This window comes from Pavona decussata, unplaced genomic scaffold, assembly GCF_977016875.1.
Source record: "Pavona decussata unplaced genomic scaffold, jaPavDecu1.1 SCAFFOLD_76, whole genome shotgun sequence".
NCBI lineage: Eukaryota > Metazoa > Cnidaria > Anthozoa > Scleractinia > Agariciidae > Pavona > Pavona decussata.
The window spans coordinates 2,242,117-2,314,205 of record NW_028145494.1 but is presented as its reverse complement, the minus strand read 5'-3'; the positions used below and the strand labels follow the sequence as shown (position 1 = coordinate 2,314,205).

The following is a 72,089-nucleotide window of genomic DNA, read 5'->3' as shown; positions in this document are numbered from 1 at the left end:
TGACAAACCCTGGAAATCACGACCTGCTGACTGTTTCCATTGACAGCACCCTCGGGAAGCCATCACAGATAGAAGTACCATCATTCCTCAGCCTTTCACAGAAGCCTAATGCTCTTGTTTCACCGTATGACAGCCTAGCCAACACGCCAGTGCAAGCAGAAGTAATGTATGTGAGTGATACCGCACGCTGCGACCAGCGCCCAGGAGGAGAGCGATCCAAATCTCTTGAAGTACGCGATACTGGTATCGAAACCACAGCTAATGACCAATCCGACCCGATTGCTCCTTTCAGCATTACCCTGTCGTCCAGTGATTCCAACGTGGCGCCTGCTACAAATAGCCAGAATTCATCCAGTGGGGCACCCCCCAGCGAGGAACGTATCAGCAGTGAGGAGAGCGCTGCTCGCGAAGATGACCAGACCACAATCACTGGTTCCTCTGCGGAAGCTCCTGATAACAATAGCGAGGCAATACAAGGCATCACCTCTGAAATGGAGGCATCTTCACTTGAGTCGTGCGATTCGATGCTGACACGCCCAGATTGTCAAGTGTCCGCTAACGGAGAACTCGAGCTGGTTGAGATCCCTGAGAACATTTCATCCAATCAAAAGGCTGAGTTTGAAGCACCACAGAGACACCAACTGCAGCGCGGCAAAGCTGTTGACGCTTCTCAACGAGGCAAAGGTATCTGCGGATCAATACCAAGTGAGTTTTTTGAGCCACCTAGGAAAGAAATCCCAGAACCAGGAAATTACGGACAGCTTTACACGTGTCGTATGCTAGACACGGCAAGCCTCGCCTCACCATATCAGTCGAGGGCTGTTTATGATAACATTCATGAAGCAAACTCGTTAACTTCACTCGCCTCAGCAAGCACCGGGACCATCCACTCCGAGTCGTTTGAGTCTTTGGACGCTAATCAAGGGGGCTTGGACGAAAGGGGTACTATATTGAAGTGCATCACAGACAACACCTTCCTAGAGTTCCTTATAACCGAGGGCCTCGAGCTGGACTCCATTAGCAAGAAGGGCGTGGTTGACGTGGTTTTGACGCAGTACAGCAACAAGCTTAGTGCTGTGGAGACCACAATTCCAAAACTTGCAGAACAGATAAGGCAAACCGAGGCAACTATTGGTCAACAGAAAGAGAAAGTTAAGCTCCTTCAGGAGGAACTGGAGTTTGTGAAAGGAGAGATTGTTAAAAATGAGGATTCACTTCTGAAGTTTAACAACGAACAACAGGGATTGAGCAAGAAACGAAAAGCGCTGAAGCGAAAAGTGGCTCGTTGCGAGGGAACCATGAAGCATCTTCTTGTAAATGCTAAAAAGAGTCGATGTGATTAAGCGTATTTCTTTGTTATTTTTCTTCACTGTTACATTAAGCTAGTCTCTGAGAACTACTCTGGGTTTTCGAAAAATTGCTATGCTTATAAGACCATACCTTGTAACTGTCTTCTGGTTTCTGAATGGCTTGTTTTTGCAAATACCTTTGAACTTTAATCGTGTAAGATCGTTTCTGAAAAGGGACACTATATCTATCTGTTGTTAACCTATTAATTTTTTTGTTGCTTTACATTTAAAGAAGCCGTTTTCTCCAAGAAAACGTATAAAAAAAGACAGTCAACAATAAACTAAATAAAAGAACTGATCGTACATTCACCGCATTTCGAAATCATTCTCGTTTGGCCTCGCTACCTTTCTTCCACTCCTAGCCGAGTTTGCATGGTAAGCACGAGCACACAGACGAAACAGAAGATTGCAACTTTCTCAACATAAATCAGTTTTGCTACAACGAATGGAACCCACGCTTACGGGTCTCCGATTACGGCTCCTTCTTCAAGGTTAGTTTTGAGACAAAAAATACTTGATTAACCAGCGAAATGTAAGAACTGAAATAAGAGTAGTATGCCATTCAGTTATTAGAACAGAAGTATTTATCCGAGCTGTCCTTCTTGGGGGTTCAAAAGGTTAAAGCTATGCATTTGAGGAGCGTACAATGGTAAATACAAAACTCACTGAGAGGGCATGACGCCAGGTTAGCTCCACTGCTCACTATATCAATAAACCACACATAACCCACAGTTCCTTGTTTCGCTCTGAAGAAGGGCTAACGCTCGTACTTCTTTATTACCTTTTATATCAACTCTGCTGATAAAACCAAACATTTTTAAAGTGCCGCATTGTTGTACACATATCAGGACTTTTATTTTTCGATGCCGTCGTCGTCTTGCTCTCTTAAGTTTCCTAATTATCGCGTTGGCGCGTTGCATGAGTTGGCTAATTATCATTCCATATCAAACGAAACGGGAATGGAATAACTGGTTTATTAAAAAGAAACAACGGACAACACTGCCACTATCTGTAAAGGTAAAGATGCGAAGTTGGGAATCGGGATTGAACACGTACTACGAATAGATGGCAATATAAACATCGCCAAAACTGCACTGACTTTGTCACCGGGCCCCAGTTGTTCAAAGCCCGGTTAAGCTAATCCTGGATTAACGCAAACTTTGGGCGCGTTTTTTTATCCACAATTCTGGAATAAGAATGGTTGGTACGAAATGCTAGGAATAACTCGGATTGTCTGCATAAAAAAACGCCCAGAACGAAGATGTAAGACATTTCCACCTGTTCTCGCAGTTTACTGCCGACGGAGAAGCCATTTTTCTTCATGTCTTCGGCAGTCATTTGCCAAATTGCTCTTTTCTTCTACGAAACATCAATGAAAAAAACCTCGTACGTTTGGTACAATGAAATTAGCAGCAATGTTTCATTGTGTCCAAAAGTGTAACCTGATTTTTTCTCCGGTAGAGACGTATTTGAATCCGCAGCGCTCATCTCGCCGTCCGCCATCTTGGATTTTTATTCCCAACATTCTGTTCATTCTGCCCCTGGTAGTAGAATTCCGTCCATTCCGGAATAGGAATGTGGAATAAAAAAACGCGCGCATTTTACATTCTGGCCATTCTCATTCCAGAATTGTGAATAGAAAACGCGCCCTTTGACTTGAGTTTAATTGCTTATCGGGTCCTTTAATATCATCAAAGATTCTTCCAAAAGATTTTCGGCCTTCAGTTTTGACTTAGCCTTTTCTTTAGCTTTAGCTTGAAATTAGCCTTTAAATCGGCCCATTTTAACGAGCGACGATGAAAACCTTGATTAACTACAACAACAACATATCCTTTAACTTAAGCTTTTAATCGTGGATCAGTGTTAATCGGCTTTCGAACAACCGGGCCCTGAAGGCAAAAGAAGACAGGGCAGACCACAAACCTGGCACAAATGAACTGGAGGAAGAGCGCGGAGAGACTGAGCGGGAAGAGATGGGATGGCAGTCGTGGAGGGCCGCAACTACATCTGCGAAGGACCGAGACAGATGGAAGGCTTTTCTGAATGGCCTCAAGTGTCCTCCAGGGCACGAAGAGGATAAGTAAGTAAAGAACCAAGAAATATTGCTGGATCTTTTTACCTCATTTTGCAAGAATGAGCAGAATACGAATTTTACAACGCCGCCCGTTTCTAGGCGATGGTATAATGGTTGATATCCCGTGGCCATTAAACCAATCAAAACTCGGGAATTTCATTTTCCAATAAACCACCGTCAGGAGGTTGCTAGGAAACGCATCTGGCAGTGTAACGTCTGTAGACAATTTCATTTTGATAAGCATTCTGTTCATTATGAAAGAACTGTGGTCAAGAATATAAATAAATTACTTCCAATCGTGAGTATTAAGCACATACATTGGACTTTTCTTGTTCGGTAAAGATTTATACATCCAAAGCCAAGAGAGTGACAAACATTGATTATAAAATTAATGACAGCAATATTTGAATCGTATATCCTAATGTTTAATTTCATAGATACAGTATACACTGAAACAAAATGTCTGCAAATAATAATTATTCTACATGTCTGATTAAACAACTCTTCAAAACGTAAACTGTCATGAATATATCGGTATACTGACATCTTGTTTTTAAATGTTATATATACAAATCATACTAATGTTGTAGTTAGACTTCAAGGATAGAAACCTGAATACATGGTGCTGGTGTGAGTTAACCCTCTAAGCCCAGGATCATGCAATACACATATTTTCTGCTCACTGCACTCAATTTTACTGAAGAATTTAAGAAATGGCATACACTCAAATGAAGAATTGAAGAATGAAGAATGTAAATTAGCTTACAGGCCAAACACTTCCCAAAAAGCTGTTGGGTCCTATTGATCATGGTTTACACCTTTTTTCCTGACAACTCTTTCTTTTTTCAATCGAGTGTATACTTATGGTTACCACAGAACAGTTTGCACCATACATCACAGAGAGTAAACCGTAGATTTTGCCAATACTTGTATGGAAAACTCTTCTCTCAAGTTCTACTAATGTTGAAGTAAATTCAACTGGTTCTCACAGCCTTCTTCAGCAAATACTGTCTTCAGTGTTGTCACGTGACTTGTGTATTTAGTCACGTGACAAGTGTGACGTGACTAAATACACATAAGTCACGTGGCAACAAGAAGAGAGACCCTGGGAATGAGGTTGATGTGACAACACTGAAGACAGTATTTGCTGAAGAAAACTGTAAGAAACAGTCAAAAGCTTCAACATTAATTAGTAGGCCTTGAGACAAGAAGTTTCCATACAATAATAATAATAATAATAATAATAATAATAATAATAATAATAATAATATTGTTTAAGATTCCAAGGTCAAGAATGAGCATTCACAGTATTTTGCCAATACTGTATTACATTATTTTATAACCAATGGCACATTTTCAATGGTCATGCATTCTAAAGTAGCCAAATTTACACCCAAATGACCATATGACAAGTGCTTCTTATCTAATTAACATGGGTACATCTAAGCTACCATGCATGTTGTTGCTGAAGAAAGTTCTAAGCATCATATACCCACAATCTTGAACAAAACTAGTTGAGAAAAATGCGAATTGTGCACATAGGAAACCCCTCCTCCCCCAACCCCCTTCCTCCCACTCAATGTTGCTTTGAAGGTCAGACAATTAGCCATCATTTTTTTTAAGCAGCATAACAACCCTGATAAGGGGAGGGGGGTTGATTAATTTTATTGATGTATCACTGTAGCAGTGGGATTTGTACACTGACAAAACGCTTCCCAATAGTATATATCTTGGAAACCCCAACTTACACAAATCTACTGTTCTGCCACATTTATTCCATCAAAAACGTTTTCAAGATATTTTTGAATTCACAACCAAACTTGGCACCGCATGTGACCAGAACAGAAAAAAAAGCCTAAAACTCAAATGACATTCACTTTGGGATATTAAAACCAGTCTTGATTGTTTATGACATCACAAACATGTAAATTTATTTGTTATTCCTTTATAAACAGTAAAGTCGCCCAAGTCAGATTATAAAGGCTAGATAATTTCTGATTTGTGAAAATTTGGTGGAACTGTACTTATTTTCCTCCAAGTTTTAAGGATTTTTCTTTCTGATGTGTAGTTGCGGACTGGCACTAGTTACGCACATGCAAATGTATGATGATTTTAACACTTCATGTATTAAGCCCCATACATTTCACCAATTTAGCAGCACACAATCCTCCAAAACATCACGCGACAACTATATCATCAGTAGAATTTTCCTAAGCAACAACTGTAGATCAGTAGTTAAGATTCATCCCATTTGCCAAGATGAAATTTCCTTTACAATAGCATGACATAATTTGTCCCTTTATCCAAGCCCATTTGCCTGTATTTCCTACTTTTCAAATCAAGGTCTTTTGTTTTATCAAGATTTACCTCTCTGATAACTTATCTAATTTAGCAGGGCTACCACAAAGTTCTCTTTCCACCTCCTCACATGAGGAAATCTTGCGCTTTACGGCACTGGATTCCACTTTCAACTTGTCGCATTGCTCAACCAGCACTCTGTGTTTTTCTGTCGCTTGTACAATGCTCTTCTGAAGATTATCAATTTCAGCAAACAATCTGAGCTTCTCCTCTTCTTTCTGTCGTAACTTCAGTTTGGAGTTGTGAATTTCTGCTTCCAAACATCGCTTTTCTGTTTCAGTCTGACAGATCTCGCTATCAAAGCTTGCCATTTTCTTGCCAAATTCGCTCTTAATCAGTTCCACAATTTGAAATTTAATTGACGGGTTAAACTCGCTTCCTTGCCTCAACATAAAATCAAAAAAAGCACTGTCTCCTGTGGATGATGCCTTTGCATTTTCTTCAACTCTTTGATCTTTTTCTTGACCAACAGAGTGAGATATGATGAGATGCTTTCCTGCAACACTTCTCTCTGTAGATTCCAGATGGTAAAGCCCATTAGACATAGCAGAGGTAGCTGCAGATTCCTCTGACTCATGCCCCTGTGCCCCAGAATCAGGAGTCGATGGTGACACTCCAATGCGATTTTCTGGTTCCAAATTGTTTTGAGGTGGAGAAACACAGTACGGTGAATAGGTCAAGTCTACTTCATGCTTGGTGATCTCATGTGGAGAGGAATTGGTGCAGTCTGCTTCTGATTTTGACCCTGGAAAATTAGGCAAGAAGACAGGGTATGGTTCACCATTTGAGGAACCTTGTGTTGCGAAGTCTTCCCCACCAGAATGAGCAGGGATGTCATTGGATGACACTGATGGAGAATCACCACCTCTGTAATCTGAGGTTTCTAAGTTGGCGGAATCTTTCAACTGACCATCAAATACAACCACATCTGATGATGTTGGGGTTCCTGTGTGAAGGTGCTGAGAGGCTGTGCTTTTAGCTGTGCTGTGTAATGACAGGACAACAGATTCGAGAGATTTAAGTGAAGGGCCATGCTGTGCCCCTCTCGGAGGATGTCCCTGTACTTGCCCTGCCTGACTCCATACAGCTTTCACAGTTATTTCAGGACAGGGTGTGCTTGTTATGACAGAAGAGACTGAGGCCTCAGGCTTAACTGGTAGCTCATAATTCAGTGGTGAACACCGGGCAAAAACGTCTAAAAAAAGAAAAGAATATTTGAGTGTTTTCATTTTTCTGTGTGGTCGACAAATATATTGAAGGGCTGTCTTATGTTGAATTTAAGGCTGACTTTTCATTTTGTTCTGTTTTTATCACAAAACAAAATGCAAAGCAGTGGATAAAACGTTGGAGAAACTTTTCCCAAAGGCATTCAAGGTCACATGTAAAATTTCCGGTGAATCTGAGCTAAAATAACAAAAAGTGGTCTGAAAAGTCATTTAAGTCAGTTATGCTCTGAAAGCCCTCCAATTATAGGCCACAGGCAAACTTAACCCTTTAACCCCCAAGGCAAAACGATATTTTCTCCAGATCCAAGACTACAGACTAAATGTGCATCTATGATATACCATTTTAAAGCTACTCGTGAGTGTAGTTCATAACTGATATAATTATGAATGAGAAAAGTTATGGCTTTGAGATAAATGGCCTTAAAACGTAAAAATTTTAAAGTTCAAAAACGTCCCAATTCTTGTGTATACTAGGTATTCCTCTAAACTATAGCTCATTTTGCAGTTCTCATCATGTTCATTAATGTGAGAGATGTACTAAGACCTACAACTTCTCAGGGAAAAAAGTTGAAAAGTTATGGGGGTGGTCAACCATATCACATATGGGAGGGGATTAAGTTTTTATCCTGTTAATGAGTAGATCTTCACAAGATCATCTTCGTGTCAAAAATTCGTAGAAATCTGTCAAATATTGAAAGAGTTATGGAATTATGTGCCAATTGGCACTCTTGGGGGCAAAATAGTATAAAATTCAACATGTAGTTTGTGAGACAGTTATTCTGTTAACCTCTCAATTGTCCATCATTATTACAAAAAGTAATTGTTATTCAATATTTATAAAGCAGAGAGAAAATAAGAGGATTGCTGAAGAGAAAGGTTACAAGACAGTTAGTACATGTACAGTAATTTAGTGCACATGCCTGTTATTTTTAACGGAATATTTCATTGGTAAATATGCAAGTGACATTCCAGGTGACTATGTTTGGTTATCAATCATGCAAAACCTGTTGTGTTGTATTTACTGTTACTCGTGATTGCAAATGATTAGAATAAAAGAGTTTGGACAAGCTGGGACATGATTTAAGAAATAGAGGCAAGAAGGGCATATATGTGCATTTTGGTGCTTGAAATCTAACTTCTTTCACATCAGCTTTACTTTGCTCGACGGACATGATATTTATGTAAGAAACAAAGTTCCATAGTTATTTAAATTGAGCAATTCACATGAAAGAGGAGTTGATGCTTGCCTGGATGATTCTTTTATGTTTATGCTTAACAGGTGAGACTACAAATAAATTGTATAATTATTTAACTGCCTTGCTTGAGTAGGTTCAGTTATTAGCTAAAAGTAAATGGGCTAATTCTTCTTATTAAGCCCTTTAGGTCAAGAACTATAGAAAGAACTATTTTTCTTACATAAATTCCAGTCTGTATGCCAAAATAAAGCTCATATGAAGCAATTCAGGTTTCAAGGCCAAAAATACACATACGTAACACTTGACCCAAGTCCTTCAATAATTTAGTATGATAGTCACAAGGGTTGTACTTAATTTGAACCTTGTACTCTTCATTCGTTTGTTGTTAAGTGAACTCTTAATAAATACTACGAAATTATCTGACAACAACAAGATGTTCTGAAACTAAACAAATCTATGCTTGATAAACTTTTTTTTCATATTTAGATACGCCAGGGAGCAGGGTATGAAAAATCATTTTTTGGGCCTAATAACTTCTTTGTCAAAAAAGCATCTCATTCTGTTATAAATAAACCAGGCATTCTGTTTGAGAAACTACAGTAATGTGTTTCAAGATCTACTGCATCCTCATTCATGTTGTGATGGAAAAGTCACATGCTAGCAGTCACTTTCTAAATAATCAAGCATCGGGGAAATTATCATCATGGAGGTGAGTGAAAGGACCAAATCCAGAGTGAATAAATGAGCTCTTCTGAGCTTTTTCTTGCCAAAGTCTTGTCGAGCTTACATCGCTCTTTTAGCTTCCTTCCTTGTTATCCAGAAAGGATTGCTAGCAGTGCCATGTCAAGAGAGGTTACATCCAAATCTACATGACAATCTACGTGAGGGAAAAGGTAATTTGAAAAGGTAATTTTAAGTCACACTGTGCCACAGGCTGTTACACATTGCTGGAGCCTAACCAGTTGCTTTAAAACATTAAGCAACTACAGTCAACTCTCTCATAGGAACCCGTTCTCGCAAGCAACCACCTCCCGTAAGCAACCACTTCATAAACAACTGTTTTGTTTCTCAGTTAAAAACTGTTTCAAGAGCTCTCTCGTAAGCGACCACCACTCAAGTTTCTTAAGGGACTGCAACCACTTCTTAGGCCAGAAATTTGCAATATTCTTTTGTTTTCTGTTTCCGGTAACTGACCACCCAACATAATCATGTATGATCATAAATCGTTACTCAGGGGTGACAAAAGTTCAATTTTTAATGACACTACCCCGGTCTGCTGAGTTCAAGTATGACAATAATTATTGAGACACATTGACAAGTACTGTACGCTCTACTGTACTTTTCCTGAAACTTGTTGCATGTGATCAAATAAAGTAGTTTCTATTTGCGTAATTTTAGCTGATAAGGTAATATTTTCATGTAATTGATTAATCAATCCAGTATTAGGCTTATTTTGTTGATCTTTCCCGTAAGCGACCACCTCTCATAGCTGAACCAGTTTATCATGCCCCAAGGGTGGTCACTTATGAAAGAGTTGACTGTAGAAGTATTGTTATCCTCTCTGGATGGGATGTAACTTTGATCACAGGGTTACTCACAGTACCAGTAGTATGTCGCCAGTACCCATTTATACACAAGGATGAAGAGAATGTCGAACAAAGTTTATTTCAGTAGACATGATGGCAGATGTTAGAACACAAACAATGACCATCACATCTCTTGTCAAACGCATCTAACCACTCCACAACTGTGCCAGAAGCAAAAGGTGCATCTTAACCACGGGAGAGGGAGGTCGAGGGAGAGTTGGAGTTCATTTTTTTTACGACTCTTTCTAAACTGTATCCTTTCCATAATCTATATACATAAGGGGATTAGCTTCTAACAAAACTGCAGTGTTGTGTCGGTGCATCTTAACTACGAAAGAGGGAGGTCGAGGGAGAGTTAGAGTTCATTTTTTTACGACTCTTTCTAAACTGTATCCTTTCCATAATCTATATACATAAGGGGATTAGCTTCTAACAAAACTGCAGTGTTGTGTCAGTGGGGGAGTGGAAACGAATGTTTGGTTTAATCAACAGAGTTGATAATGTAATTTGGCCACCATAAAGAGATTTGAGTGAAGATGTTTCGAGCATTAGCGCTTTGTCAGAAAACTGAATATCAAGTTGCTCTGATGAAGGGCTTACACTTGAAATGTCAACACAAATCACTTTCATTGGCCAAATTGAGACTGACAAAATTACCTTATTAACTATATTATAAAACCAAACATTCATTATCTATATACCCTACCTTTTTTTTACATATATATGGATCTCATATATATAGATCTTTTGATAAGACATACCATAAAAGCTCTTTTAAGCCCACTCAGAGCATATTTCATTTCAGACCTCAAGATGGGGGAAGGGCTTATTAAAAGAGGGGGCCTACTAAGAGGTTTTACGGAAGCCTTGAAAGTGGGCATATACCTTTCAAACTCTCTTCATCTTTGCCACCAGCTGGGTGATCGCTTGGAAAAAACAACTTCCTCGCAACATCTGCGTTGACACTTGAAAGTATCTCGAATGCCGTTTTCGACTCCTTGTTTTTCATCGACGGCAACTCGCTATTGGAGAAGTTTTTCAAGACGTTTTGAATGGACTCCCAAGCAGGAAAACATGGACTCCTGGAGAGGATGTGTAAAATGGTATTTCCGTTATTGTCCTGAGCAGTAATGGTGTTTGTAAGCTGCGAAAGAGTAATCAAAGAGTTCTGTTTAAGTTGGAGTATGTGCCCCAACATAACCTCTAAACATCGCTGAAAGTATCTCGTTCTTTTCAAGGGATCACAGCGTCCATCCACACGAGCGTGTCGACTTGTACAGTACACTACGCTTTCGGCCGCAATATGTAACGGCGTTCGTCCATTCTTTTTCTCTTTTACAGAGAATAGCTGCGGGTCTCGAACACACAAGATATTAACAACGTTTTCAAAAACTTCCAGTCTCTTCTCGATCGCCATAAAACCACCACACTGTTTCATGTTTCCTACCCGATAGAAGTGGTCAACAAGCGCGTGTAGACCATTTTCGCCATCTTCTGTCACGACCGAAGGGTTAAAATTCAACTTCAGTAGCGTTTCTAAAACTCTGTGCTTGCCAAATGCACAAGTTAAGTACAAAAGTGGTTGCCTTAAGGCTGGCAGGTCGTCAGGGACAGTGCTATTGCGATCCCAGCCATTTTGCTCGTACAGTTGAATGCACTGCCTGAGAAGAACGTGTGACTTCGAAGAGAAAGGTGACGAGGTCTCCTTTCTGTTTCTCTCGATGCACAAAGCTTTGATCAAATCATGATGGACTATCGTACAATCTTTTCGACAAAACGGTGTGTGACGCTTCGATTCGTCGTTCATCACTCTTATGAGAGGGCAAAGATGAGTGTCAAATCGGTTGTAAGATTTTGTTGTCAATGGTCGACTATGCGACAATAAGCATATGTAAATGCTACAATGAGTTCCCCGAGGGCCCTTGCGGGGGCGGCCCTTGACCACGACGGCGAAAAGGTCCCAAAACACCGCTGATAAATAGGATCTCGTGACTTGTGAAAAGTCACGCAAGGCAACTGATATTCACAGACATTTCGCCCAAGCAACATTTTCGATGATAAGCATTTTACAACAAGCAAAACTTTTGAAATCGCTAGAAAGTTGGACTGAAAATTCACTAAGGTCACTGAGATGAAACATCTGCTCTTACCATTTATCACAGATTTATAACTACAATGGACATTATCTGTGGATAGCAAATTCCTGACACTAATGAGTTCACGTTTTCCGTGTACGGAATTTCTGCTTGCCTTTTCATAGTGTTAATGGCTTTCAAGCCAATTCTGAAACAGACAGATAAATCCCTCCCCGTGTTCTCGATTAAGCAATCACTTGGCTATTTCCCCAGAGTGACAATTAACAGAAGTTTGGAAGGATGACTGAGGACATCAAGGCAATTTATAGAACCTTCTGGTCAGGGATGCAACATTACAAATGTGAAGGGGGTGGGGTGGGGGGGGGGAAGACTTTCTGGAAAGATATGTTATTTTTTTTTTTTACAACCAGCAGGGGTGCAATATTTTTTTCCAACCTTAAAATCCGTTTCTCTGCTTCCTTTGCAATGCAGGATTCTTTTCTCTTAAATTTTGGTTTTGCACGATTTTTCCCCGTTTTTGGACTCCCCAATCCTCTTTAACACTTCTAATGGTGCATCCCTAACGTGCTGCTCATTTACAGTGTATCACTCGCAGAGTCTGTGGGGATGAGATCACACAGAGTGGGTGTGGTCAAACCACTTGCACAAGGGTGGGGCTATTCAAAGGGTACACTATCCTCTCAATCACTATCATAAAGAACGATAAAATTCATATTTTCTAGCTGCCCTAGCCCATTCCTTTACTCCCAATTAGCTGTCACCCCAACCCTAGCTTCGCGAGGTTTTGCGAGACATGTATTTCTAGAACCCCGCTAACTCAAACTCCCAAGTGAAACCAAAAATACAGTAGAACCCCGTCAACTACTGTCAAGGAGATTTGGCTGTACTTATTTTTGGCAGGAATACTTGATGGACCGCTCGACTAAAACCCGCTCTGCAGCTTGGAATAGAGCTGGCTGGGAACGTACTGAATACATTAGACGGTTAACTGGCTGGAACGTTTCTAAATGTCTAGTTTGATGAGATTTTTTGTTAAAACACTGGTTCTAGCCGGGTAAAAAATGTCTCGTTAGTTTTTCCTGCTTGTCAGGACCCCTGTCAGGCTCGTAAAAAATCGTATTTGACTTTTCGCTCTAACACCGTCTTTACCAATGAAATTTGAAGGCAAGTAGCGCGCCAGGATGTCAAACTATTTTACACAGAACATGACCAGCGCTTTTCTTCCACTCAAAAAGGCCGTAAAATACGAAATAGGCCTCTACACACATTTTTGTCCAATAAATTACCCTCTTCGGGAAATTTGGAATATCCTCCCAATTTTTCAGTGACATTCACGGAAAAGATTTCGATTTTCCTGAGTTTTAATATCATGCTGTGCCGTAATTATTTCATGTTTCCCTGACATTTTTCCGAAAATTTCTCCAGATTCGCGGAGGAATTTCCTGCGCAACATGCCCTTGATCTTGGATACCTAAGGGTTGTAATCCTCCCTGCGCGTAAATGTATTTATTGGAGTTATATTTTCAAGGGAACGTGTTTAATGTACAGAATTGGCTTAAAGGCTATGAATTGTACACGATACCCGTCGACAATTTGACAAGGACATGACAAGCGACATAAATGAAACGCTTCTTTCCCTGCGATGTCTTCAGGCGGATTGCCAGCCTTATATCAAAATAGTTGAAAAAGAGAGAAAAATACAACCGACTGCGGTACCTCTGGACACTTTGCCGGCGCGTTGTACCATGACGATGCACCACGAGATTTCGTCCCGCGGTTCGCTTATGCCAGCTGGAGATGGTTCCGCGCTGCTTTCCGATACCTTGTCCCCGACAAGACAGCGAGGGAGAGAAAAGTCGGCCCCTAGACCAAATGAGACAAATCCCTTTCGTTGGCACCTCAGATCCACCTTACTGCCTTAAACTGAGGTTCAGCCATGTATATATATGACAATGTAGTAGTCATTTTGTCTTCCATGTGGTACGTTTTGAGGTTTGAGCATGCGCATGGGCTAAAACGATATAATGACAGAAGGATGACTCGTGGTCAAACGACCTGTAGTCTTGGAGGTACTGCTAGTCTTGGGCTCCTTTTACCTTATTTCATTCTTACCATTTTTATCGCCGTTTTCCCGAAAACGATTGCTCCTTCGATGGATTGTTGGCATTGGGGAATCAGATCGTCACTCGTAAGAGCTCTGTGAAAGCCGTTGCTATTTTTCTGTGAAAATGTGCCACGTCTGTTACTACAACAACTCAGATGCTACCTTTCGCCTCTTGATGTCTGGTGACAACCCTGGACCAGTTTCTGCTTCGACTGCTGGTAAGATCAATTGCCTCGCGATGACTGCCACATGGTAGTGTAAATTTATCACAAAGACAGCACAACAAACTGGCAATCCGTGTGTAAGCTTCATCGCTTCCAGGACCTGGTGTACGTCGAAAACTCTGACGTCATATGTGCCAATGAGACATGATTGAACCAAAATATCAGCAACTCTGAAATATTGCATTCTGGCTTTATAATATTTAGGAGAGATCGGTCTGATCGAGATGGTGGTGGAGTTCTTATCGCAATCAAAACAGCCTCCTTCAAAGCTGTCAAAGAATTTAAACCTGAATCGGAAGCTGAGCTGCAACAGCTTGAGACCATTTTTTCCAAAATCACTACGCTTAGTTACTGGTCAAAGAATTTTATTCTGTTTTTGCTATAGGCCACCCAATGAAGACCCAAGTTGGATGGATGTATTCAATAATTTTCTGCATGAAGTTTGTTACCAGTTCGACAATATGGTAATTTCGGGTGATTTTAATTAATTTGTCAGACATCCTCTGGGACTCCAGGGCATCGGGTGTCAACGGACTTGCCTTTATTGAAACCGTTCACGACCACCTCTTGGCTCAACTCAATAAAATACGCACTTGTGGCAACAACATACTTGACCTTGTAATCACGAGCCTGCCGAACCGTGTCAATGTAAACGACCATGGTTCAGTTGACCTTATCGAAGGCCTTAGACATATCCATTTAGATCATGTCCACCTGTATTCCGTCGTCTAGTAGGGAGCCCACGTGGTCCAAAACTTTCAAAAGGTTGGAATCCATGGAATCCATGTTGGCAATCACTCACCACCTCGTATAGTCTATCTTTGAAGTGTTACGCGTCGCTCCAAGACTTGGTTACCAGTGACGGTAAGGGGATGGGCCTGTAATGTCTGTGCACTCAACCTCACCCTGTTTAAAAACAGGAGCAACGTTAGCTTCCCGTTCCAGTTCTATGGCAAAAAACAGTGCTTAATGACTTGTTAAACAGCTTACAAAGAGATGGTGCAATTACAGAGACTGTTTCCCTAAGAAGTTTTGCTGAGATTTTATCTGACAGGTCCTGTGGCTTTCGTGACATCAATACAAGGCCTCTTCGAGCGCCGGTTGGACTTCGCTAACCGTGAGAGTTAATTCCGACAAACAATCAGTACTGCCTGCTACAAAAGTTGCACGAGTTCGGATTTAGAGGCAGCGTCTTGCAGTGGTTTAGCTCTTACCTGATAGGTCGCTACCAACGTGTAGCAGTGCTGGGTGAAACCTCTGATCCTCTACCTTTCAGCTCCGGAGTACCTCAGGGCTCCAATTTAGGCCCGATGTTTATCCAATATTTTACTATTTTATCCAATAGTTTAAGAACGTACAATGTATTAAGGTCAAAGCAAAGGCTGAGATCGTCGTTTCCATAAATTAAACACGTCAATCAGTTATGTTCTGACATTTTGACTGAGTTTACTGCTCGACTTTTTTAAAACATACCACGTTAAAATAGGGAGTAGAAGTGAGTCAAAAAGTGAAAAAGTTTATTAGTAATATCATTTGGTATTTTTGAGAAATCAAGAAAGCAAAGTATCGCAAAAAGGAATGGTCTTGTTTTTTATTTAGAGTTAATTTCAGATTCGTTGAAGTTGCCATTTGAAAAGAATTTTATTCCAAAAAAGGTGAAAGACTAAGTAGGTGAGCAAGTGCACGCGAAGCACGAGGCGAGCTTGACGCGCGCGGTCCTTGCCCGTGACGCGCGGGTTTTGCACTCTCGTTCCAGTCTGTGCGCGGAAGCGATGACGTATCTTTTACCCTGTTGTTCTCAGTGTTGTTGGCCGCTTGTTTCGGCTTTCGGACAAAAAAAAAGCGCGAAGAATGCTTATCCCAGAGCTACTAAATAGTTGACACTCTTCCTCCTTAGATGGCATTATAAGGAAGATCGTTATAAGTACGTAGGAATACGAAGGAGGTTTTCGTGACAAGCGGGGGGATTATCAGGTCAGGTTAGATAACTGTTCATTTGGAAGTCAGCTGGACCACCGCTTGAACCACGCCACCACTTTGTCTTCAGAGAAAACATGGCTAAAAACGGCGAGGAACTAGAGCTGAAAGATTCTGCAGGTGATGGAAGTAAAACCCCCGTTTCCCCGAGTCGGCAGCCCACGAATTATGACTCCTTGAAAGAGCTCAATGCCAACAATGGTAAGCTAACTATTAATTGTTTGTAATCATTAAGTTTTCATAAATAAGAATAATATAATTGCGCGGTTAAATGTGACTGTTTGTTTACATGTGGCTGCAGTTTACCCCGGTCACTGTGCTGGATTGAGAACGAACGAAATGAAAACTCATTCCTCTGTCATGTAAATTAAACGCAATATGTTGACTGTTCATTTCACATTCCTTTTTGTTTTGACCGTTTCTTGGAGAATAAAACTCACACCTGCTAGAAACTCCCAACATAGATGCTTTGTTAAGTTTCCACCTTGCGGTGTAATGAAAGTCACAATCTTGTTAATCACAGGCCTTATATAATATATACAAGAGAGAAAATAAGGGAAGGGCATGAGTTGCACCCTATCCACACTAATGCATTTTAATTGCATTCGATACAGAAAAAATGCTAGTCTGAAATGTCAGCCGTCTCCTCCCCCTAACCCACAGGGGGCTTGGGGAGGAGACAGCTGACATTTCAGAAAAAACGAATGCACTCCTTATTGTGTTTGGAGTCAAGATTATATGGGACAATCAACGAATGAATGAATAGATCATCAGGGATGCGCATCTGGCATCCCATGCAGATTTTGCTGGCGGATGACATCATCTCCAACTTGGCAAAAGAGAGAGAGGGAGCTGGGATCAAGATCATTGAACACGCTCTTTAATCTTTGATCATTGCTGGTTAACAAGTCTACTTTCATCTTGACAAAAATACAGCCAAATGTTATTGTCTACATAAGTGTTCCTATTGAAAATGCTAGTGCACTAGCATTTTCACCATTTCACACTAAATTGCTTGTAAAGGATAAAAACAGCTGGGACCTTGGGTTGTGCAGGTGTAGATGCTCGGATTAAGACTGGAAGTGACATATTTTGATGCTATTTACATTCTCTGTTTTCAAAAGTGTCCATTTTGACCTGTCCACACTAAAATCACTTTTGAAACCACATTTGAAAGGCTCTGCTTTCTGTATTTTTGCACAGTTTATGTCACCACACAGGAAAAGAAGATCTTAGTCAAAAATGTACTTTTATTCCTAATTTTCTTTAGAGCTTTTTTTCCTGTGTGATGAAGAACCAGGCAACAATACTTCTGTATTAGGACTGAAATGGTCGAGGCTTGTTGAGGCGCTATGTGGTTCATCCACAACAGCTCAAGAATGAGTAGCTGTCCCTCGCAGATGCTCTTTTGGCTCGTTACACAATATTTCCTCCCCAACAAGACATCTGAGTGAATCACCTACCATAGTTACAAATTGGACAATCACAGTATAGTGATAAATGCTGTTGTTAAATTGGACTGCTTTTATTATTTCTGATATCTGAGTTTGCTCTCATGGCCAGATATAGAATGACTCAACCACATGCATGACCACTAGTTTAGAATATTTTTATGGCTGCCAAAAATAACCTATAACTATTGCATTTTTTTTTTTTAACATTTGTGGTTAGATTAAGTCTCCAAAACCACCACATTGTAATGATTCTAACTTTAGATTCCCTGCACTGGTCTGACCTCTCATAAGTAGAATCACTTCCTATAAGCAATAACATAGGCCTACCCAGAGGGGAGATTGCATTCCCTGTATTGTATGTGTTAGCTGGTTAGTCAAACTATGTGTACCATTACCAGTGGCCGGGCTTTACACTCAAGGATGTTTTGAACCCCCGGCAAGTTTAGTTGTTTTTGTGTTTACAAGGGTGAACAAGTTTTCCTTGATGTGTTTTCATTCATGATCAGTTGATAAGTTTTGGCAGTTTTTGAAAGAGGAGACTTGTCAATGACAAACTTGCTCTATTTTTGACTTTCCATTTACAAAAGTCATTGCAACTTGCAAAGGAAAAGTTTGCTAGTGTACAGTATAATAAATTATATAAGCTTTTGCAATCTATGCTTGCAGATTTAGTTGTGGCTCATAAAAGGTACTAAAACACTGTTTACCTTCTTTCACTTCCCTTTTGCCTTGTTTTACATAATAAATAAATCCAGTCTGTTCAGTATACAGTAATGTTATATCACAATGTGAGAGCCAATTGATTATGGTAAATTTCCTTCAGTGTTCACAATGTTATGATTGTTTTTTTTAGAAACTACTGGAGAAACATTCACCTTGTCTGATGCAGTGGAGGCAATTGGGATTGGGAAATTCCAGGTTCTTCTAATTCTAATGGCCGGGTTTGTTAATGTAAGCATTAAGTTTTATCCCTCCAAGTTTCAAGAGTACCTTAGCTCAAAACTAGAGAAATGCATTTGACAATAATTTTATTTCAAACAGCAGCACCTGACATTAAACTCTAAAACATTATCTTTAAAAACTGGGGTATCAAAGTTTTAAAACTTGGTCCCTAAGCATTAATTCCAGAACTCAGGTTTAATAGACCATTTCCAAGTTGATTTGAACCTCATTATGAAAGCGAGGCTAAGTGCAAAGTTTTTGTTATGAAAATTAGTTATTCATTCATATGTGAACAAAACTAATTTTCATATGAAAAGTTTTGCACTTAGCCTCGCTTTCATAATGAGGTTCACAGCAACTCGGAAATGGCCTATTTGTCCACTTCAGTTCAGTAGTTTGAAAGCTGATTTAATGTCTTATCCAAGACTAAGAGTTTCTTCATTTCTCTTACAAAGAAAACTCTTAACTCTTATAAAAAAGATTAAGAGTTATGGATGCATGTTGGTAAGCGGTGACGGAAAACTCTTCTGAAAACAAGCATGCTTAATCGGCCAAAAGCACCCCCAAAACGGTAAATAAATGCGGTTAACAGTAAACTTACACAAAAATCATCAAAAATGCGACTCTGGAAAACTACTACTTGCACACACCATAATCGTACACGTAACTATGCTCATGAATTTGAAATGTCTCTAAGCGAGCACGCACAGGCCTGCACTGACAGCACGTTATTCTAGTTCAGTTACTGTCTTCTTAACAATGCCTCTCAGACATCTCTCCTAGATTTATGATGGACCTGTAGCTTTTGAGCATTAGACAACTAAACTAAGGCATTAACTAGAATCATCCTATTGCTTGCCTTTTTTGGTACATTGTCTTGTTTTTTGTTAAGGTTTTAAAAGATATTTATTTAATAATAGTGCATTTTAAATTGAATGGGTGAGTGCACAACCAACCTAAATGACTTTTCAGATAGCCTTTTGTTGTTTTAGCTCACATTCTTTGGTGTTTTTGAATTCCTTCAGGAGACATTGCTCCGATGTTTTATCCACTGCTTTGCCCTTGGTGTTGTGATAAAAACAGCAATCTTGTCCATAATCATAGGTTTTTGTTGTACATGAAACGCAAAACAGCAGATAAAACATTGGAGTAACATGTCCTGAAGGAATTCAAGGCCATGTGCTAAAACTCTTGTGAATCTGAGCTTAAACAACAAAATGTGACCTGAAATGCACTATACATGGGTTTTGCCCCAAGCCCTTCAATAATCATGCATATGGTGCATTAATTTACAGTATCTGAAACAATATTTAATTTTATAATATGTTTTATTTAAATTACTCATTTTCAGATGTGTGATTCCTTGGAGCTCTTGTTGCTTGCTATCATGGCACCAGCGATTCACTGTTTGTGGCATTTGTCATCTTGGGAAGAGGCATTCATCACAACAGTAAGTGTTGACAGTATTGTACTTGGTATACAGTTACATGAACCGAATGCTGGGTATAACACCTTGCAATGGACAGGTGTCTAGGGTAGAAAAGCGCTGTGTGTGTTGAAAGGCTCAAGCAGATCGAGATTGTGGACAGTCTAAGTCAACAGGGATTTCGCGCAAAACGGAAGGAGAAAATATTATGGAGAATTTCTGAAGGTTGTTCCATGCTCATTCATGTATTCTTCCTTAATAGCGATCCAAAGTCATTCGGCTGTTAAAATCGTTGTACAACGGGTGCCAGACATTTAGACACCAAAAATAATTATTAATGACAAAAATTAATCGCTGCAAAGGAAGACATGCCTGTGTGGCACAGTGGTATCCAACGTAGAAAAACTAATTTTTTTCTTTTTCTTTTTCGCTTTTGAAAGCCAACCACTCCAAAGGCTCCAAAAATTTGTCAAAATTTAAACTCACTTCAAAAATACAAAACTTATGAAATGTTTCAAAAGTTTAGGGACTATTGCCTCAAACTATTCATGAAGCTCAATCTCGCTGAGGGGAACAGCTAAAAAATCTTAAGTTTATTAAGCCTTTATGGCTTTCTTGTTAAATACGGTTTATATTTCAATTCCTGGGCCAACCAAACACAATGCCAACAATGCTTTATACTTTCAGGGTCCCACTTCATTCCCGCATGGCATCGACAAATCCTTGTAGCGTAGTTTGATGCAAGTACTGCGTTACGTTTACCACTTTTCACTTCTGCATTCATGAGTTCAGGCTCACTGAAGAGCCCTTGATTTGTTATAATTTGTAACATTTCTTGTTGTGTTGACAGATTGTCTTTGTTGGTATGGCTGTTGGTTGTCCTGTGTGGGGTTGGCTTTCTGACATTTTCGGAAGAAAAAGTGTAAGTGAAGTTTTAACATTCATTCTCACTAAATATTGCAGATATCAAATGCAGTGCTTGAACATTCTAGTTTGATACTGAAAAAAACTTTTGTTGCATAGATGATCATTGTGTGGTTGTAGAAAAATTAATATCCTTCCCCCCCCCCCCCCCCCCCCCAGAATTTCCAAAATTGTTCCATTTAGTCCTACCTATCCCTGGGGAATTCTTTATTGGTAAAAAAAAACCAACTTACTTGAAACAACATTAAACTTTAGCTGCTAGTTATGTTGTTTATGCCTGTTTATTTTGAAGACATTCAGCCACACATTTCCAGTCATGTTAACGTTCTTTCAATCTTGTCAAGAGAACCTATGGAAAATGCCCTTCATGTAGACCCCCTCTCTGTTAGATATTAGGGAGCTAAAGCACAGACATTCATGAGCCACGGATGGCAACCGGAAGTCAAATATTTCCTTTTTTTGGCGTTGTTTTGCTTTTTACCATGGACAGGAAAAGTTCTTGTTGGTGACTGTGGCTTGACGTTACAAATGCTGTGGTGTGAAAACTCTGCAAAAAGGAAAACATTCAATTTTTGGTTGCTGTCCGTTGCTCAAAAACGTCTGTGCTTAAGTTCCATATTTATAACTTTGAACCACCTACCCCAGGGATTCTTGTGACCCTCAGTGGGAGAGGGAGAGTTGTTTTTTTTTTTTAAAGAATCATGCATTTTCTTGGCTTCAAGTTCGTTTCAATTTGCTTATTTGATTTTTGTTTCATAGATGGTTATTATAAGTGCCTGCTGGTTGGGTTATTTTGGCTTCATTAGTTCATTTTCACCTCATTACATTTGGATTGTAGCCCTGCGCTGCTTGGTAGGAGTTGGTATCGGTGGTATACCAATCATGTAAGTGTCAATAGCAGTGCTTTATCATGGATTCCTCAAGGTAAAAAGTTGTGACATTATAGGCACAATGGGAAAAGGAGGCCTCATCTTTAATTTGCTGACTTTTTCTTTAAAACTATCACTTGACATTAGAACCTTGTTGCATAAATTCAGTGCATTCCTGGTAACTTGAGTCAAAGCTGAAATCCAGGACCCAGTTGTTCAAAGCCTGATTAAACTAATCCTGGGTTAACGTGAACTTTGATTCGAGTTTAATTACTGATCAATAAAGATTCTTTAAAAAAGATTTTTGTTCCACAGCTTAAACTTAGACTTTTCTTTACTATTAGCTTCAAATTAGCTTATAAAAACATTTTTAATCCTTGAGGTCTTAACATTGGTTAACTTTTAATCGGTGATTGATGTTAATCGGCTTTCGAACAACCCGGCCCAGTTGTGAGAGGACATGTTTAATCTACACTAAATCATGATATAGTATCATAATTTATAGTGACCATTTATTAATAATTTTTGGAAAATTGGAAATAATTAAATAATTAAATAATTAAATGATAATTAAATAATTAATTTAATAATTTTTGGAAATTGGAAATTTCAATCAGTACCCTTAACTTCTATGGTTTATCCAATAGTTCTAGGAAGCCTATAGTTAATAAGCCCCCGGCTTCTATATAGGCTTCCTAGCCTTTAACACATTTAATATTGTAAATAGTCAAGTATGAATATTGTAATAGTAAGAATATTGTGTGTCGTCTATAATGTATTTATGTTGTATTTTTTTGTTAATGGCAAATAAATAAATTGAATTGAATTGGTTAATTTTTTGCACAGGTACACTCTCCTGATTGAGTTTTTACCCATCCATGTGAGATCGTACATCATTTTGTGTCTTGCGGTAAGTAGTAGTAGATATACACCAGAGGACCTGTAGAGTTCCAAGAGGAGTTGTCCTTGTGTAACCAGTAGAAAGGCAATTTATGCTCAATTGTTTCGGGTACCATCGCAATCTGATACCTTTTCCTCCTCTTGTAATTTTCATGTTGCAATAAATAATTAGTGTGTGGTAAAGTAAGCCAGAAACTGAGTCAAAATGCTTAGCATTGGGAATCACTTATAATTTCAAAAAGGGCTTGGGTCGACTGACCTATGCTACTTTCTAGATTGCTTTTTGTTCGGATTCACCAGCTATTTTGCAAGTGGCCTTTAATTAAGTCCTCAAGCAGGAAAAATTGGTGTTTTATCCGCTGCTTTACGCTTTGTCTTGTGATAACAATGGAAATCTAGCCCATAATGATGGGTTTTTCTCCAAATGAACTGCAGCAAAGCAAAAAGATCTTAGGGCAACCTTTTCTAAAGGAATTGAGCCTGCCCACATGCCTGACAATGTAATTTTAATTTTAAACAGTGATCAACCAGGGTCACATTTTTGATTGGACCTAGCAACAAGCATTTCATCTCATATGTCACATTTCCCCAAATCAGACCAAAGATTCAAGGAAAATATTGTTCTAGTAATGATGATTCCTTCTATTGCCCTTTGATGCATAATTTACAAATTAAGCGTATGGCTTCTCCTGTTTTTCAGTTCTTCTGGGCACTCGGATCAACATTCTGTGTCTGTGTTGCCCTTCTGGTGATGCCAACACTTGGATGGAGGTGGTTGACTGGAATTGCCACAGTTCCAGTGGTTATATTTATCATTTTATGCAGGGTAAGTACTGGTCAAAGGACAGTAATTAAGATTATGTGCCCGGTTGTGCAAAAGCCAATTTTAATGCTTATCCCAAATTAAACATTAACTGAGGTTTTCAGGTCGCTCATGAAAAATGTTTTTCAATTAAAACTAATTTTAAGTTAGACATAAAGAATAGTCTAAGTCAAACCTGGGGAACTAAAGTCTTTTTGAAGAATCTTAGATTTGATTAGTAACTAAACTCGAATCATTAAGTTGGCGTTAGCCCAGGATTAGGCTTTGAACAACCGGGCGATTAAGATCTATTAACCCTTTAAGCCCCAATAGACCCTTCTCCAAAATGGTGGCTGAAAATTCAAATAAGTTAAAATTAAAAACGTATACCAGTACTAGAAAGAGCACTTTTGCTTTAGTAACCCTGCAAAGTTTCAGCGTAACAGGTGTAATATCAGCTGAGAAACTGTAAGTTGAAAAATGGAAAATTTATAGACGTTTGTATGACTGGGGGTATGACGTATACCCCCAGTCATACAAACGTCTGTAAATTTGTCAAATTTCATCTTACATTTCCTAAACTGATGTAACACCTACATGTAATATGCTGAAACGTTGCAAGGTTACTAAAGTAAAGGCGTTCTTTCCAGTGCTGGTATCAGTTTTTCATTCAGTTCAATTTTAACTCATTCAGATCTGTTGCTGCCATTTTGGAGACGGGTCTATTTCTAAATACATATTAATTTTCACCTCACTGCTCTTTATGGTACCACATGGAGAAATTTGTTTCAGCATCAAGATGGCTCATCTTGGTGATCATTTCCTTTATTCTCCTGACCTGTTTGTTTGATCAATTAGTGATATTGTAAGGAGAAATAATATACTGGTCATCCCACATGTAACTGAGTACATGTAGAAGGCAAGAGGAATGGGATATTGGCCTCAATGAAGGGCCAAATATTTTTGCATCTAATCCCTGCTTAAAATTTGTCATGACAAACAGTACATGTATTTTATTGTGCCACCATTTTTTAAACTTAACACGGCTGGAAAATACTCAATAAGCCGTGACATAGTGAATCAACAGATGCCAGTCGTGTGGAGGGGCGGCTGTACACAGGCTAGTGTGGAACTGGATGACTTTACTTTTTCACCATCAGCTCATCGTAAAGTCGTGTTCATTCCCTTTTAAATTTAAAGCTCTGCCCTACACACATCAGCTTCCAAGTTTGTTTAAGTGGTTTTTTTGCTTATTTTTTAGTGGTTGCCAGAGTCTCCTCGGTATCTTATTGCCGCTGGTGAAAAGGAGAAGGGCTTGGAAGTGCTTCAGCGCATGGCAAAAATAAATAAATCTAAGCTTCCTCCAGGAACTCTCATAAATGAGACTGAGGTAAAGTTGAACCTCTCTCTACAGACACATCTTTATCATGGATAGTTTAGTTTCATTGATCCCTGCCGGAGAACATCACCTTTACCTTTGTGAGAAGAACACCTAGTTCCCAATATGGAGACACAGTTCTATCCTTTTGGTACTCTTATTAAAGGGTTGTTTAACCGTATATACAAATATACTTTGTAAAATATAATTTTCTTCAGAGTAGGCTGGTGTGTTGGAGGATAATGAAAGAACTGATTGTCCAGAATATGAACAGTTAATGGCGAAATTTTGAAGACAGTCTTTCAGCCAAGGGCATGATCATCCAATATACTAGCAAGAAGAAAAGGAGATTTGTTTATTTTATAAAGCTACCATTACCGTAGTTTTTCAGTTACAAGGCACACTTGATTATAAGACACCCCAAAACTTAAGAAAATGACCATGTCAAGTTCTCAGATGGAAAGTTTCATGAAATTACTTGAATATAAGACGCATTATGTATTTTAATGATTCACGCTTGTTCAACAAGGGAGGAAACTATGTTAACGCACATAAAGTAAAACGAAAAGTCACTCTTTAATGATAAATGCAAACACAGAGAACAAACTAAACAATTGCTACTGGTAAATACAAATTTTTTTTTAATGTTCATAAATATTCAATGATCCGATGTTTTGTTTAAAAGTGACACTCAGCTGATCGAATGTATCTCAGTTGAAAAACTTTTGAGTAATTTCTGAAATGTGGGTGGGTATTTTATTGTGGACTCAAAAGACAAACCAGGCAGTAAATCTCATGGTGTGATTGCTAATAAATAAATGCAAACTGACTAGTCAGGCTTGATTTGATTTTATCACCTTGTGGTTAGATTTAAACAGTATAAACCTTTCTTTGCTACTTTCTTGTAAAAAAAAATCGGGAGACAAAACATTATTAATAATTTAACCTGAATGTTTTTTCCACTCCATTTCTTTTCAGAATGTCAAACAAGGAAGCTTTCTCGTTCTCTTCAATGCAGAATATAGGTTTACAACTCTACTTCTGTGGCTAAATTTGTAAGTAATAACTAATTATATTTTTTAAAAATAATTTTTGATGCTGGTCTTAATATGAACCATGTATATACATGTATCATTAATATTCTTTTGTTGGTGTTGATATTTTGCTGTTACATTGTACAGGGCTATTCTAAGGGTTTGCCTTGTATGGGGCCTTGATCTCTCTTGTAAACTATCTAAACGTTATCATTCCTATCTTTTTTATTTTCATCTCTTTTATTTCATATTTGTATTATACATGTAGAGGTATATTTCTAGCCATAAACAAATATTTCAAAATAATAATTTTATATATGACAGCTGTTGAGCAGCGTTAATACATACACATACTTTTATGTGGAACTGTTAATTGTCATGCTGCATAGTGAAGGTAGTTCTAACTTTTAAGTGTGGGGATCAAATCCTAAAGTATGGCCATTCAAATGAAAGCTACTGAGCAGTACCTTCCTGTGGTGCTGTTTATTATGCTGTACAAGGTGGCTCTAAGTTTTGAGTCTGTGAACGAAATCCTAAATGGTGACCATTCAATAATGCAGTCATTGAATAGTACTTTCAGCTGTGCTGTTTCTAGCCCTGTACCAGGTGATTCTGACCATTGAGCCTGTGGATAAAATCTTAAAGTGTAACCATTCAAATCTCTGAGGGCTATTTGTTTTTCCTTACTTTTCCAAGTAAAAGTTTCAGTTTTAATTTACAAGGCCTGATGTATTTGTCCTATGATTCTGTGTTATATGGCAGTCTTAATATACAATAACGATAGTCTGTGTGCGTAAAAATTTTAAGCTGCCTTTTCTCTCAACAGGTTCACTTCTGGATTTTTGTACTATGGTGTGGTGTTATTGACAACACAAATTTTTCAGCAAATAGGAGTGGACGAAAGTATCTGTGATACAAGTACTGGAACTTTTGTAGTCTGTATAATTTATTCTTTTAAAAAATTAAAAAAAAACAGCACAATATTGTGCTTATTGTAATTCTAATATTTAGTGATACATAGCCTTTAGGCTAAGATAATTATTCATCACATACTTACTATATATTTAATAATTAACACTCCTGAATACAATATGCAAACATCAGACCATTTGCTTGGGTGATCGACCTGTAAAAAACAAGTGAACATAAACTTCAGTTAGTTGATCATTTGGAGATTACTGTACAACATTATCATCATCACCACCATTGTCGTCATTGTCATCATCATCGCTATCATTATCGCCTTCACTACTCATGGGCACCACCAACCCCACCACTACTACCATTGTCATCATCATGATCATTGTGTTCATCATTATCTTCATAATCATCATCAGTATCATCACCATTATCACCAATACCACCACCATCATTATCACTGCCATCATTGTCATCATCAGGAAATACAATGCAGGATCAACATAACGGTAATCAAAAGTGGTTTTTGTGGCCCTAATGAGTTAACTAAAGTGAATCACTTGCTGCATTCTCTTTAGCCAATGGGTTGAATCTCATCTCAGCAAACCAAGCCAGATCTGCTTTCTAAGTCTTACCCAGCAGTTTCCATTTATTTAGTACAATAAATAAAGGCACATGTATGCTAAGCTAACATTTCCTCTTGTGTTCGTTCTTTTTGTCAGAGGGCCTATCGACTTCCGCAGTTACATGTGGCTGCAAACTGCTCACAGCTGAAGACTATGTTAGTCTTCTGTGGACCACATTTGCTGAGTTTCCTGGTAAGTGTCGGGTCAACAAACCCTTTGGAAACACCACTGAAGAATGACTGGCATTAGAATTTGTTCAAATAAGGCGTGCAGTCATTTGGTCATCAACTCAGATGCTCTCCCATTAACCTTCAAGAAGATGTAGGGAAGTGAGGGTATTTTTTTTTTTAATGCTAGTACAAACATTTACAACAACATTATGATAACTATCAACCAATTATTATCAACGATTTACAAATACTGGAAGGAGGGTATGATCACAGGTTACTCTCCTGTCAACTCTGTGACTTGACCAACCAAACCCTCTCTCACTTTGGTTTCTTGTCATAAGCAGGCAGCCTTCTTCTTCTGTGTAAAGTAAACGTGAGAGTGACAGCACTTGAACAGAACAAAACAAGATTTCCAAATCGTTCATTTGACTAAGCCAGCTTTCATGTACGTACTATCATCAACTCCCATGAACTGTCTTTATATAACCCTTGCCAACTCACATTAAGTCCTGTTCACATTATTTTGCACCTGGCTATAACGGCTGGTTACCTCAGACTGTCATGTATCAGTCTGACCATACTGTAGAGGGGGAAGGCTTCTAAAGCAAGTAGAAATGATGGTGTCTAATCTGCTCTGTGGAGGTAAAGGAATGATGAAGAAATAATGAAACCTGGCTTGTGAGTAGAGTTTTCCAAAATGTAGCACAAATGAGGTATTCAGTGCCCCATTGTTGGAAAAGCAGCAGAACAAAGACAGCCATGTTCATTTTCTGTTCTTGAAATTTAGTTGTTTGTTTGTTTGTTTTTTTCCAGGAATATTGTTAACAATGCTTTGTATGGAGAGACTTGGTAGGAAGAGAACTCTGGCTGGAGAGTTCTTGTTGATAGCTGCAAGTCTTTGTCTCATGTTTATTTGTACGGATAGGTAAGGAAAACTTGCGTAATCTTTGAGTTAAACTTGAGCTTGCTTGCAGGATTTCCCACAACAGACTTCAGGGCTTGAGACTAACTTTTTAGCTCACTAGCCCAGTGGCAAGTAACAGTTCTGATTTTAGTAGCCAAAACAAACTTTTCATTAAATAACATGAGGCGAGAAGCAGATTCTCCCTTTAGCAAAAGGAAAACTCGGAAAAGTGAATTGTTTGTTTCCTTTGTAGCTTTTTCAACTTATTGAACATTTAATAAAAGCAGTGATTAGTCTGTGAAATCCGCTAACAAAATGTTTTAATTAGTTTCGCTCCCATGATTCGGGTAAAAATTCATTTTTATTTTACCTTGCAGTGAGCATTTACAATTTTTACTTGCTGAAATTTATGCCTAGTGAAAGCTCAAAACATACTAGCCAAAACTGAAGTTTTACTAGTCTGTGGCTAACTGGCTACTGTTAGTCTCAAGCCCTGAGTTTGAGTAAATGTTGAGATGGATAAAGAGGAGTTTTTTGTTCCAGTGAGTATGAGCATGAATTGCTTTCAGATGTCTAATGATCTCGCTCCTTTATTTCACAGGAATGTGATGCTGGTTTTTATCTTCATTGTGCGTGGCCTGTCCTTAGGTGTATTCCAAGGCTTCTTTGTTTATACGCCAGAGGTAAGCTATTCAATTTAGGTTGCTTATGTGTGATCAAACATGCTTAGGACAGAAATTGGTCAGTTTCACTACATGTGTTGATCCCTGCAGCTTTTGTTTTTCCTGTTTGGTTCTTTTGTTACAGTTTCAAATAAACGACTTTTCAAATTGATCATTGAAAGCAATTCTGATTTACTTTGATTTTGTTTTACTATCATCTGATTGTTTATTTCACCACACACGTTACTTTAGTTTTGGTTTTATGCCGCTTAGCTGATAACTGCGTCTGCTCTATTCATTGTAATCAATCGTCGTATGTTATCTGGTTACACTGTAGGTTTATCCCACAATAGTTCGTTCAATTGGTCTTGGCTGCTGCAGTACAATGGCTCGTATAGGAGCAATGTTAACACCATACATAGCTCAGGTGAGGGCCTCTACTTGCTTATGGTTACCGTGTCTGCCGTGTACCTTCAGGGCTGCCTCCATTTTAACGGATGTAGTGCCTCTCGGTTACATCACAGATACCCAAAACCCTATATTGAATTACAGTGCAACGAACTCAACCGGGGCCACCGATAAAACCGACACTTTGAAATTTAAAGAAATGTTCTCGTTTTTTATTGGTTTACAAGCTACCAAAGCCAGACTCCTTTGCTGTAAACGTGACCTGTGATTGGGTGATTAATGTTGGGTGGCCCCAGGCCAGTTGAGTTCGTTCCGCTGTAAAGCTTATAGAACTGGCTATTCTAAATATTTCATTGGATTTTTTAAGAAAATGAATTCCTGAGTTTTCCGCACAGTCGAAACTTGAAGGTCCAGATTGTCGTGCTAGAGTTCCAACTCAATGCGATTTTTTTATATATTTTTTTTATTTTGGAAATTTGTTTCTTTTTTCAAGGTCAGGGTCCCAAAGGTTAAAAAAAAACTTATGTGAGAAAAGAAGATCTTAGGAAGGACTATTGAAATTCAAAAAGAAAATTGGGGGTAACCCAGCAATTTTTAGAGATAATTCAGCTTCAATTTTGAAAAAAAAAAATTCCGTTTATCCGTTCATTGTTGAAAAATGCGTGGTTACCCCCGATTTTCTTTTTGAATTTAAAAATCCCCTGCTAAGATTTACTTTTCCCTCATAATCCTAAACTGTGCAGAACGTGCTGTACAGTACATTTGTATTAGGGGACACCGTCCTTAACTCTTTTAAATTTTAAATTTCTTTAGTATTTACAGTCATGACTTGAACTACACATTTCATATGCCTGGTTGAACAGCGTTTATGTCCTCTTTATTCCTGTAGGTGTTGGCCAGAATTTCATTTAACTTTTCAATTGGTGTTTATATTGCATTGAGTCTGATGGCTTTGGTCGCCACTCTGCTTCTTCCATATGAAACCAAAGGACGCCCCATGCAGGTTAGTAACTCAGTATATAAGTTTTGTGGGTAAAACCTTGCCCTCCTTGTTCCTAAAGAATGAAAACTACTGAGCAGTACATTCCAGTGGTGCTGTTTATTATGCTGTACAGGGTGGTTCAAACTTTTGAGTCTGTTGTTGAAATCCTAAAGTATGGCCATATAAAAGCAGTACTTTCCTGTGGTGCTGCTCATTTTGCTGTGCAAGGTGGTTCCACGTTTTGAGTCTATGCATGAAATCCTTAAGTGTCACCATTAAAATCAAACTTTCCTGTGGTTCTTTGGAAATGCTTGCAGCCTAAATTTTTCGATATACTCCCTTTTCCAGAATAATCTCGTACCCAAATTCATTCGACCAGCCGATAGCACACGAAAATGAAACCTAGTTACAAGACTGTTTCTGGAATACTCGGAATATATCCACTAGAAAACTTGCCCTTAGAATGTCAACCTATTTAATTTCATGCGCATTTAATTTTAATGTTTTGTAGTTTATGGATGCTCTGCCATGACTGAAAAGGGGGTTCCTTCTATGTTTACGGAAACACAAACGACTTAAAACAACGGAATAATGCAAATCCGAAACAGCGCAAAATAATAGTGGGTAGTTAGAAGTGTTGCGTGGCGACCCGAATAAAGGCTGCGAAGGAGTCTACGTACTGGGTAGACGAAAAAAAAAAACATGAATAAACTTTAATGTTGTTGTTGTTCTTTTTTTTTCTCACAGGAAACATGATCAGGCTAATAATTCTGGTGCAATCATATTTATTTCAATGTATTTAAAGTAATGTCGGTACGTTTTAGAAAATTAAGACCTTTATCGGGGCTTGTAAAAATGTATTTTTAGAATGTTTACAACTGCCGCATTATGGTACGGGTTATTCCGTAAATGTCAAGGTTTTGCTATGCAATCCTCTTATTAGAGGAAATATTTAAAGAAAACTAAATATAAGGTGTATTTTTCTCTTTGTAGTGTATTAATACAGAGAAATTCTGTATTTTAGTATAAAATAATATGATAGAATCTTACAAGCTAGAAACACTTTCGTATCAAAGGGATCTGTAATATTGTTATTTTGTCCATCTCTGTTTATATAAAGTGGACAAATTACCAAGTGGACTGCTTTTGGGCGTAGTAACTTTATTGTAGACTTACATAACCATTTATAACATTGGTAACTTTTTGTACCAATTCTTCGAAAAAGATAATATATTTTTGCGTGACGTCACGCAATCTCTTTCCTGCCGGAGAACGTCGGCGATGGAGGCTTCATTTCGATGTTATTGCATCATTTATACTTACTCTTAGAGCGTTTTATTTCGGGCATTCTGTGTATTCTGAAAAAGGAAGGCTCGGGTTCGCACAATGCACTTCAAGTCTGTTTTGCAATCGTTGTCCTTCGTAGCGACGGAAAAGGAAGAAACCAATGTGTCTCGGGCCCGATGAACATCTGAAATAGAGGCTTGTTTTTCATATATGTTGTTGTTGTTGTTGTTATTCCATGAGACAAGTGCTGGCCTGCAGCAGGGGTTCATGTGACAAGGTGGTTCTCCATGCAACAAGTCTGTTGTGTTGTCCTATGGCTAATACCCTGTGTGCTAGAGTTTTTTTTTTTTTTTTGCTCTGTTTCCGTTTCCGGTCTAAGCCAATTACTGTCCTTGTTATGGTCTAATGCATCAGTCAATTGAAACCCCGGCCCCCCGACCCCCGGGACGTAGCGTTGGCCTGTCTCCGGGACCAAGTAGACTGTTAAAAGCTCCGCATAGTAATTGACTGGTCCTCGTAGCGTGCGAGAAAAACCTCTGGTACCCAGGGTATATGGCTAAGTCTATTGCGCTGTTGCCTTAGGTCTATGGGTCTATACTAGATTGTTCAGTTCTCCTTTGGTGTTTGCTGTAATGGAAATCGGGACTTGGTATGTGGCGCTGCTCCATCTTCAACATGTTTTTGAATTCTCTCAAACCTCTTTTTAGGTGTGTTCCATGTTTTGTGTAAGCCCGGGACATTTTTAGTTTCTTATTTCTTTTTGTATTGGTAGTAGAGATAGATTCTAGTACGAGTACGAATTTTTTCCAATAGAGGAAGTGTGCGCACGAGTGAACCAGTGTCATTTTGGCGGGAAAACGAGATAGCCGTACGCGTGATCACTTTAAAACGAGTTTTTGTGAGAACGGTGTAGTGGCAAAAACAAGGCCTCGAAACGTAGGTGACCTCGTCTTTTTGGAATCACGAAAGGGCTTAGCTATCAAGTAAAAACCAAGCTTCCTGGAATATATCTCCTCTTGGTACTTCGCTAAAAAAACCTTAAAGTCAAATCTCGAAATTCGTATTCGTACTTCGTCTCGTACTAGAATCCGTGTAAAGGTTTCTATTTCTGTTGTTTGATGACTCAAGCCCGTTAGTTACCATGGTTACGATCGGACTCGTGCAAATGCTACCGTTGTGAAAACTTTCTCGGTATTTGTAGCTTATTTGATTAGAATGGTAAAATGGGGGGGGGGGGGAGTGGGGGTAGAAAGGCAGTAGTTCAGTGAGGCATATTAATGTGTTGGAAAACTTTATTAAATTTTCAAAGTGCTCTACAACAGTTCACTGATTGACTTTGGTAAGGAAATTCTTCTAAATAAAAGCGGGTTTATAACTTGAAACGCGTTGTTATTTGTTGTACCTTTTCAGCAGCTGACGACCCAAATTAGGACAGTTTTGTCATCGGTTGTCAAACCTCTTGTAATATTAATCTAGCCTTCCCTGGTAAAAATGGACGGAAGGTTAATTGACAAGACTACATCCTCTCGATCAAGGTTCTCGCATTCTCGTTGTTTTGTCGTCAGATTTCTCGTTATTCTCCGATTGTTGTCGGAAACGTTCGGTTCGGTGCCTCCTTTTGGTACGGCGCATACGTTCTGCACATCTCGAGAATGTCCGAGAAACTCAGGTTACGTTTCTTACGTACGGTACATGTTTTGCGTGCTTTGTGACTATGTGGGAAAAGCAGATCTTAGCAAGGACTATTAGAACCAAAAAGAACATGGGGGATAACGGCGCATTTTTTAGAGATAATAAAGCTTCAATTTGGAGCAGAATGCCATGCATTGTGCTGTATTTTACAGCTTCTTAGAATTACTGTTGCTTGATTATCTATGAAAAATGCGTGGTGATTTGAATTTTCTTTATGGATTCCAATATCCCTTGCTAAGATCTGCTTTTCATTATAGCCGTTAACTGATCAAAAATATTAATATATACAAATTATTGTTTATGTCATTTATGCATAATTAGTATCAATGACGTCACCTATGAATATTAATGTTTCATTTTGAGTCATTTTTTTTATAACTTCTGTCATTTATATTGATAATAGAGAACCTTACTCAATACGTATACATTAAAATGCCACGTTGATAAGAAGCAAACTATATTACACTTTTCTTCCAAGAACAAGCCATTAGAATATAAAGTGCAAAAATGTGGCAACTTTATAGTTCGTGAAATAGACAATCCAATCAGAAGATAACTTGATTGAATGTCTATCAACACATAGTTTTGATAAACATTCATTCATGTATCACACATAAGGAATATGAATATGATACAATATCTGAAGGGCAAGACAGGTAATAATTTGGACTTGAAATATGAATTGTTCAAAATCAGCTTTGGTTTTGGCATATATCAGGCAGACGGAATTTTCTGTGAGGAAAACGTCAATTAAACAACGCAAAGAATGGGTGACTTGTCTCCTTAAATTACAAAAGAAATTAACTAGTGATTTCAATTTAAGATGAAATTGGTTGCAAAACCGAGCTGATGTAAAGCAACAGCAAATTAACTGGTTTTGTTAACAATGTCGTGGTTGGCAAATTGCTCCTTAATTCTGGCACGAAATTTCAGGGTCAATTTATTATTTTTCACATGAAATTAAAAAATTGCTATGGCGCCGTTTCTTCATACCAGGGTCAAAAACTCACAATTGTGAGTGTAGTTTGTAATCAAATGGTACAGTACTGTATAAAAATAATGCAAACGAATTTTGCCAAATTTCGGCTATTGTTCAACCTAAAAATCGCCGATATTTCTAGTCATGTCCAAATACATTTTTTTTTTTTTTTGCGGAATTTTTGTGTTTGTGTTAGCCTTCGTGGCAGGCGCTAGAAAGGGGCTATATTTGTGTGTGTGGCCGGGAGGTGGGTCAGAGATAAGTCAACCTTACCCAATCGCCTACCCAGACCTCACTTTTTTGTTCTGAAGCAGAAAACCTGGTGACTATATTGCCTCCCAAGAAATGTTTGCGACAGTAGATTTTTTACGTTTTTCTCTGTTTTTTCCTGGCGGAAATTTGATGTGGCGCATATAGAAAATCGCGAGAGAAGACATTTCAAATACTCCATATTCACAAAAGTTAGTATAGCGAAATATTGCCCCTTTGGTGCGCAGTCATAAGCCGTGCTGCGAGGATTTCTTGAAGAATAGGGGGACTGCAAAAAAGTCGCGAGAGTCAAGCTCGTAAGGCAGGCGGATGCCCAGTAAGGCGTGCAGACTTGCGCGCGAGATCCCACACTTTTTAAGGCTTCTGGCTTCGAGAGTCTCCACGCTTTTTGTGGTTCGCTCCAAGCTTTGCTCCTATTAAAACTCACAGAGGGACGGTGGGAACGTTCTTATCTCCTCTGCAGTCGTTTTAGGGGAGACGAACTTTTATCCCCAAAAAGCAGATGCGGCAGACTAAGATGCATAGTGAAAACAAGTACATGTGCACGTAGTAGGCAAGGAGTCCGGTGCGCACAACCCAACCAAACGTTTCGGTACGCCGATACACCCTAACCATTGTCCAAAATAACTGGAGAATACCGCAAACTACTTCCAGGTAGGAACAAACAAAACTTTTCCTAGGCAGACTGGGAACTAGTTAAGCCATGTCCCCCTGTTTGCAATGCGGGATGAGATTGAATGCTGGCGGCGTGCATTTTCACCTTCGGCGCGAGAACTTGAAAGACTTCATCGCAAAACAGTCCAAAAAAGGTCAGTTTACTTTCTAACACTTCCTAAAATGTGTTCATTGTGCTCTATTTACAATTTTATTTAATTATTTTTACTGGTGTGGTCATTTTTACCCCTGTTTTCAGGTATAAATGACCTCGCGAGCGAGGTCGACTAGCAATAGAGTTATTTCAGTAGAGTTATGACTTAGAGTTAGAGTTAACGACTGCCAAAATCCTGAATTCGAGATTTTGGACGTCCAAAATCCAGAATTCAAGATTTTGTACTGCCAAAATCCTGAATTCAAGATTTTGTACGGCCAAAATCCTGAATTCAAGATTTTGGACTGCCAAAATGCTGAATTCAAGATTTTGGACGGCCAAAATCTTGAATTCAAGATTTTGTACTGCCAAAATGCTGAATTCAAGATTTTGTACTGCCAAAATGCTGAATTCAAGATTTTGGACGGCCAAAATCCTGAATTCAAGATTTTGTACTGCCAAAATGCTGAATTCAAGATTTTGTACTGCCAAAATGCTGAATTCAAGATTTTGGACGGCCAAAATCCTGAATTCAAGATTTTGGAAGGGAGGCCAAAATCCTGAATTCGAGATTTTGGAAGGCCAAAATCCTGAATTCGAGATTTTGGAAGGCCAAAATCCTGAATTCAAGATTTTGGAAGGCCAAAATATTGAATTCAGGATTTTGGCAATACAAAATCTTGAATTCAGGATTTTGTACGTCCAAAATCTTGAATTCAGGATTTTGGCAGTCCAAAATCTTGAATTCAGGATTTTGGCAGTACAAAATCTTGAATTCAGGATTTTGGCAGTACAAAATCTTGAATTCAGGATTTTGTACGTCCAAAATCTTGAATTCAGGATTTTGGCAGTACAAAATCTTGAATTCAGGATTTTGCAACTCTAACTCCACGCTATAACTCTATGAAGATAACTCTAATAGTAGCCGTCCCCCTCGCGAGCGCCATGTGCAAAAATTTGCCTCGTGCATGGCCGCAGCGCCGGCCGCAGCTCTGGGTTGGGCCGTGGAAAAGTTGATGGTTTCAAAAAAAGGACGGCTTGACGTATCACTTTGGTTGCTAATGAGGATTGAGTAAGAGGATCTCTTGGCTAAGGAAGCATGTGAAGCTGCCAAAGGATATTCCAGGTAAAGTCTTGTGTTAATTCTTGTGTTTACGTACGGTTTGTCAATCTGGTTCTAAATCAAAGGCTCCTGTGAGCCAACTCGTGAATGCAGATGACACATAGTAATTGCAATTTAGACGGCTACGGAAACTTCCTCAAAAGCTAAAAGAAATTATATCTTTGCCCGATTATGTAACGAAAAATGACCATTCTTGTACTATTAAAATGATTGTCAAATTATTCTGTACAGATTGAATAAGCCGATTATTCTGATGCGCCGATTAAAAAATATCACGTGTTTTTTTTATTCAAAGTTTATAGGAGCACGCCATGTGCAGCTACGTCATGCAAATTCGTGTGATAGTCCGCGGCTACTGGATTTCGCGATCGGGCTAGTGGATTCTAACCATCACTTGCCCGATGGGCAAGTGAAGTTTTTTTTGGGAATTAAAATTACAAAATTACTGTAGGGCAAGCCGATCTCACAAAGGGAAATATGTTCAACAAAGTATCGCATTACGATTCATGCCCGACATAAATGCATGAAATTTTTCCTTTGGAGTTCAGTCCACGCAATCATCAAGTAAAAATAATGAACTATGACAAGCTCTTGCTAAATAAGAATTATTTATCGACCGCGTCCTTTTGCTTTCCCATAAATTACCAGTTGTAAATTTCGAAAATGAAACATTTTTTCCCTTTGAAACCTCTATGAAAGCTGACAAGATCTTAAAAGTGTCCTTTTCACCAGAAATTTGCATAATTTTGTTTACGACGTCAATGATGCGTGACATGGCACGTTCCGCTTTCGCGTGAAAACTGACAAATTAAATTATTTTTTAATTAAATTATTTTTAAATTAAATTATTTTTAATTCTTGAAAGAAACCGCACTTCGTAGAAAAAAACGAAAAAATCCTATAACTTTGCTCAGATTCAACGAAAAATCCCCATACTTACACTAAAATGATTGTCAAATTATTCTCTACAGAATGAATGAGAGAATTCTGACGCGTCGTGAAACAAATTTTCACGTTTTTTTTTTTTTCACTAATTGAGTTTACGACCCTGGACTTTCTGAAAAACTGAAAAAACTTGAAACTTTGCTCAGATTGAACGAAAAATCGCCATTCTTGCACTAAATGATCGTCAAATTATTCTCTACATATTGAATAAGAATTTCCTGATGCGCCATGAACAACAAATGTTCGCGTGTTTTTTTCCACTAATTGAATTTAAAACTCATTCACTGCGCACGCCCGAAAGTTAACGACAAAACCGACTGATCGACTGATCGACTGATCGACCAAGTCGAGAGTCAGCTATCGCTATAACTCGTTCATTGCGCATGCGCGCATTCACGAGTTAAAAAGCGGTTCCTTCTATGAGTACCGGAGTACAGATGACGTAAAACAAAAGAAACAAAAGACAGAAAACAAAACAACTCCAAACAAGACCTAACCATAATAGGTGAAAAACAAAACAAATACAATGCTCACAAATGGTGTAAAACAATAAAGGGTTGGGGGGGGGAGGGGTAGTCTTGGAGTCCTAGAGCCAAATTTTGTCCTGGAAGCTTGTATCACAAAGCCTTTCTCTATTTGGTGCCTGGACAAATATGCTGATTCTGGCTGAATGGAGCCCAGGGCCCAGTTGCATAAAGCATCTCAAGATTTATATAAATGGGAAATGTTCTCCGGTCCTAAACGATTTTCTCCCGTTCTATTTGGTGTTCCCCATCCTATTTTCTGATCAGTTATGAAAACCCCTTGTTCCCTCGGACATTATGCACTTCTTATCGGCTTCCCCAAGGTTGGGTGGGGGGGGGGGGGGGCACCAGGCCATAGGTGTGAGAATTGGGGATGTTTTGCAAACTTTACAACAAATTCAAGCATTTGAAGCAGAGGAAATGTGGGGCTTAGATTTATGGCAAACCAACTCAGCAAAATTATAGGGACTTTGACTCTGCTCAAGAAAGAGGATAATGGAAGCAAGTCGTCTTTTCAGAAAACATGGCAGATGAAAAAGAGAGAATGTGAATAGTTGAAACTTTCACAAGAATTTTTTTTCTCAAGCATTATACTAACCATTCTTGGAACTCAAATGAAGGTCTAATGTTAACGTAAAATGTGTTATATTTCCAAGTAACAATGAACTGAGATGATAGCATGTTCTTCAGTAATCTTTGCCATTGCATATATAGTTGTCATTAATCAGGACAGATTTAGAACAGTTGCTTACAGAGAGTTTAGGCCAAGTGAAGAAGTTAAACCTGAATGTTTATAAGTCGAGCTTTAGCATAACTGTTCAAGAAGGTTAAATGAAACACATAGGGATAGGTCTAATATCAGTGTGAAAGGGATTGCTTTTATAGACTGATAACAGATGAACAGTGATGAAAGAATGTTCTTTTTATCATTTGCTGATACATGTTTAGTTCTAATTGCAAAGATCTAGAATAGCCTGCAGGGTGTTCAGCACAGGAAAATATAAAAGATCGATTTTTCATCACTTGCAAAATGTTTATGTGAAAAAAGAGTGCATTTGAATTTTGCCGAATTTCCGCATTTGTTCAACTGAAAAATCAACTATATTTCTGCCAAAGTTTCATGATTTTTTGGCCAATATTTTGAACAGATTTTCAAGAGCTGTATGAAAATTTGAGTGCATTGAAGCAATTTCTTTTGAACCGAAATGAAATTTGTTATAGCTAATCGAAAATTCTTAATCTTAAAGTTTCTCTTAACAAGTTTGATGATTTATGATGATGCTCAATTTGCAAACATGCTCAGACTTGCTGCGATTGTTTTTACATCCATTGGTATTGAAGCTATCAGTATACAAGTGTATTTGCAGAGTACCCAAGAAAAAAATGTGTGGTTCGAGAAAATATCCATACCCCCTTCCCCCCTCCCCCCAAGGAGAACAGTGGAAATTCTGAGGGGGGAGGGCTAAAAAGTGAAAAATTTCTCCACAGGGTAAGGAAATTCACGAAAAAAAAATCGTGAGCAAGGCTTTGTGGAAAAAAACGATTTGCACAACCAATGACTGGTTCTCAAAAAAAAAATCATTTTGGTAGAAGTGCTGTCTTTTTAATCCCTCTATGAAGCGGAAGTAAGGCGTGACTTTCCTTTTTTCAACAGCTATTTTTCTTAAAAGTTTGACTTTGTGACCTGATCAATCGGCCTCAGGCCGTAGTTCAAGTTTTAAAATAAATAAAAGCCCTCAAATAAGGAAATTAAGAGGTTTCTGAAGTATGGCCTGTTCATGGTTCCGCAGGTGAGTTTGCGGCCAAAATCTATTTCTGACAGGACAAAATAAACAATGCATACAACGCTGTCATACCAATGGATTTATTTCCCACAGAAAATTTGCTGCAGCCACAAAATGTGTATTTTCTTTGACAATACAATCTTTCAAAAAAAGATTTTCTGGAAAAAAGGGAAAGGATTCTTCAGAGATATTTCCATCCAGTGAATATTAAATGAACATCGCAGCTGAAATTTGTTCCGCCACCAAACACAAATCTTTCCTGTGTATGCAAATATCGGTCAAGATTGAATTCCATTGTAAAATAGTGACGTTTATTTGATAAGAACCTGACGTAAAAATGTTGACAACAGAAACTTGTTTTCTTTCTTGAATTCATTTCATTCAAGAGATGAATATTAAGTTAGGAGATGTGAATCTGCAGACTAATTATTTTGAAGTTATGATTGTTAACTGAAATTGTCAACAAATCACCCAGCTAGCAGAGTGGCTTTCTTGTGTATGCAGCCTGTTTTCAATTGGGTTCTTAAAGTCCTTCAAATTCCACTTGATAAAATTAAATCCAGCATCGTAGATTCGATGTGCAACTTGTTCATAGCAGTTTCTTTGTGGTAAAATGGCATACATTTTTCTGCAGAGATCATTAGAAAAATGGCATTTACTAAGGCCGTTGGTTTAGGTGAAAAAAGAAAGTAGAAAATTCTTGGGGGGTGGAGGGGGGGGGGGGGTCTTCAAAGAACCCCCTGGAACAGAAATTCCAGGGATATAGGGGGTCTAAAGTGAAAAACCTTCCATGCTGAGGGTATGGATATTTTCTGGAACCACACAACCATTTGTAATTAAGGTCGAATGGAGCTTATACCTTGCAAGGAATGCAACCGAAAAAGCAATTAAGGAAAACCGTGTGAAAACTGTTGCGAGCTATTTACAGCCATTGCTTGTGTGCCTGCAAGGAACCGGGGAAACTTCAACGTGGCTGTTTGCTTGAATTTGAGCAGACTTTGATAGCTGCTGTGAATCGTTTACACCTTTGTCGAAGTGTCACAAATTTGCATAAATATTATTGAGATCATCTTAAAAGGCAGTGTCACATTTTTCACATTTCAGATTGTAACCATGTCTCCTCCTGACAGATGACTGGATTATTTGTTCACTAAACCCAGTTTGAAAAATGAAGGAAGCTAAACTACAAGACTTTTCAGCTGCTGTTTCACAAGCTGAGAATGGAGACACAATTGCTTTTGGTTCCTCGCTAAAACAGTAGGCTGCGTATAATTTAATGCTTGATGTTACTTGAATCTTTGTAATCAAATTCCAAAAACAGCATTTCCTTATTAAAAAATGCTCAACACTTTCGGTTGTAATTGGAAAGGAATAGAGAAAACTTCAATGTGGCTGTTCGCTTAAAGAGCGGACTCTTTCCTCGAGGATACACATTGCTCCAACACAAGCACAAACACAATAGGTTGTGGCTGCAGAGTCATGTTATCAAACATAAGTTGGTTACTGTGAAACGAATCTGTGTTGGATAAGACGTGAAAAACTAATCACTCAAAAACTCGAAACTACAGTACTGTGCAAAAGTAATGAGAGCGAAATTCGTCCTTTGTTCTCACGAATATTCAAGGAAATTTCGAATGATAATTTGCGATCTTCGAAAATTCGAAGAACTTTTGAAGAAATGTTGCGTGGTCAATCGAAAATTCAAAAAAGCTAACGAAATTTCGATGAGACGAAGTTTCGAAAGAGCGAAATAGCGAAGAATTTTCGCATAAGCAAGAGGACTTGACTCAACATTCAATGCACTCCACTGGAACCTCTATACTGGAAGCTTTCGAGTTTCAAGGATCAAGTCACGAAGTTCAAGTTTCGAGGAACTGTCAACTTACTTTGCATGGTACTGTAGCACTTTGAATATCCAAGTGCCATAGCTAAGGTGTAAGCATCAGCCGATTGAATCAAATTTCTATCTTGAAAAAGTTGGATGCACAGAACACCTGAAGTGGAAATTTATACGACGTAAAATCGCATGAACTGGAAATTTAAACAGTTCAAGGAAACATTATCTCGAATTTTTGCGTGTGACCTATCTTGAGTTTTTGCATGCATGCAACATTCAGTATGCCACTTCAAATGGAAACCTTTGGGAGAAAGTTATCCAGCAGAATTTCCTATTGATGAAAAAATACCTTTAATTTAACACAAAATCTGCTGGATAACTTTTTTTCAATAACCAGAGGAGATAAAATTTTTTTTAGGGCTTTCCAAGAAAACATCAAAAACTCTAGGTCACCAACTTAGTTTTTGAAATAATTTGCAAAAACTGAAATTTAGAGGTCCTTTTTGTTGAGCTGCCCTGTTTCCATGGTAACCACCATGATGTAAGAACTAGTCTTAAAATATTGTCAAATAACCAAACTACGGATCAGATACAATTTTTTTGTAACCTTTCATCATATCACAAACCCTAACAGGGCTGTCACTTAGATTTCAAGTTGCTGGATAAATACAACAAGTAGGCGAGGAATCAAACAGCTAGGAATTTCTTTTGTGGTTCTGTTTTTCTTCTATTTTCCTATGAAAATAGCTGGAGGCCACATTCTTAGTAACCAGGGGAAATCCCCGGCCCCTGCCTCTTAATGACAGCCCCGCCCTAACAACAGTGAAAAACCCTAAATACTAGCCTCCTTGAGTGTGAGAACTTCATTCAAGACTGGTATAAAAGAAGACAATAGCTTTAAGCAGGAGGTAAAGGTCTTAAAATCTTCTGACTGAACAAATATTTGGAGGAGCACTTGTTTCAATTTGTAGTGTCCGTGAATCGGATGTAAACAACAACATTGGTTTACTTCAGAGCTCCATTCAGCCAAAACCAGAATTTACTTCATTTATTTACTTCCTCTGGGCTCCAAGCGGAGAACAGCTCCAAGCGGAGAACAGCTTTGTTCTCCAGCCTCCATGCTAACATTTCATGGCTCCAGGGCTCCAAAGTTAGAGGAGATAAGGGGGTTGGATGTAAGAATAATGATGATTGTTGTTTTTCCCTTGTGATCAGTAAAACAGTCATGGGCTATGATTGTTTTTATTTTTTTATTTATTTATTTCGTTTTCATCTCAAAAGAAATAGAAAAACTCTAGCTGTGTTTCCACCCCTCCTCCTTTGGGCAATGGAAGTCTTTTATTTGGATGCTCATGACCAAAAGACATACGTCATGAAAATTTTAATAATTGTTCACATGCCTGGAATCAAATTTCTACGATTATTAATTAATTTTACAACAGATGTATATTTGTGTAACACATTGAACAAAGTCTCTAAAGTTAATTTCTCTTTGTGGCAGACAAAGAAAAAAACAGATGAATACATGTAGAAGATGAACATTTGTGGAGAATGGAGAGGCTGTACTGGAGGACAGCAAGGACCAGAAGAATCCTTAGAATGCCCAGTAAGTATTCTCTTTTACCAAGAAGTTCTAGTGTGGTTTAATGTTACCAATGCAACAGAAATAAAATAACCCAATGACCAACTTCTCTTTCAACTACGGCAATTATTTTTTAGTAGTCAGCCAAACCTTTGCCCTCAACTAGATCTTATTGCTTTTTTGCTAAAACGTTCCTATATGTACTTGCAAAATCAAAGATGTAAAACCTACCCTTTCTTTTTTTTGTAACTGACTTAAAAAGGCAATTAAATGCTATGAAGTTGATGTTAATTTCATGTAACCTATCTCAGCCTAATAGTCTTCACTGCCTTTTTTATGTTTTCTCGTCCCTATTGTTCGGTCTTTGTTTGTCTATTGTCAGTAACTCAGTGATTCTTTGTTTTAAGCTTGTCTTTGTATTATGTATTTGTATCTGGTAACATTGTATTAGGTCTATGTTCAATAAAGTTATTAAAAATATTTGTGTAACATGTTGAAAAAAGTCTCTAAAGTTATTTCCTCTTTTCTGGCAGACAGAGAAAACCAGATGAATAGAGGGCGGGCATTTGTGTAGAGTGGAGAGGATGGACTGGAGGACAGCAAGAACCAGAAGAATCCAGATGACTTCAAACACATATGGATTGGTTTGAATTTTATGCAGCCCTGAGATTACTTCCATTATTTGATATAATTAACTTTTTTCAAAGCTTTAGCAATTTAAATGAACTCTGACCCTGCCCGGGAGGTCTTTGAATGTGGGGTACAGCTGGCCTGGGGTTTTCCTCCTAGGAGCAAGTGGACGTACAGGGAGGTTTTTTACCCAGCTGTTGTTCCACAACCCCCATTCAATTTAGTTGGTGCTTTGGATTTTTTTTTTTTTTCACCCTATGCATTGATAGTTTTTCAGCCCATTACTATTTAACCAGCTACAAAGTTTTTGTCTTGGATTATATACAGTTTATAATTAAGCCAACATCCTATCTGATTTTTGCAGTTGAGTGCTTTATGATTTCTAGAACAATAATACCTCAATTGAGTTATTTCATCTTAGGAGTAATGGCTCAATGAAAGCAATTTCTTTTTCTTTTCTTTTTTTTTTTTTTGTTAAATTACCCCTAGCTAGCAGGAAACAAAATATCATCTTCCCTCTGTAGCTGGTTAGATAATACTGAGTAAACCCAAGCTTGCCAACCATCCAAGGATGATACAGGGCATAACCTGTACCTAAATTTGTTCCAAAATTCAAATGTGAATTAACTACTTTTACTAGATGTTTGGGCACTAAATTTAGTGAATGAAAAATACAACATTTCCAATCTTAGAAGTTATGTACTCAAATGCTGCTGCATTTGTGACTCAATTTTTCATAACTTACAAACCTTAGCAGAAGCCAATTGCCTATTTTTTCCAGTAATCTTTGCTGGTTTGGTTGGCAGGTTTTTACGCCCTCTCTTGTGAGTGTGACGCCATCAAGTATACAAACAAGTGTCCATTTTTGTTTGATATTAAAGAAGGTTTTACAACTAAGAAATAGACGGATCTTTTCTTTTTCCTTTAAAAAAAAAGGTATGGAAAATTACCATTCTCCTACACAGCTTTCAACTATACTCAGGGCATTGCTTTGCTTTTTTAGAGAGTTCTCTTTTCCTACTATTAATACCTGATCTAGCACAAAATTGCAGAATTCGTAAATTTACCTTGGCCGGAAAAATAGAAATTCTTCAGAGGTATTCAGTTCACGTAGTTTGAAGATCATAATTATGAAAGTAAACATTAAAATCAACAGTCAGTTAACATTTTCCTTTCAAAACAAAAAAATGAGAAAGTAAAGTGCTAGAAATTATCTTTCACTCGCGGTTTGTTTGAGGATTCAGTGTGAAACATTGCAGCAAAGAAAATTGGTGGATTACTTTTTTAACACAGAAGTGAGACACTTGATTGTACCCAGTTGGAGGAATAAGTTCATTTTTCAGACTGAATTTGTGCTGACATTCCAATATTCATTTTATTTTAGCAGCAAAATTCATTCTTCTCTCCGGAATGTAAATTAACGTGTGTGAATTCCTTTTTTTTTTTTTTTGGAGAAAAAGGTTTCAAATGTGGAGCTTTTGCTTCTATCGCAGAAGTTTATCAGCAAAATGAAGTGTAAAATGTAAGTTTTTCATCTCTGAAAAGCCATGATTTTACACTTCATTTCACTGAGGAAGCTTCTTCAGTAGAAGTGAAAGTTACAAATTTATAACCTTTTTCTCCAAAGAAAAGTATTCACATTCATTAATTTACATTGATTTAGAATGTTAAAATGAAGACCTGACAGCTGGCCTTCTTTTTAATTCTTTTAATGTGCTCAGAGATTTGCCAAAATCTTATTCCTCCAACTTCTGCACTAAACTTGTAATCAAAACAGTGATGGAACTGCTGAAAAGGATTTAATTCATTGGACCTTTTTAAGTCTCTCAAAGAAAAATAATTTCTTTATATTTTTTTATGTCAAATTGAATGAGTCTTAAACTTCAATAAAAAGCCAAAGTGAAGTGCAGATTCCAACCGATAGTCAACAATTTTTATTGCAATAATAATTTATTATTGTGACAACAACCAACAGAAAATAAAGAGGACAAGATACCTTGAAACTTGCCACTCACAAGCCTTCCACAAGTCCTTTTGAACTGGCAGAACAAGACCTCTTATCATTGGTTCTTCTAATTGAGATCAAATTACCTGTCAAACATAACTGTTGGTTGCAATTTTGAAGTTCAGAGTTTCCTTGTTTCAATGTGGGCCATTTATTATTCAAAATTAATGTTAATAGCAGTGTCCATCGCTGTTTTAAACTTACATTTTATTATGACCTACATGTTTCAGTCATGATCATGTTGAACAAAAACTGTACAATGCATAAAGCATTGGGAAAGGAAATTAGTTTTGACAGTACTGAAACAATGCAGCATTCAATGGTGGTGACAAAAATTCATTCTTTTTTTGGCTCCACTGTGAAATGACATCTCATAACATGTTAGACTATTCCACACTGATGTCAGATCAGCATTTTCATCCAATTTGTATATTCTTAGTATAACATGACACACGGACTCTGCCGTTGTTAACAGTAGAATACAGTTAATGCTCAGCATGATCATGATTGAGTTGTTAGTTGGTCTAAGTACTGTTTTACTCATTTCAAAACAAAGGAATTGAAGCAGCTTATAAATATATCAAGTGTTTGCTGTTTATGCAAAAGTGGAGCACTAAGGACATGCAACTTTCTTAATTTTCTTGGACGCATTATTCAATTATTTTACAGAATTTTATTTTAGTTTTTATTACTTAAATTTTTTTTTCTCTCTCCATAAGGGGCTTTCAGGGATAATGAAACAAATATTCAACCAGACACAATTTTTCCATACATAGACACAATAATTATTATTCTGCTTCCTTTGTTTTGTAGAACTCAAGCTCATTGACACTGAAAACATTTTAAGCTTTTATAGGTGATAGTTCTTGGAAGAAATAGTTTATTTTGGGTTTTTCATTAGACAGATGATATCTTTCAGCCACTTTACACAATACACGATATTATTAAAGATAAATTTATAGTGTTGCATGGCCTTGTTAAAAAAATGGCACCTCTGCTAATCAAGAAAATAAACTTCAAGTGTTTGATAATATTATTTCTGACCTTTCTCTGGAAAACCTGTAAGGATTTGGAAAAATAAAACTAGTGGCTGAAGGATGTTTTCTAATTTTTTGTTGTTAATGAGCTTGATTTGTATTGATAATAATTTACTATTTTTGCTTAAGCTTTATTAGCAGGTAGAACAAACTGGCGGCACACTCACAATCTAGCCAACCATCTCCCTGCCACTGGGTTGCGGAAACTCTGGCTCTGAGAAGGTCTGTGTTTCTGGCGTCCTCTGCAATATTCCAACTGAGAATCCTGAAGGGTTTATTCTGATCAAGTGATTTCTGAGGGATGATGTGGACACTGGGAGATTCACTGTTGATTCACAAGAGAACATGACAACATGGAGGCAGGTGAGGGTTTGTTTCCTTTATCTTCTGGGTTTAATCTAGCTTTACTTAGATACCACATTGCTAAATTATTACGGGGGAAGTTATTTTGGTCAAGATGCTTGTTTCACTTCCACTGTCATAGATGGAAAACTTAGGTGTCTCGGTGACGGGGCTATGGTCAGGCTACTCTGATGGATGGTGATAGGGGGGACATTAAGAGGCTGGGGACCCTGCACGCCCCTCTCTGTCGACTAACATGTAGCAATTCGGATTGAGCTGGAAGCCTTGTTGAGGGGATTCTTTGCTGTTTAGCCTTGTAGTCTGTAAGCAGGGTGGGGTACTCGTCACCTTCGGCATGCTTACAGCCTGCTTGCTGTGTTGCTGCCTAATCAAGTTTTTTCTGTGCATTAAGCATTTTCTGCAGTCGCAAAATCGTTGTTCTAAAAATTCTTAACTCCAAACCAAAACATTTTCCAAAGCTTTTCATTAACAAACCATAAACAAAGGGTACTGCCCTTTCAAATTTTCTTTGTATAATTACCAAATTTTATGCCAAAAATTTATTGATCATATTTTCCTTCGGACGAAAAATTATGAACTAAAATTTACCAACAAAATTTTCTTTAATAATAAATAATTGTTTGTCTCATTATGTAGTCACTTAAGTGGTAGGAGATTGTGATCTACAACTTAAGTAACAACATCATGAGACAAACGATTGTTTATTTATTATTGTAACCCTCTGATTAACAAAACACGTCACATGGTACAAAATTAGACAGCATTGATCAGACAATAACCGTTGCCTGATTTTTTCAACAAGAAAAGTCAAAGAAAACATCACAGTTTTAGGTTTTAGATGTTTCAATCCAAACAAACAAAACAAAACAAAATGCTTATAGATTTACTGTTGTTGTCTAATGATGTCACAGTTCAAATCTCTTTCTCAAATCATTAATAATTCATGAAACAAAAAGGAAATCATTACCGTGAAGGCGGTTTGGGAAATGTGATCTATTATTATCATAAAATTTGGTAAACTTTCTCTTTGAATTTCTCCAAGAATTATTAATGGTTTGAGAAGCTATATCAAACACTCGAAAGAGTTTCATCCAATTTCCAAACACCTCGAAGTTGGTCTGGAAAAAGCTTGGCTTCGCCCCGTTTTTTCAAGACGCTTCTCGGGTTTGAAAATCGGATGAGACTCTTCCTTTGTTTGATATATGATTCCAGAAAATTGATTTGCGATTAGCTCAACTTTTCACTCCTTTGAAATTAATTTGCTGAGAAAATCGTAACAAGAAATTTTTCTTTTCACAGCCCGCACTAAATTATGCATGCTTACAAATTTTGTTTGCAAAAGAATGCATTCAAAAACATTTGACAGCTTTCATAACTTCTTTTTGACTCGAATGCCCTAAACCGTTTCGTAACCACGATTCAAAAAACGGAAAAAGACTTAAATAAAAAAAATTTAGCACCATACGACCAACCATTTCGAGTTCTTCGATTGTTTTTCATTACCGCAAATTGGCATAATATTGCACGTGCTTTTACGTCATTCGAAGCTGTGAGCATAATTTCATTTCGCCATTTCGAAGTTCAAACTTTTAAAACCTTAAATAGTTTTTGTCAAAATGCCGTTATTTTGCCTTTTGTTTCACACCCAGTGCTGAGACAACATTCAAATAAACCGAGTTTTACCGCAGGCTAGCGAACATCCAAAATTTAACCAGAAAAATTAAGGCTGGCTTTCTTTATATACAGCGAATCTTTTTTCTGCTTGGATTTTGCGACTAAATAACGGGATTAGGGGCGGCAAATTTCGCTTTTGGCAGCTTCATAGAAAGAACTACCCTCCACAAGCCTTTATAGTGCTCTTTGATTTGCTATATGACAAGGTGCGGCCGGGGAAATGGTAGACGGCACGCTGAACCGGTCTTGTCCTCCTCCTCCTATGATGAAATGCCGACCTTGCTCTAGAACAGAGATGCTCATTTTTTTGTCCAAGACAGTGGAAGATTTAAAACCCAACATTAAATTTTGGGGAAAATTTTATTTTACCGAATGGCTAAATTATGAAACAAGCATATTTCAACCACTTTCAAACTGATTGGCACTCAAACAAAAATTTAGGAATTGTGGTATCCAGGCAAAGTTGGATTGGACTCTAGAGGACAGGGAAACAAACCCTCACCAGCCTCCATGTTGTCATGTCCACTTGTGGATCAACAGAGAATCTCCCAGTGTTTACATCACCCCTTAGAAATTATGAGACCAGATAAAACTTGACAGGATTTCAAAGTTGGAATATTTAATGAGGACAAGAGAACACAGAACAACTCAGACCAGAGTGAAAGCGACCCAAAAGGCAGGGGGGTGGTTGGCTAGATTTTTTTTTGTTCATTTCTTTTTACAACCTTGTCATTGATAAACAAAATAAACCTTTTTACACTGCAAACTTAGTGTGTGATATTTTTGTCTACAATAATAATAGTGAACCAAGCAAAGTTTACATTACACTAAACCTTTTTGGCCATGTTACGCGCAAAGACCCGTAAGTGCTCAGCTTTAGAGTAAAGTATCCAAACCTGTACATCATTTTAAAGCTTAAAGAATGGAGAAATGTAAGAAATGAACCTTCTCTAACACAAAAACTGTACCCACAACAAGACCTTAAGTGCAAATTTACTGAGGCTTATAAACGTGAACCACCCATGCAACCACTTCACTCTACTGAACATCCAGTGGTTGTAAATGTTTAGAAGATATTGGCCTCTAAAACCGTATCTGGGAGTTTTTAAGTCCGCTTTTCTTTTGAATTTGCAAGCTCAGTTGCAAAAAAATTGCGGACAGAAATCATAATTCAAACATTAAGTCACTTTTACTTTGTTTTGAAAACTGACGTCAAAAATCCCTGACAAAATTTTTAAAACAAAGTAAAAGCTATTTGAAGTTTGACAATTGATTTCTGACTGCCATTTTTTTTGCATTTGAGGTTACAATTTCAAAACTAAAACAAACTTCATAAGTCCCTGACACTGTTTTAGGGGCCAATACCAGCCAAACGTCTTGCAATCAGCGGATGTTAGGTTAAGTGAAATGGATGTGCGGTTAATTCATGTTTATATTCCTCAGTAAATTTGCACTTAAGGTCTTGTAGTGGGTACAGTTTCGAGTTAAAGAAGTTTGATTTCTTGAGATTCTCAATTCTTTACGCTTTAAAATGATGTACAGCTTTGGATACTTTACTCTAAAGCTGAGCGCTTACAGGTCTTTGCGCACAATATAGTCAAAAAGGTTTAGTGTAATCTTAAGTGTCTAATATGGCCCTTGACTATTTGTTTACTTGACGTCTCCACAATCTGTAAACAAGTGTTCCACCTAAATTGAAAGGCTCAGTGCATAACAAATGGAAGCTATGCTGAATCGTCAAAAAACCATCAGAATCAGACAGGCTTGGGACACTTGCCTACATATTGTAGAAATATCAAGAAAAAGAATAGCCATAGAACATGTAGACACTTCAAAGCCACATAAACATCACTGCTGGGCTTATGCTAACAAGAAACATTCTGGCCTCAGTTGTTCAAAGAGTGGATAACTTTATCCAGCAGATAAAACATACTCCAACTAACACATTTTATCCACTAGATAGCAACTTTTCCACTGGATGTTAAACTGTGACCAGGTCTTCATGTCTGATGTAAGCATGTTACAGCCTGGCAATGTTTACATAACCAGCCCCATTTTAATAAAGAGCAGATTGATAAAACTTGATGTTATCAAAAGACAGCCTTATATCAAAAGTTCTAAAAAAAAGTGTTGTTTTTTTTTTCTGCCAAGACTGATTTCGGTTGAAATACTTTTGTTGTCATCAAAACTATTTCCCAGCTGAGGATTTCCAATATTCTTTTTGCCTGTTTTCATGGCAATACTGTGGTATCTATACAGAGAGTCCTTAGATATTTTGCTTGTTACATTTTCCTGAATTTTTACCAACAGAAATCTACAAATCCTGCTCATGATTTGATAATACCTTCACCAATCCTGAATGGATTGAATTTCAAACGTTAAACTGAATATTGTTATCATCCACCGAAAGCCTCACTTGACATAACAAAATTAATGTTTGAATGTTCTGGTATTCTTATTCATTCCCTTATATTTCTAGAACTACAAATGATCACGTAGTTTGTTTGAGTTCCCTGTGTCAACAACTAATACAATCAGAAGACTTTTGAGTTCAAGAAAAATTGGCTTACAAGATATAAATCCAAGTCATCACCACAATTCATTCTTCATAGAGTTTATCACTCAGCTTACTTTTGTCCAACTGAGTTTTTCTGGCATTTTGGTCCCAGAACAGCGAGTAAACTTACTTCTTGTTTATAAGGCTTGAAAAGTTTGATTGCATCTTTTGACTAATTTTAGGGAAGACCTTTGCCAAACGTTGATTTTCAAGGTCAGGTAGCTCAGTGTAAAATCGATGCTAAAAAGGTAAAAAATTTCTAACCTATTCTAAGCTTTGTTTCATTGGCAACAGTCTCATTGCTTTTGTTATGGTTTTATCTTGTGATGTGGTAAGTGGTGGCATAATAAAAAAAAAAATTGTACTGGGAATCAATCAATATTTGTTATTTCACATGTCAGGCCAGAGGTGGACAGTTATCACAATATTATTAATTCAATATATCAACACGGGAAGTGAAAAACAAAAAAAAATAATACAATCTGTTCTGGAGTATAGCAGTAATGTCATTCTAAAATTGAGTGGATGCTTATCTTTAAATTCTGAGGAAAGCAATTTTGGTCTGTTTGGGTCAAAAATAAAAATTACATCAATCTGCTCTTTACTAAAATACACACACACATAAGCCAAGTAAAGTTCTGCTCGTCTAGAGTACACCCAAGTTTACTTTAATTCACCATTCAGTTTAAATATTTATTTCAATTTGTTTCTTTGATTTGTTTTCAATTTGTTCATTTCAATGTCCTACAGTGTGATGCAGCTTTGTGATGAGTGTAGTTTGGGTTGAGTTCCAGAAGACTTATGCTATAGTTGTGATAATTCCAATGGACGGAAAATCAAGCAATCTTTCTATTTCTTTCACCATCCGTACAAAACAGTCATCGTACTGTGTCAGCATCTTTTGTTTCTGAGAGTTTACTATCTGTGCGTGTAAAGCATCCAATTGTTGTCATTGGGAAATAAAACAGTTTTCAGAGTGACAAAGCGTATGTTTGTGCAAGTTTAAGATCTGGAAAAATTGTAATGCCACTTTCAATAATATATTAATAATAATTTGAGCCTATAGTACAAATTTTTAATGCATGTGGACTTGAAACTTGCATATTGCCTCCTCTTTTCCCTTTTGAATGCCAGATTTTTGTTGGTGAAAAACCTTTTTATTTTTTGCACCTGCAGTTCAATTGAAGCTAAAATTGTTGTGAAAGACATCAATTTGGCCTCCTTTCAAGTTTCATACAGTTGCATGCTTAGTTGTTTCTTTTTAAATTTGCGATCCAAAAATTGAAGAGTTGGAAAGCAATATTCGAACAGTTAGTCTGTACTTTTCGTTCAAAATTTTTGGCAGTTCTGGGACTAAATCACAGTGGTTGGCAGTGTCATTCTTTACTTTTACATGCCAAAACTTCAATCAATAATTCATCTAAGTCTTCAGAATGGCAAAATTAAAAAAACTAACAAAGTAGAAGTTGGCCTTTTGTCTGATATTGGATGCAGACGTGGGACAGCAGAACTTTACTTGGAGGTGCAGCTTCAAAGAAAGTGTTTCATTACAAATCCCCATTCTCGCAGCACAAATTAACCATGAAATATGACAAAAAAGTTTTCCCTGTGCCCTCTACAACCTTGCATCCAAGTTGAATGGTCAGTAGAAAAATAACAGTTTCTAGTAAGTTCACATAGCTGGGAGGATTACATGTAATCATGCACTTTCTTTGTAAATATAGCTGCATACCTAAATTAATAGGAGAAGTGTTGTTGGTATCAAGTCCAAAAACCACTGTTTGAAATTTTATTGTTTGTCCATTACTCAATTCTCCAAAACTCAATTTTGATTGTTCAAATTAAATTCGTCCAACCCACAATACATGAAAATGCAATTTAAACTGCTGAGATAATAGTGCAAAATTTCTACTGCATCTCAATGTGCTTGCACATCTCCCAACACTTCTCCTTTTAATGCTTGGTTCACTATTGACAGAACAAAACAAAAGATTATCTACACTGTCCAGCTGGTCACCACTTGAGCAATGCACACCTTTGACATCATCTCATCATGCCTCTGGTCCTGTAATACAAGTGTGCAGATGTTATCACACAGTCAGGTTACAACAGTATTACTTTTCATGTTACTGTTTGGAAAAACATTACAAGTTAATGCCTTGTTGTTCTATGCCATACCCATATTGTCAGTCTATTGTGCTCTTTGTCACATAACTCAGGACTTTTGAGTCATTTTGGTCTGAAAAATCTTCAAAATTAATGGGCGATTGGATTTTGAGAGATTAACATTCGAAAATGGTGTTGGGTTATTCCAGAAAAAATCCACCCCCCCCCCCCCCGACGGATGGGGTCATTTTTTAACCCCCCCCCCCCTCTCACCTGGATTTCCATAAGCACAAGACCCCCCCTCCTGTCTGGATTTCCAAAACAAAAGACCCCCCCTCCCGCCTGGATTTCCGGAAAAAAAATATTAGGCTTATTAAATACGCACAATCACGTCTAGAAGATGTTCTTTTTTAATTTCTAAAGCTTCGGCTAATATTAAAAACTCTATCGCGTGGAACTAAAAAAAGAAAGGAGCAACAATGCGAAAAAGCGAACGAGTTCATCCTTCGTGCCCAATGGACAACACGCAAAAACGCACTGGCTGCTTGTTCAACTGTGCCACGGACGATGGTACTTCAGAGAGGTTACCACTGCATATGTTGCAGGAACCCGTCCAAGAACTTTCTCCTTCGAAATATACTGTTGCTTTCGCAATAACTTACGTTTCCAAAAGTTTTTTCGAGGTGCAAGATGGCTACAAGTTCCTCTCGAGTATTTTCGACGAAGAGGGAATGTTTGGATCAAAATTATTTGGAATTATCTTCTTCAGCTGATAGCTCTGCATCCTTGCTTGCACAAGTAAAAAATTCTTCTGCCTGACGCAGTGGAATCCACGCCAAGAATGCAATGGCGGACGTGAAATTACACAACAGTGGCGCGCTGGGTCTGGTACGAGTAGAAATGGGCGATTCCAGAAAATATCCATACCATACCACGGACGGCTTTTAGGATTTCCGAAGGGGAGGGGGGGTTCACGATTATGGAATTCCGAAGGGGAGGGGGGGTTCACGATTATGGAATTCTGAGGGCATGGGGGGGCCTTTGCTCGTTTTTTAATCAAGGAAATGCTGTTTTCGAAGTTTTGATTCGAAAGATTAAAGTACAATCAAGCATAATTATGTGCAGCGTACTGGTAGCGATCGCGCGTGTTTCCATTCTCAGCTTGTGAAACAGCGGCCGAAAAAGGTGCAATCCTTTAATATCGCTTCCTTCACTGTTTATAACTGGGTTAAGTGGACAGGTAGTCATCTTTGAGAGGAAGACACGGTTACGATTTGAAATGAAGAAAACGTGACATCGCCTTTTGAGATTCGATGATCTCGATAATATCATACCTGCCAACTCTCCCGGTTTTCCCGGGAGTCTCCAAGTTTTTCATGAAATCTCCCAGTCTCCCGGATAGAACACCAAATCTCCCGGGAAATACTAGCCTCCCACGCAGTCGTTTTTAGGGGACTAGATGAGGTGATACGATTCCCCTAAAAACGACTGCGTGGGAGGCTAGGGAAATACCTACCGCGGTCTTTTTATTAATATTGGTTATTTCTCGTCGTCCCCCCCCCCCCCCCCCCCCATAAAGAGAACAGATTTCTAGACGTCTCCAGATTTTTGTACTCCGGGGGTTGACAGGTATGTAATATTTATGCAAATTTGTAACGCTACGCCAAAGATGTAAACAAAGTCTGCTCAAAGGCAAGCGAGCGGCCAAGTTGAAGTTTCCCCGGTTCCTTGCCGAATTTTACCGTAGACGTTGTACGTTTTTAAAAAAGGAAATGCTTTTTCCGAAGTTTTCATTCGAAAGATTCAAGTACAATCAAGTATAATCTTGCACAGCGTACTGCTTGCGCAGCGAAGATATTTCAGAAGCGATCGTGTTACATTCCGCGAAAAAGCCGCAATCTTGTCCACGTGCTCCGGCGTAAGAGTCGATCGATTGGAAGGCTGCTCTTGTATGAGGGTTAATGACTGCTACTTTTTTCAGTAACATTTTGTAAATAAAGTAGATAATTACAAAACAGCAACAATGTATGTTTACTCGTGAGGGACCCGGGCACGTGGAATCGAACATTCAAGACGCGCATCACATATCATAAATTTGCATAAAGTTGTTTTCAATGTAGTTGACAATCGGTAATTTTCTTCTTCCTCGCTAAAAGCGTTTGAAATAGTTAATACTAGGTATTCGTAATGTGGTAATTGAAACCACAAGTTTTCTCTTGATAGCGCCTGGAATCACAGATACAATTTTATTTAATTGAATTTTTGGTTCAGAAACTGAAGCCGACTGAAGCATGGATTTTGTGCGGGTATAAAACAAGGGGTGAAAAGAAATAATTTTTGTTTTCATCCAATGCATTGTTCTAGTTTCCTACTTTTCCTAAAGGAGTTGAATGGCACAAGAAAACAAAGAGGAGTAAAACTGCCGTAAATGGTGTTTATTATTATAGCCAAATTCGGACTTGAAAAGAACATTTCACGGCCTGGCCACTAGCGGTAGGTTTTTCTTGTTGCTGAAGAGTAAAGCTTGTCGCCTAGCGCCGCTAGATCGCAGCCCTGAGGAGGCATAAATTCATGTTCGTTTGTTCATATAGGCGTTGCTAAAATCGAAAATGTACTTCCCAGAAAAACCGGAAATTCTGAAGGGGAGGGGGGGTTCACGATTATGGAATTCTGAGGGCATGGGGGGGTAACGCATTTTGGAATTTCCGAAGGCAAGGGGGGGTTAAAACATGGAAGCCGTCCGTGGTTGGGTATGGATATTTTCTGGAATTGCCCAATGTGTCAGGCGTTTTAAACTCTTCGTTGCAACAATGTTGCGATGGCTCGTTCTTTACTATCTTGTTGTTCGAGTTTTCTGCTATAAAAGGACCTGCGAAGGAACTTAGATTATCATTTATCTTATGTGAGAAATATGTGAACAAGATATTTCTATTATTTTCAGGGTCTGAGAGCGCTGAAGTGACACCGAACTAAACGTTCGAAACGCGTGAACTATCGGTGGAAATGACTCCTGCAGAAGACTTTCTTAAGTTCAACCCCTCCTCCCGCCTGGATTTCCAGAGTCTTTGACCCCCCCTCCGGTGAGAATTTCCAGAATCCCATCCGTCGGGGAGGTGTGGATTTTTTCTGGAATAACCCGTTGCAAAATTATTCATACTTTGGTCTGGGTCAGGATTTGGAGAACAGGCAGAACCTCCCCTCCCCATCACCAAAATTTGCAAGCAGAACCCTCCCCCCTGGATTTCTCATGGTACCTCCCCCCTGTAACCCCGTAAAAGCCACCATACGTAAAAAGATGGCAGCTGAACATTTTACCACAATCTGCTGTAAACCTAACACAGCGCTACTGCCACATAGGAAGACAACATTTCTGGGCGAAATTCGTCCCTGTTCTAACAACATTGTGTATGCTAGGTTGAAGTTTTTACAACTTTTCTGCGCGTTTTTATGAGCGCTTTGGGGGTTTTTGTACGCTAAGAATTATGGGTAAAGGGACAGGCGCAATCTTTTTCAGTAAGGTGGATTCAAACTTGGCGCTCACAAAGTTAATTACCTTAATTTTAAATAATTCTGTACCTTTAATGCAGGAGTTAATTAAACAAAACTCTGTCTTTACGAAAAGCTTTAAACTCGTAAATAACTAAATACGTTATCCGATATTTCATGTTTTAAGAAGACATAAGCTTACCTTAGCTTCGCGACGTCGCATTCAAACACAAACTTAAAACCTTGCAAACACCTGAAAAACGGCAAATATGGTTTCTTCATCACATTTTAAATGCGTTTCAAACTTAAACCACAATTATAAGGACGTAAAAACGCAAAATGTTTTAAATAAAATACCTCCAAATTCAGTGACGGGAACAGCTTGCGACCACGTTTGGTTATGGGGTTGCAAGGCCTTTTGGGTCAACAAAATTTAACACGTGATAACACCACCTGACAAACTCGTGACAAAACTCAATCCCAGGCCAAGTGAGTTCTTGGCATCAAATTCAGACGGCGATTATGGCTCCTGATTCAGATTTGCCGATAGAATCGATTCCTCTGCCAACACATTTATACGTTACTTTCAAGCAGGTAGATTACCACTGCGTGCCTGGGCCATGACGCCATCGCAATGGGAGGAAGAACCGGCCCAAAATCCTTCGGGTCCGGCACTCAAAAACAACTCTTGGAGGTCATTGTGTTGAACATCCTGCTAGCCGAGCCTTCTGGGTTTTTTTCAGGCGGGGAGTCAAGAGGGGCTTTGTTTGCAGGGTGGTCATTGCAATGTGGATTTATGCATTAACTTCTGGCCATTAATTACTGGAATAAGACAGACAGCCAATCTGGACTGTCCTCTTTAATAATTTCCTCTGATCCACTCCCCCCCCCCCTCCCCCTCCTCTCTCCTCCTTTCCCCAGGCCAGGGGAGAGAGCAGACCGCGTGAAATAATGTCGGTAAAGGTGATGATGAAGATGAGGATCAGGTTAAGCCAAACGTGATATACAGGCACTATGCGAAGACTCCCCCCCCCCCCCCCCCCCAACAGACCCTTTGTGGGACCCCCATCGATACATGGATTAGGCAACAAACAAGAATGTAATGAAAGAAGAAAAGTAAGTAAGCGGTAATATTATTAAGCTTTAATTAATTTTTCACCAAATTATAACCTTTATGGAGTCTGTAACTCAATGGCAATATTTACAACGCAGTTACTGATTTCATTTAAAAGTTCTACTTTATCTCCGTCGGAGAATGCTTTGAATGTCTTTTAGCTACATATTTACAGTCTTTCGGGATTCATTGCGCATATAAATTACTCTAAATTTATGTAAACGTATCCTTTGACATATAGTAGTTATTAATTCCCGGAATCTTATTCGCACTCCATTTTCAGCGTTATCTTACCTACAGTCGACTCCCGATAACTCGAACCTTCAAGGGAAATTGAAAAAGGTTCGAGTTATCGGGAGTTCGAGTTATCGAGGGTAAAATTATATAGAAAATGACCTGAAAGGAAAGGAAAATTGGTTCGAGCTAGCGCGAGGTTCGAGTTAGCCAGGGTTCGAGTTATCGGGAGACGACTGTATCTCAATATCTGAGTTCTATTAATCCAGACTGGTAAAATCGATCGTTCAGTTTTCTCCAAGTTGCTTTTACATAATGTGTGACAACAACAATAATAATAATAATAATAATAATAATAATAATAATAATAATTAGAAGAAGAAGAAGAATTTATATAGCGCAAACCTCTATTCAGTTGCGCTTCACAATATTGTTAAAACAGAACCTATTAAAAACTACAAGCCCATACAATTAAAGGCAGCGATTACCTAGTTAAAAGACAAGACATGAATAAAAATCTATTTAAAGGCTAAATTAAAAAACTGAGTTTTAACAGCAGTCTTGAAAGTGTCCAATGTCTTTATGTAGAATAACTGAGAAGATCAAGAACCAGCTTCGTTACATCACTGCCTCGACCCTTTTGTTTTAATTAGTCCATTAAAGAGAGTCGTCGTCAGCATTTCCACGGAATCCCAGCAGCACTCCGATTCCTGGAGTACCATTGAGTGATCTTTGGGCATTTGAGTGGATGGTATAATCGCTCGGGTCCACGAGGCACCGAGCACGAGCTCTGGAATCCTTATCGTGAAGCGTTGGCCTGTGATAGACAAGGCTGAACAGAGTTTCCTTCCGATGACGTATCACTAAAGCTACCCTTAGGAGGTGGGGGCTGTCCGGACGTGGATGAATGGTACGGTGGGGGAGGAGGTGGGTAGTCTTCCTCCATGACAGGTTCTTGAGTGAAGAGCGCACGGAGCATGTTCCTGGGGAGACTGATCTCGGAACCGTGCGTTGAGCTGATTGGTTCTAGCGATGATGACGAATCAACAAGGTTGCCATTGGTTGAAGGGCTCCCTTCCGATTGATCAGGATTACTTTGGCTGGAAAAGAATGACAGAAATGACCACGTGACCATGTTCACCCTACATTTTCCGTTCACTGTTTTCAGTTTCTCACAAAATTTGAGTAAACGGAAATATAGGGTAAACATGGTCACGTGGTCATTTCTGCCGATTCCTGCAAACGTGGTGCTGAATCTCTATTTTAAGAAAACGGTTGTAATATTAAAATGAAACAAATAAAACGGGGTGATGAAAAGAAGAATGATTACTGCAGGCAACTTTCTTAGTCCTCACAATAGCAGAATGTGTTTAATCTTGAGCAAAATTTCTTTCTGCCTTTTCGTGGAACGAGGTCACAAGGTTGACCAGGGGTTTTCCAAACATTCACCAAAATTTCAAAGTGGTAATAAACAACACCATGTGCAGTAAAAATACACAACTTATAAGGTAAAAAAACCAACACTCCTTTGGTCTAAAATAGTGAAATTTCTAAATATCGAATAAAATACACTAGTTGCCGATTAAGAATTTTCCAAAAAACAAACTTGAAAGACGAAATTTCGAAAATTTCGATAAAATTTGATTCTCGCGTCACATGGGCGATTTTGATTCGTGTATACATAATATACTCGCTTAGTACTGGGCTCCTGTTTTGGTGTAGACCACCACGTTCTTATAACTGATAAAACGTCCATTAAAAGATGCATTGCCGTCAGTTAGGGAAGGTAGTAAGATTTCGATTTTTTTAATAGCGTTACCTTTGATAATAATCTCCTTGCTGTATTGTTGAAAGTTCTTCTCTAAAGATTTTGTTTTTCCAGTATTTCCTCCAGCCTGAGAGAAAAAAACACACAAAAGCCACAATTGAAAGTTTTACATAAACTCTTAGTGACCGAGTTTGAGCTTCATACTGTAAGTTACGGACCAAGGTTTTGCCCACTGAAGTGCGAAAGGCGAGGGCCAAAAAAAACAAACGAGGATTGGTCTAGTTGGTGGTTAATGATACATACACTGTATAATCTGGTTAATGATACATACACTGTATAATCACATTTACCCAAAAAAGAACGTAAATAAAGCACACATTGCCTAGTTCCTAGGCCTCTCTCTGTCCTTCCTCTCGGTCAATCCTTTTCGGGTCACGTGGCCTCCGGTATTAAAGGATGAACATACAGGAACTAGGCAAGGAAATGTACACGTCAAGGAAATTTCAAATGTAAAAAAAACCCTTAACGCTCCTAATTCACTTTATTTATACGCGCAGCTTGCTTTGTGCCTCACTCTCTCTCCCTCGATTTACCGGACAAAAAGAGTTACTTATTCATTTAGAGGAGTTAACAAAAAAATGAGAACTCCGCGGTGATGATTCAAGTTTTAAACATCCTTCTTTCAGCAGTAACATTCAACATTTTGCCAACACACCTGCTGTTGTTCGTATCTAATTGTAGTCGAACATTTTCCTACAGTCGAGAAGATGTTTTTTGCACCTCTCTGGAGTGTGTTCATTTTAAGTAAAAAGTTAGTAAAAGAAATTACGGAGAAGAGGAAAAAAGAAGATATGAACACAAGGTAATTCTCTTTTTCGTTTTCCGGTTTAAAAAAAGAAAAAGACGGCCATATTTGTACTTTTATCAAGCTTTACTCCGTGAATCACAAGTAAACGGAGCGGTGCGTGTCGGTGTGACTTCCAATGGTTTTACCAGAGAAAGCAAAATTAGATTAGCCGTATTGACATTCTCGCGTATGCGGAAAAAATTGGCCAAGGTTTTGAAAACAACTTTTCGTAGACGGCATCAGTTCTTGTGTTCGTTAACTTTGATTCTGGCGGGAAATTTTTTATCCGTAACCAAGCAAAGTAAAACTCTGCACACATCATTGCCAGGCTTATGAGTAAGGGAGAAAAAATGGCGTGAGTGATAAAAAGACTGACACTGACGGGTACATGATGCGCGAAAGAAAAAACAAACATTAAAAGTTTTTAGTTTTTATGTTTCTTCACAAAAATTTTAGAACATTGCGAACTGTTTAAACAAAAGTCTTAACAAACTCGCCCTTACGCGCGCATGTTAAAGATATTTTAAATCAGCCTAAACGCTGAAGAAAACAATGTCTGATTTCGTCTCATTCATACGTGCAGTAACCTACTACTAAACCCTCTCCTCTCCGATTTTGACAAAAGGTTATTTATTTTCACAGGGGTTACTTGTTATCAATAATTTCAAACTTCGCAGAGCAAGACCCCTTTCTTTCCATAGACGCAAGCCGTTCTTACACCACACATTTTTGCTCATGGCCGTAAATTTTCTATCCATACACAATGTTCAACACTGCGCTCAATATCTTAATTTCACCGAGTTTGCGCACTAACAGGCTTAAAATTAAGGGGGTGAAAAGGGCATTAGTTAAAGGAAAAATGCTGTAGGGACAAGGCAGATGATGAGAAGAACTAATATTAATGCATTAATGGCTAAATGTAAAATGCGCAGCCTCTCTTTCTTTCGTGAGAGAAAAACGCAGCTTAGCTATGTCGGGAACTTACCATACGAATGCGTCGAAAAATAACATTTAGGTCGTTGCTTAGCCAAGCCTAGGTTTTTTATTAACAGTACACTTTCGTGAACTTTACGCCTTAACAAAGCCGCAGATCAAGTTTAATATCCCTTGTATAGTGTGTATAATCGACCCTATTATGAAATGTTGAATCACTACTGCGGGTAAGAGAACGTGTAGAGAAACACAAAACAAATTTCAAATGAAATGCCCGATAAACGAATCAAATTTCCAAATACACCTTATTCATATTGCGTCAACTGTCTTCTTTATTTAGTCGACAAAAATTCAATGTCCGAGGAGTTGTTCGCTAACAATAACTGTAAGCTCAACAAAGATCACGGACAAAACCGCGGGCGCACCAGGATCATTCGAGTCAGTGACGAATAAAACGATTATGACGTCTGCCACGTAACTAATGCAAAAGTTTTCTACCGTCCAGCGAGATGTTTTTCTCACCTCTCTGGAGCGTGTTTATTTTAAGCACACAGTTTCTGAGTAACACATTTCAAAAAATTACTGAGAATGGGAAAAGGAATCCTTCCGACACAAGGTAACATTTTTTTATTGTTCGTTTTAAGTAAGAAATTTAAAAATCGACCCCGCTCTCTAAGTCTTCTCAATGGCCTTTTTTCTTTCGCTCAGGTAAATAGTTTTGTGACTTCATATCGGATTGAAAAGTAAAAGTAAAATTAAGTGAAAGTATTAACTTAATGACATTATGCCTAACTTTCAGCTTGGATGACAATCTTAACCAAAACAACGACGCCAGGATCGGCATTGTCCAAGACGTAACGGTAAGTCATTTTCACTTTTCAGTTCCACCATTGTAACAAAGGGAACAAAGACGAAAAATGCGTCGACAATTTAAAATAAAACATTTTAGATGAACGGGCAAAAAGTTTAGGCCCGAATTGTATTAGCATATCATATAATAAATAAGACAAATAGCTGCCTGACAATGGGATTCACATTTCGTCCCAATTACACAGACATACACAAACACTATCCTTTGAATCACTGTGAATAAATTATTTGTATTTGCAGTTGAGTCGATAGAAATTAACAACTCGATGCACTCACGTCAATCAGATGAAACTAGGCCACTCAATTTATCCATAGTTGATAAAGGGCAATGGTTATGAAGCCAATACCTTTAATTTATTCAGTCTGAATGTGCGACCAAAAAACAAAAGGTTGTGCACTGTCAGGGAGCTTTCAACCTAAATTGCAGTTCCGTTGTTTTTGCTTTTGATGATTTATCCATTACGTAAAGAACTTCATCGGTAAAAAACACTTAACAATTTTTTCTAGATAAACATAAGACTTATTCACTGTATGTAATCACTAGTTCCAAATTAATTTATAAACATTGTGGTGGTGAACTAAAGTAACAATTCTGCCCTGGAGTAGTCAACAAACACTCCTGCTAACATATTGTGGGCCCACAGGTCAAAAAATGCGGCACTATAGAGAAACAAGTCAAAGACTGCTCCACTGCTCCTGAGATAAAGACACGGCTGGGAAACAGCTACAAACAGGATTCTATACAAGAACTGGCAAATATCTCCTGCATCGATCTGGGTCTACAACCTGAGGTCTATGCCCCGTGTACAAATGAGACCAAAGCACAAGACCTTACGACCTCCAGTACCACTAAGGCCGACCAACAAGACCTTACTACTTGAGCGAGAGCTCAACAAATGTAGTACTGATCATGTAGTGGGGCCACAAGTAGACAGTCATACTAGCTACTTAAATCCAGAAGCTGATGAGTTGACTCCAGCTACACAGGCTAAGACAACTGGCCAAAACACCCTTCCCTGCAGGTAAACATGTAAACTTTTCTCATTATTCATTTTAAAACATTTTTACAGTTGCACCTAATAGCATCAAATATGTGTTCTGGTGATCTTCCAAATCGCGATTCAGGGCGAATAGATCACCATTTTAAGGTCAGATTTTAATGGTAACTTTCAACATTAAATTCCATGTCACTCACTCCTGCAGTGGACACATACTCTATAGATTTTTAACCTACAGCTGGTCAAGTCCAGCTGCTGGACTTACTCAAACTAATATGGCAGTGGTCAGCAGACCTAGATTTGGTTAGTAGTAATGATGTTATTTGAAATGAATGAAGAGAACACATGAAGAGAACACTAGCATTTATTAAATGATCATGTTCTTTCTTCTCCTGTTCTCTTCAAGTTCTTTCTCTGATAATAATTTTAAATTTCACAAGTTGCACCTGTTAGTAGCAAACATTCAATCTTTAGATTTGCAAAATCACTATGCAATGCCAGATGTTAACTGAGTAACGCTGTTAATCTTGACATTCAGTTTTACGTTAACCTTAGCAGTTTCTTCAATCTGGATGCCAATGAGTTCACACCCAATAAGGGGGCTGTGGCAGCAGATCCAGTCTTACACAGTGATGAATTCACCCGGGCCCGGTTGTTCAAAAGCCGATTAACGTTAATCCACGAATAAAAGTTAACCGAGGTTTTCTGCTCGCTCGTCAAAATTGGTTTTAAACTCTAATGTTAAGCTAGTGGTAAAGAAAAATCAACATCTAAACTGAGGGACAAAAATCTTTTGTAAAAATCTTTATTGTTGTGTAGTTAAACTAGAATCAAAGTTCCCGTTAATCCAGGATTAGCTTAATCAGGCTTTGAACAACTGGGCCCAGGAGAACAAACACTCCTGCAACCAGCCAAGCATCAGAGAAAAGTTACCTTAATGCTGGTGCGACTGAATTTCACTCAAGTTGCTTTTAAGCCCCTTGGGCGAAATTCAGTCGCATCATTTTTGCTGGAAGAAATGCCCTGGCCTCAGGATTTTACAAAGGTAGGTAATGATACAGAGCCAGCTATGTTGATCCTGTGTGCTGATTAACACAATCGATACGCTAAATTAACAATGAGTATACCATAACTACTTCCCTGTTGTTCTATAACTAGAAAGGAGGTAAAAAATACTCAGCCCAATGATATTGTGCCTCTAACTTATAACATTTACTGATGCTAAAGTATGTGGCATTTGTAAACAAATCATCTATAATTTAAATGAACCTCCCACTTTGTTACAAAAACTCTCTGTTTTACCAATGACTTAAAAATGTCTTCTAGAGGTGTTTTTGAAATTGAAGTTTAATTGAAGTTGAAATTGAAGTTGCTTTTAAGCCCCTTGGGTGAAATTCAGTCGCATCATTTTTGCCGGAAGAAATGCCTTGGCCTCAGGATTTTGAAATCCTGAGGCCAAGGCATTTCTTCCGGTTGCAAAGGTAGGTAATGGTACAGAGCCAGCTATGTTGATCCTGTGTGCTGATTAATACAATCGATACACTAAATTAACAATCAGTATGCCATAATTACTTCCCTGTTGTTCTATAACTGGAAATGAGGTAAAATACTCAGCCCCATGATATTGTGCCTCTAACTTATAACATTTACTGTTGCTAAAGTATGTGGCATTTGAGAATGATGATTTATTTAGAAAGTGACGCAGGCATACTCGGAAAAACGAAACCCGAGTGCTCCTATCAGGAGTCGAACCTAAGACCTTCCGATTACTAATTCGGATGCTCTACCACTGAGCTACAGGAGACTCGTAGCTCAGTGGTAGAGCATCCGAACTAGTAATCGGAAGGTCTTAGGTTCGACTCCTGATAGGAGCACTCGGGTTTCCTTTTTCCGAGTATGCCTGCGTCACTTTCTAGAATAATCATCATTCTCATTCATTTACCAGGCTGGAAATATACCATCACATTTCTTTCATATGTGGCATTTGTAAACAAATCATCTATAATTTAAATGAATTCCCACTTTGTTAAAAAACTCTCTGTTTTACCAATGACTTAAAAATGTCTTCTAGAGGTGTTTTTAAAATTGAAGTTTAATTGAAGTTGAAATTGAAGTTGCTTTTAAGCCCGGATTTACCTAAAACATGGAATCCGAAACCGGAATCTGGAATCCGGAATAAAAAACAAAAATGAAAATTCGTCGTCATGAAAATTTCAACGAAGGTTAAAGTCACTTGGGAAACAGTTTTTATAGCTCTTGAAAAATTATAATATCAGTCAGGAGCCCAGTGAATTTTCAAAAGTTTGCCTAAGATTTCAGTTGCTGCAGTTAAGCCTATGGTGTTAGGGACCGTTCATTTTTTATGAGCAGGGGGGGGGCTGGTGGGATTTGGTTAATTGCCACTACGAAACTGTATGACCCCCCCCTAGCATGCAATTTTTTTCCACATGGCCCCCCCCCAGCAGAACTATTTTTTTCTGATGACCCCCCCCCCCCCCCTCTCGCCCAACCAGAAACAAATCATACTCCTAACTTTAACAAAACGCTTATGTACTGTTTATATCAAAGATAAACGTAATTGTTACTGTGATTTCTTTACAGTACTATTAACAAGTAACCGTTCTCTACTTAGGTAAAGATTTGTCTTGTTTAAGAAAACGTTTTATAGATAGCAACACGTTTACGGCAACGACAAACCCTAAATTTCCATATAGATTCTCAAAGAAACTATAAAAATTAATCAAGCAAATGGTTAACGTGAAATTACTCCCCTTCGAGTAGAAACAATTAATACACGTACAGATCTGACTAACAAAATACGGATCGAAGCATACCAATCAACGATTACGAGTCATATTAAACAGAAAAAAACAGCGGACGCACAGATATCAGTCGCGTAGGTAAGGGTTAGATAGGGGTGTTCGTTAAGCCCCAAATCTTGCATACTAGGGGGGTCCGGGGGCATGCTCCCCCGGAAATTTTTGAAAATCTAGGTTCCCAGAAACCTCATTTCCTGCATTTTGAGACCCATTTTAGGCAAATCACAAATTTGTTTTACAGCAGCTTTTTGAGCTATATACATCATTCCTACGGCATAATTGTTTCAACTTAAACAAGAAAGTTCAATGTACATTCCGCGCCCTGTCGAGTTCTGATAGCTATTCGATCTACTGATAGTCATACACCAAGCTGGTAAACTGCATCATTCTCGGGTGTAGGCCTTCGAACAAATTGACTATCTCGTCAAAATTGACAGGCATATCATATTTGATATGCATTAGAACCAGGGCAGACATTCTACTCTCTCGCATGGTACACCTCATGTAATTGTTCAACCTCCTCATTAAGTGCTTTTTCTTCCGCCATTACTGATCTGTAAAGGGGGTTCGTTCGAACCCCTCGAACCCCCCCTCCTACGCGCCTGGATATTAAAGTACTGCTATTAAAAATGACAGTTACAAGCTTTTCTGAAGATGGCTTACGGCTCAGATTTACCGTCAACTGAAGTCACCAACAACAGTTCTATTATTAAAACTAATCTGGATGTTCACACTAGGCATACTACTGAGTCTACTGATACTCCTGGGTTCAAATAATTTACTAATCAACAGTCTTTATAAAAGTGAGTACTATTAAAAAGAACATTAAACAATCTATTGATATAGTTCAGAGTACAACCACTTTGTAGAAAACTTCTCCCCCAAGGATGATTCAATAGTGAGACTGATACGTTTTTATATTAATTTGAACTTGTACAAACATAGGTGTCTACCTCAGTTTATATTCATTATTGCTTTTCCAACAGATATGCTTCATTTCCTCAGTTGTTGTTAACATAAAATGCAGATTTCGACCTCAGTATGTAAAACAAATTAAAAGTGGTTAGGAAAATCGCATTAAATAAAATTGAAATAATATTCAATTTCTTCATCTGTTTTTGTGTTGAGCCACTTTCAATTTCCCCTACTAGCCAATTATTTCTGGTGACCCCCCCCTCTTTCACTCATTTTTTTTTGGTAGCCCCCCCCTTTAGTGCCATTTTTTTTCTCGTGGCCCCCCCCTAAATCCCACCAGCCCCCCCATGCTCATAAAAAATGAACGGTCCCTTAGTTTTCTGAGGCGGTCTTTTTAAAGCGTAAAACTTTAAAACACACCAGAAAGACGCCTATCCATGTTTATAAAATCAAATACACGGAATCCGTAAATCAGGAAAGACTTTCTTTTGTTTCTATTCTTCTTTTTCTGTGTAACTTGCCGTATGCTGATTGGCTTGTGAGTAGGGGATTTCCGTTCTTTCGGAAGAGCTAGGGGCGAGAGATGTGTACAATTGGTGGGATTTTGACAGGTACAGTAAGCAATGCATTCACGATGGAAATACATCTTTACACGTGTCATAACAGACGAGTGTGACTAACGTATATTACAGCTCAACAAATTTTGGGGGTATAAGGGTGGGAATGGGGCTTAAAATATTTAGACTTATTACCTCTAAATCGAAATCAATAGATCTACGGCTTCCAAGGTATCGGGAATTGGAGGATATAAAATAATTTGTTATCTACATCCTGCTATTGTGATTACTAAATTATGGGAAGTCGTTCACAGGCTCGTGAAGTTCTTACTGTATTTCAAAAAAGGCCATCGACATAAAGCGTTTCCTTTGTACCAGCAGCTGGACACTATTTTTTAAAAAGGTGGAAAAATGAATACATGCATAACCACGAGCGAGTGAGTGAGTGAGCGAAGGAACAAATAAATGAATGAACGAATGAACGGACGGACGGATAGACGGACGGATGTGTTGATAAATGAATAAATAACTTTTCCCGCTGTCTAGCCAGGGTTGGTGCAATTCGAAGCTGTTTTTTAGATGAAATCTAAGCCACCCCCAATACCGACTTGTTTCAAGACTTTCTATACTATTACGCAGACAGTTAGTCTTGTAAAGAGTTGATGAGTGATAAACGCAACACTGACTCTGACTTTTTTTTTAGAAGAAGCTACTTCAGGTCATAAATAGGGTAGGGAAAATCGCAGATTTTGGCCACAAATAGGGTAAGGGTTTTGGGAAGCGGGCCGCACACCCCTACCCAATTTTTTTTGGAATATCCCCCCCCCCCCCCCCCCGGGTTGGGAACCTGTATTCCAAACCAGTGACTCAACTGCCTCAGCAATTGAAATCTAAGGCAAACTTTTGAAAATTTCACTGGGCTCCTGACGGATATTATAATTTTTCAAAAGCTGTAAAAACTGTTTCCCAAATGACTTTAACCTTCGTTGAAATTTTCATGATGACGAATTTTTAATGTTTGTTTTTTATTCCGGATTCCGGATTCCGTGTTTTAGGTAGACCCTTTAAGCCCCTTGGGTAAAATTCAGTCGCATCATTTTTGCCGGAAGAAATGCCTTGAAAATCCTGAGGCTAGGGCATTTCTTCCGGCAGCAAAGGTAGGTAATTATACAGAGCCAGCTATGTTGATCCTGTGTGCTGATTAATACAATCGATACGCTAAATTAACAATGAGTATACCATAACTACTTCCCTGTTGTTCTATAACTAGAAATGAGGTAAAATACTCAGCCTCATGATAATGTGCCCCTAACTTATAACTGATGCTAAAGTATGTGGCATTTGCAAACAAATCATCTATAATTTAAATGAACTACCCACTTTGTTACGAAACTCTCTGTTTCACCAATGACTTAAAAATTTCTTCTATAAGTATTTTTAAAATTGAAGTTTGATTGTAAATATATCTACCAATTGCACTGAAATATATAATAAACTGCATGTCATGTCTAGTTAGTGCTAGCAGTAACAAAACACTAACTTTATACTTATTAAAGAGACTGAAATATCAGCGGCGTGTACAACAGCCTGCTGCCTACTTCCTAAGGCCCAGATATCAGCCTAGGCCCCAGGCTCCACCTCAAAACTTGGCAGGTTTGTAGCTAAGAATCATTCTCATTATTTGTAAATGTCATCATCATTATTATTATAAAATTATTATTATCACTATTATTATACATTAAGTCGCTACCCTTTCAATGCAAAACAAAAATGAAATAGACCATTTCCAATAGATTAAAATATTTCTAGCCTGGTTATGAGGCTAGGCTTGGGGGAATAAAACAAAATATATTAATTATTCATATCTGAACCTCTGTAATTTCTGTTGTTTAATCCCCCAAGCCTTGCAGCCAAGCTAGAATTTTAATTTATTGGAAATGGTATATTAGGTACATGAAAGGTGTGAAACAATAGCTCAAGTAATTAAATTTACAGTTCTTAATAGGATGGCATTAAATCTAGTTTTCATTATATTAAGGTGGGGGTTCACCTGAAAGCCGTTTTCACGCCGCTTAAAATCGGTCAAATGGAAAATTATATCTTGTTTGCATTTCAAGCAATACAAAAACCCTCCATTCATAACACAAATCAATGTTTTGGGGTGTTTTATGAATTTTTGGGTGATTTTTAGGTATATTTGGAAGGAAATAATTTTTCTTGAAGGATTGGTAAAATTAGAAGAAATAAGAACTGTTGATGATTTAGTGAAATTTTAAAATTAGAGTTTGTAGTTAATAATAGACGGATACCAAGTTAGTCCACTAGCAACCTGGGGTGCTCTTGCGTGGTTAGAAATGGTATGACCAATGGAACGGAAAATTCGAGCAATTTCCAAATTTCTGGGAAAAAGGACAACAGGTTGTTCATATATGTGATTCTGTACGGGAAATTTAGGTTGAATAGTCTGCTAATAATTTTGATTGTCGATGGAAACAATGGTCTTTCGACGGTCTTGACAAAAAGGACACGAGGAGGCCCCGGGAACAAATCTGTTTGCCTGTGGACCACTGCATGCTGGCCGCTGCTCCCCCCGTGCCAGGGAACCTTTGTTACCCAGCGTGCTGTTCGAACGTTCAATGTGTCCATGGCGTTCTGGCCGCGCATCTTTCGAAATCTCAGAAGCGAGCTGACTTGAAAGAAAATCTTTCTAGCAAACGTAATACGGCTTCAATTGAGTCGGAGTTGCACTTGCAGGATAGATATGCATCTCTACTTTGATTCTATAAAAGAATTGGGACACTAGGGATGATTTCAACGGATTTATTCCGTTTCGTGCTTCGGGCATGGCTGAAATACTGTTCGGCCTTTCGTTACACTTAGCAGTAGAAACCCGAATGACGCTAACTCGCCGAAATCGCTTCGAATCAGCTTCAAAAGCTGATAAATGACGAAGAATAAAAGTAGAAACAGGGTAAGTTGATTTTATTGAGAAAACGATGTTAGTTTCTGCCATTTTACACAAATCCGCCGTATTCCCATACAAATCCTTATAATTCAACGGTTCTCTTATATTGAGCTTGGGCTGCCTGTGCTACAATCCCCCATTTTGGACTTTTGACAGCTCGCGAACTGATGAGAGCACAGGCAAACCAGGTTTATTTCTTTGGTTTGGGGAGAGGGGAAGGGAGCAGAATGCCGCACCATTTTTTCTCCTCTCCCACCATCCCCTCTTCGCTTATGCCTGCTAAGTGGCTATCAAACTTATAAAACAATCAAATAAAGCAAGTGACACACTCGGACACCAACCCACGGCTTAACCCACGGCCTGGCCAGTACCTTACGCATGCGCACAGCCATATCACCCGGGCAGTGGCAGCCATGGACAGCTGTTTCGACCTTGTTAGGCCTCATCAGCATGGCAAAGCCGTCGGGTCAAAGAGCGGGCGTAAACCCGCGTATCAGAGACCCTTTACTGCCCATGGCTGCCACTGCCCGGATGATATGGCCGTGCGCATGCGTAAGATACTGGCCGTGGGTTGGTGTCCAAGTGTGTCACTTGCTTTATTTGATTGTCTTATCAAACTTATGAAGATTTTTTTGTTGTTGTTGTTGTTTTTAAATTTTCTAAAGGTTCAGGGTTAAGGAAGGTTGGCATAGCCCTGGGAAAAACCTTTTCTTCCTTTTATTATATGGCTGGCTCCGCGAGCGAGTCAAATCCTGCGCTGTGATTGGCTACCCGAGCGGGCAAGATGGAGC

At 38.4% G+C, this 72,089-nt stretch overlaps 3 protein-coding genes and 2 long non-coding RNA genes across 5 annotated transcripts in view; 4 read left to right on the top strand and 1 right to left on the bottom strand.

Moving 5' to 3' along the window:
- Nucleotides 1-1,658, top strand: part of LOC146476631 (uncharacterized) — a 3,758-nt gene extending 2,100 nt beyond the window's left edge. The window contains exon 2 of the mRNA XM_085114506.1: nucleotides 1-1,658. This exon is cut by the window's left edge and continues 270 nt beyond it. Within this exon, the coding sequence (XP_084970632.1) occupies nucleotides 1-1,343 (1,343 nt within the window). The 3' untranslated portion in view covers nucleotides 1,344-1,658.
- Nucleotides 1,659-3,826: 2,168 nt separating this feature from the next.
- Nucleotides 3,827-11,944, bottom strand: LOC146476630 (uncharacterized). Its single transcript, XM_085114505.1, has 2 exons — nucleotides 10,675-11,944; nucleotides 3,827-6,976 (listed from the first exon to the last, which is right to left on the bottom strand). Exons 1-2 carry the CDS (start codon nucleotides 11,594-11,596, stop codon nucleotides 5,787-5,789), a joined length of 2,112 nt encoding a protein of 703 aa, XP_084970631.1. The 5' UTR covers nucleotides 11,597-11,944; the 3' UTR covers nucleotides 3,827-5,786.
- Nucleotides 11,945-15,982: 4,038 nt separating this feature from the next.
- LOC146476629 (synaptic vesicle 2-related protein-like) lies at nucleotides 15,983-33,666 on the top strand. Its single transcript, XM_085114504.1, has 16 exons — nucleotides 15,983-16,391; nucleotides 18,498-18,595; nucleotides 19,938-20,036; nucleotides 20,863-20,934; nucleotides 21,696-21,820; nucleotides 22,652-22,715; nucleotides 23,406-23,531; nucleotides 24,769-24,897; nucleotides 25,864-25,940; nucleotides 26,746-26,837; nucleotides 27,560-27,655; nucleotides 28,447-28,558; nucleotides 29,139-29,220; nucleotides 29,537-29,626; nucleotides 30,497-30,610; nucleotides 31,337-33,666. Exons 1-16 carry the CDS (start codon nucleotides 16,268-16,270, stop codon nucleotides 31,343-31,345), a joined length of 1,509 nt encoding a protein of 502 aa, XP_084970630.1. The 5' UTR covers nucleotides 15,983-16,267; the 3' UTR covers nucleotides 31,346-33,666.
- Nucleotides 33,667-34,818: 1,152 nt separating this feature from the next.
- Nucleotides 34,819-39,713, top strand: LOC146476628 (uncharacterized). The gene is made up of 3 exons (XR_014865616.1): nucleotides 34,819-35,626; nucleotides 36,548-36,751; nucleotides 39,585-39,713. It is a non-coding gene; the product is annotated as an uncharacterized LOC146476628 (long non-coding RNA).
- A 3,632-nt stretch (nucleotides 39,714-43,345) lies between these two features.
- LOC146476627 (uncharacterized) lies at nucleotides 43,346-49,895 on the top strand. The gene is made up of 2 exons (XR_014865615.1): nucleotides 43,346-43,444; nucleotides 43,954-49,895. It is a non-coding gene; the product is annotated as an uncharacterized LOC146476627 (long non-coding RNA).
- The last annotated feature ends 22,194 nt before the right edge of the window (nucleotides 49,896-72,089 follow it).

What these genes read in the sequence shown, in the direction of transcription:
- LOC146476629 (XM_085114504.1), top strand. Translation starts at nt 16,268, where the DNA reads ATGGCTAAAAACGGCGAGGAACTAGAGCTGAAAGATTCTGCAGGTGAT. An exon ending in ACATTTTCGGAAGAAAAAGT is followed by an intron (nt 20,935 to 21,695) that starts GTAAGTGAAGTT and finishes TTTGTTTCATAG; the next exon opens with ATGGTTATTATAAGTGCCTG. An exon ending in ATGTTTATTTGTACGGATAG is followed by an intron (nt 28,559 to 29,138) that starts GTAAGGAAAACT and finishes TTTATTTCACAG; the next exon opens with GAATGTGATGCTGGTTTTTA.
- LOC146476630 (XM_085114505.1), bottom strand. Translation starts at nt 11,596, where the DNA reads ATGAACGACGAATCGAAGCGTCACACACCGTTTTGTCGAAAAGATTGT. An exon ending in AGATGAAGAGAGTTTGAAAG is followed by an intron (nt 6,977 to 10,674) that starts GTATATGCCCAC and finishes TTCTTTTTTTAG; the next exon opens with ACGTTTTTGCCCGGTGTTCA.